General features: G+C 48.6%; 1 protein-coding gene across 2 annotated transcripts; it reads left to right on the forward strand.

The window, feature by feature from the left end:
- The first annotated feature begins 19,442 nt into the window (after positions 1-19,442).
- On the forward strand, positions 19,443-24,290 carry TMEM92 (transmembrane protein 92). Of its 2 annotated transcripts, none has more exons than XM_044939094.1 (5): positions 19,443-19,597; positions 22,236-22,258; positions 23,008-23,097; positions 23,340-23,445; positions 23,686-24,290. In XM_044939094.1, the coding sequence occupies exons 1-5, from the start codon at positions 19,538-19,540 to the stop codon at positions 23,797-23,799; spliced, it is 393 nt and encodes a 130-aa protein (XP_044795029.1). In that variant the 5' UTR covers positions 19,443-19,537; the 3' UTR covers positions 23,800-24,290. The 2 variants fall into 2 exon arrangements, with proteins under 2 accessions (XP_044795029.1, XP_006041215.2); XM_006041153.3 differs by having other exon boundaries at positions 19,448-19,597; positions 23,259-23,445.
- Positions 24,291-71,356: the final 47,066 nt, after the last annotated feature.

Raw genomic sequence — 71,356 nt, forward strand, 5'->3', positions numbered from 1 at the left:
TCCAGGCCCTCTCAGTGAATGAAGCTGGGAAATAACTATAGGTATATGTATATATGAAGATTCCCCTGGAGAAGGAAATGGCAACCTACTCCAGTATTATTGCCTCGGAAATTCCATGGACAGAGAAGCCTGGTGGGGCTATAGTCCATGGGGTTGCAAAGAGTCAGACGTGACTTAGCGAAAACAACAATGTGGAGAGAGTGAAGGACAGGGAAGCCTGATGTGCTGCAGTCCATGGGGTTGCAGAAACTGGACATGACTGAGTGGCTGAACAACAATCCATAAGTGTACGTGCATTGACACATATATGCACAATGTAGACATCTACATACACACACCGACAGTAACATTTATTTCTATGTCTATTTATTTTGAAAATCGTAAGTGCTCACTCATACCTCAAATTCCAATACAACACCATGGGGTTCATTCTATTTTTTTTCTCTTTCCATATTTATAACACTTTTTGCCAACAGTGAGAAACCTAGTTAATTCTCTCAACAAATCATTTATTGGGTCAGTCCTACTGTGGGTAACCAATATTCTGTTGCCACGGCTCTCCACCCCACCCAGATCCCTGCTCAGTCCTCCTGGGCTCTGAGCCCCTGCCTCGGGTCACCCACAGCCCCCTTCCTCCCACATGGATGTGCTCTTCACCCCAACAGGCTCTGACACCCTCCCAAGGTCCCTAGTGAATGCCCTGCCCCACCCCTCCAGGGATGCCCTTCTCAGTACCGTGACTCCACTTGCCAGTGCCTGGCCCCTGCCCTGGTCAGATACATTATTCACCCCTTCGGAGTCCAGTCTGCCTTACTGAGCTCCACCCTACAAGGACATACTGCTTATCTTGACCAGGCTGCCATCCGGCTTAGACACTCTCGTTTCTCTGTTGGAGCTCTGACACTGGGGCTGCCTATCTGCCTGCATGACTGAGCCTTGACTGATTCTCTCTCTCTCTCTGCTCTGACTGTTCCCCATTGGAGACACTCTCCTTACTTCACTGAGATCCCAAACCCTGTGCTGGGCCACCGCCTCCTTCTCTACTCCCGGCCCTAGGGATGCCTACCTTGCTTGGCCCATCTAAAGGCTTCTGAACTGAACTGTTCTTGAAATGTAGGGAACAGAAGGGAAGAAAAAGGAGAAAAAAGGAGAAGGGGGATGTGGGGGTGGAAGAAGAAGAGAAGGAGGAAGAGGAAGCAATATTTTACTGAAAGGTGGACCTTGAGTGTGATAGGTCCTGGTCTGGTTCTGGTGGATGTTATGTCTTCCACAGAGGATTTCACCTCCTTCTGGAGGCCAAAGTGCAGGTAAATCATCTCGATGCAGTGAGGCTGGTCTATTTTGCCCTTGTTTCTGTTTGTGGCCCTCTCCAGGGTCTCAGTTGGAAGCCAGTGTGAGCAGGCTGAGGGGTGAATGGGAGAAGCTATTATAAGAAGTGCAGCCGGAAGGAGGAGAGGGTCAAGGTGATTCAGGGGTTCAGGAGTGGAGGGAGGGAAGAGACACTAGGGTGCATTTGTGGGCAGCTGGAAAAGAGGCTGCCAAGCGGGAGGTGCGGGCAGTACGGGGAGGACAAGGGGTGGCGGGCAGGGGAAGGAGGGGGAGCCTTTAGCCAGGGGAGGGTGGGCTTTGGACTGGAGGTGACACCACCAGGTGTAGGCAAGGGCAGGTGGGACACCGCCTGCGTCTCTGCGGGACTGCAGGTTCCTGGAGGTTTCCTGGAGTAACCGGAGATGAGGTCACTACAGAAGGGGCAGCCTGGCTGAAGAAGGAATGGGATGTGGTGCGGGGATTGCAACCCAGTGAGAGGAGGGAGTTTAGTGGCAGGAGGCTCGGTGAAGGGGGGAGCTTGCTGGGCAGAAGGAGCTCAATGAGAGGGAAGGGGCTGGGTAGGGAAGGGGATTATTGAGCAGGAGGGGCCTAGCGGTCTCCTCTCTTGGTCTAGAAGGGGAGCAGTTAAGAGCAGGGATTCTGTCCCTTCCCCTCTGACATTCCACTCCCCGCCTCCCCCACCCCATGCTCAGCGTGGGGAAATCAGTAGATCAGAGCCTCTCTGCTCTTTCTTTTCCAGGACAGGGGGTGGGGAGCCACAGACTCTCTGGCTCATGGTGGGTGTGGGGAAGTGAGGGGCTTCTCCTCCCCTTCCCAGCTAAATCCTTTGCCCCTGGGGTCCTAGAGCAGGCTGGTGTCCTGGGTGGAGGGTGGCAGTGGGCATAGGGAAGGGACTGGGGCCTCGCTCTCCCCCATCCCCCATGCACCATGGGGGCAGGCAGGGGGACTTCAGCCCCAGGCTGGCTTTCTTTCTCATTTCGCTGCTCTTGGCTCTTATGGTGGAAAAATCGAAGCACTCCCCTTGGTACAGCTGAGGCGGAGAGGGTGAGCCTGGCTGAGAGGCTGTCCTGGCAGGGGAGGCAAGGAGCAGGCGGGGCCTGGCTGGGGACGAACTGCCCCCCTTCTCACCCCCTCTGCGTCAACGTGGCTCTCCAGGCCCAGGGCTACGTCCTGAGTCTGAGGCAGAGGGGGCTGGGGCCTGGGAAGAGGCAAGCACTGGGCTCAGGCCCAGCCTCAGGCCCATAGCACCCTCTCTCCCAGGGCTGTTCACAGAACCGTCTCCAAGGGGTAATTTCAAGCCCTCTTGGAGTCCTGAGGGAACCACTTAGATGCTGCGGCAGGAGGGGTTTGAGGACAGGCTTTCTCCCCGCGCAGGGCTTTATCCTAAGGAAGCTCTTTGCTCAGCATATTTCCTGAACACCTGAAGATGTGGGCGGCCTTTCTGTACATTATCCATATCATCTTCACAACCACCCCAAGGCCAGCATTAGCCATCCCCATGGTATAGGTGAGGAACCTGAGGCTCCAAGAAGTCTAGTCACAGAGCCTTGAAGTGGCCAAGGCAGGATGGAACCCAGGTGTCTGGCTCATTGAATGATGCTCTTTCCTCAACACCGGGAAAGCTGATGAGCCTCCCTCTCCAGGGTTCGGAGCCCCCAAGCAGCTCCCTGGTGGGCTGCCCAGTCAGGGGAAGGGCTTTGCTGGCATGACCGACGCGCTCTGTGCCATGCCCCCATCTCAGCACAGCCCATGGTCTCTCCTACCGTCCCCAGCCCCTTGTTCAGCTGTAAGATGCCTGGGGGGATCTCCCCATATCCACCTTCTCATAGAGCTAGCATTGCTCCCCCTCCATTTTTCCAGCCGCCCCAGTCCCTGGCCCTGGCCCCCTGTCTCCAGCTCGATGGAAAGAGGAGTCCAGAGAGGAGCCCAACCACTTTCCCTGTGGAATCTGCTGCCTCGGCTCTTGGATGGAGAAACCATCTGGAGTGCATTATGGGCGGTGGAGAAAGCTGAGAGCAGGAAAATGTGAGTTGGCCCCAGCGGCGGCTCCTGTCTGCAGGAAGAGGGGGCTCAGGGCTCTTTAGGGGACGGGCCAGCAGCTGCCCCCAGTTCCCGCATCCCCAGAAGGGCAGATAAGAGATGTGCAGGAGAGGGTGGCCTGGCAAGGCAGGGCCCAGCCCTTTAGACACCTCTTTAGAACCCAGTTTTAAACCACTGATCTTATTTACCTCCCATTTCACAGATGAGACCAAGGTCCAGAGAGGGACAGTGACTTCCCCAAGGTCACACAGCAAGTCATGAGGGAAAAGATTGGAACTGGATCCCTTCCAGGTATATGTACACACCAGCGGACATCAGAGGTCCCCAGAGTCAAGGTGGAGGACTAAAGCAAGAGGGCAGCCTAGAGGCTGGATGATCTTTCTCTTCCTCAGCTTCAAATGAGTGAAGTGAAGGAGCAAAGGCCAATGAGAACAGGAAGGAATGTCCTTCATCCTTTGGGGGTCTTCATCCCTGCCTCTCCTCCCACTCCTGCCCCACACGCCACCCTTTCCTTGTGCCTGGTGTTTGAGGCTGGCCTGGTCCTGGGCTCTGGGCTTCCAGGCTCTTCCTCTGGGTCCCCGGAGCCCCCTCCCCCCAAGCGGGGCCCCAGCTCCAGACGTGGCAGGGTGAGCAGGAGTGAGGTTTCTCCACTCCCTCCCAAGTGCTGTGCTGGCGGCTCCCGAAATAAAAATCAAATGTGGGCTTGGCAGAGACAGCGGGGTGGGAGAAGCAGCAGCCGACGGCGCTGGGCCTTCATTCTTTCCATTGTAACTTCACATCCTAACCTCTGGCATTTTAATTATTCTCCTGCCCGCTTGCTCTCCCTGGGCCAGAGGGTGAGCTCACCCTGTCCTCTAGCCTGGGAGGGGGCGGCCACTGCCTGGACCCCCAACCCCCAGGCTGCTCCCAGGAAGCTGGGTGGGGCCAGGCTTGCGGCTCCCTCCTGCTTCTACAGTCCCCGAGGAGGCGGCCACCCTGGCATCCACGGTTCCATGTGTGACTCATTAAGTCTTCACACCCGCTGCTCCATTTAATGGTGGCCACTGTCTTAAGCTGAAGCACTGCTGATTCACCACACGTGTATAGAGCAGGACTAAGACCCAGGCTGGTGGCTGCCAGCCCTGCACTCTTTCTAAGCCTAGGAAGAGGGCAAGAAGAGCTCAGGCTGAATGTCCAATTTTTCCCCAATGGTAAGTGATTTAAAGCATTATTTTGATACTAAAACAAACAAGGACATAGTATGGGGTAAGAAGTCAAATGTCTGAATTTTCAAGGTAGAAACAGGTTCTCGAAGATCTCCACTTGAAGCAGCATCTTCCCCCAGGTCTGGCCATGAACTGGGTGAGATACTGGTCATATCTATTAGCGGCCAGTTTGTTTGGACCTCAGGCTGCCAAGGAAAATGCTGGTGGGTGCCAGCAGGGAGCCTTGGCCCACCCTGCAGGGCAGATCCTTCTCCCACCCCCAGAATCTCTGCTGATTCTGTGTGTCTCCCGGGAGGCCAACTTTCACAAGGCAATCAGCACAGGTGAGGGGCAGCCTCAACTCTGACCCCAGAGCCAGCATCCCAGCAACCTTAACCAAGGCCTCCTGCTCCATCCCCATGTCCCAGAACCTCTCCCCCGCTCATGGCTTCAGAGGCCAGCCCAGTATCGGGTGCGGGGCGAGGGGGGATGGGCACCCTGTGTTTCCTTCCTTCTTGCCCTGTAAGTCTCCCCTGAATGAATGTTCCACCTATGGAACTATGTAGGCACAAGGTGTTGTGGGCAGTTATGGTCTCCACTCTAGTGGAGCTTTAGAGGTAAAGTGAAGTGTGATTCAATGTGATGAGTTCTGCAGTGGGGGAAATAAGGCTCTGGAAGCCCCTGGAAGGAGATTTCTGACCCAAGACCAGTGAGAAGAATATCAGGGAAGACTTCCCAGAGTCAGTGATAACCAGGAGGGAAGGGAAGTTGCAACCAGGAGTTGCAAGCAGAGGGAACAGCTCCTGCAAAGCGACTGGTAAGTACTAGGAACAAGCCAAGTGCAGAAGCCACAGGGCTGTAGGCACTGTGAGGGTGCAGGTCATGGACGGGGAGCTGCCAGAGTGCTAAGGGTGAAGGGCGTGTAGGACGACATGACCAAACTTTCTAGACAAGTATTGAGGATTGATTGGAGAGTGATCAGAGTGGAGGTGGGGTGGCCACTAAAAGGCTGCCACAGAGGTCCAGGTGGGAGGTGACGGTCCCCAGACCCCAGCTAATGGCAGTGGCATGGAAAGAGATGGCCAGGTTGACAGAGATGTAAGCTATTGGCAGAAGGATAAGAGCTGCTTCGTGCCGGTTGACTGTGAAATACCTGCAGGGAACCAAGGGGGATGGCGTCTAGGGAGCTAGATCTGTGGAGCGCCCCTGGAGAAAATGCGCGAGAAGAGGCCAGGCCCAAACCTGAGGGAGACACAGAAGGCAGAGCCTACAAAGGAGCTGGAGAAAGAGCAACCAGAGAGGCAGGAGGGAAACCAGGAGAATCAGGGGCTGCCCAAGCCCCCAGGGGCTTCCTAAAGGACACGTGGCTAAAGACGTCAGTGGTCACAGAGGTGAGGCTGGATGAAACCTGAGAAAGGATGTGCGGTTTAGGGACCAAGGGGCTTCTGCCTCTCTGACCACCAGCGTCCCCCAGCCGCAGTGCCCCCCAACCCTTCCCCATGTACCTTCTTCATCTCACTCTTTCTCTCTGACCAGAAGGCGGCTCAACATCCTTCTAAGGGAAACTTCACGACAGCCTCAGCCCACTCAGGTTTTGGTTGCCCTTCCTGGCTCCTGAAATAATACCCTACCCCCAAGAACAACAACCATCGCATATACTTCTCACCAGAGAATTACCCAGAGCTCTTAGAAGCTGGGGCAGAGAGGAGCACACACCTCCCTCTGGCCCGGGGGCAGCTCACTGCCTTTTCCAGTTGAGCTCACATGGGGTGCCAGGCTCCAGGACGGCTCCAGACAAGCCTGGCCCTCTGGTCTAAAGCAGAGAGAAGCAATGACCCTGGCCAACGCATGCAGTGACAGGAGAGGTACAGACAACAACCTGTGTTAGATCCAGCAGAGATATCCAGGCAGGCTTCATGTAGGAGGTGACTCTGGCTAGGACCTTGGAAGACTAGCGGGATTTGGTCAAGTGATAGTGGGAGCCAGAGGGACTGCAGCAGGAAGGAATGTGGTGAGAAAGGGCATGAAGGTAGAAAGGGGGGCTCAACATCTGGGTGGCAGCCAATAGATCAGGTGGCTGGTGGCCCTAAACAGTGGGACAGAGGGGGCAGGAGGCTACAAGGTGAATGGCATGGAATACCAAGGGAGAAGACCTCAGACTTTGTCCACTGCTGCCTCTTGACCCAGGGCTTTCTATTCAGGCACTGTTTCCCTATTGTTTCACTCATTCATTTGAGAAATACTTACTGAGCTCTTACTCTGCTAGGCAAATGTTGAAGATACTTTGAGGAACTAGATAAAGTACCTGCCATCACAGAATTTAAGTTTCAAGAAGAAACACAAAATATAAACTTGTAAACAAATAAAGACTAAAAATTAAGATCATGATAGAGGTTGTGAAGAAAACAATGACTGGTCACTCTTGGAAAGGAGAGCCTGTGTCCTGCCTGCCCTGAGACCCAGGGCTCCTGAGGGCAGAGCCGCCTCTCCTCCATCAGGCTGGGAGCCCCGGGGAGGACAGAGAATGGGATGTTTGAGAGGAAGCGCTGATGTGGCTCAGACACCTCCTAGCAACGAACTGCTGCTCCTTCCCCAGCCCAAGGACCCTCCAGCAGTGGCCCTGCCCGCCAGCGTCACTTCCCTCAACCCTTAGCGGCTTCTAGTGCCCGGTGGTGGGAGGAGCGCTGGGACCCATGACCTGAAGCCCCAGGCCTTGGAGGAGACTGCAAACAACCGTCGGCTGCTGGACAAGGAGGGTACAGAAGTGACTTCGCGGGGCCTCTGTGGGACAGAGCGACCCAGGGACAGACGACAGTGGGCTTCTCAGAAAGGACCCTCTTCCCCACCAGGCCCAGAGGGAGGGCTTCCCTCTCTTCCTCCCCATCCAGCCCCAACTCCTTAAATTAACCTCAGCCCCACCCGGAGCTGGCGAGAATGCCCCAAAATAAATCCTAAATTACATGCTGCTTGGGGGCAACCACAGCTCTCCTTCTTCCCTCTCCAGCAGGCAGATCTGCCCTACCCAGTGCTGGGGGGCCTCCCCCCAAATGGGCTATTTATACAGCTCCTCGCTTTGCTCTCTGGCCTTCTTATCCTTGGGCAAGGCCCAAGCAGACTACACAGCTCTCCCAGGAGGTAGAAACAGGTGGAGAGGCTGTGGGGTTCTTCAGCCCTGATGGGGGCCATGAGAACCTAATTTGTAGTCCAAATCAGAGTGCTCTGGGGTGCTGCTAAGAATTCTACCCAAGCAATGGCATAGATCTGGACTGTCCTATACCCCAGGCTCCAGCCTCCCAGAGTGCTGCCTTCCTAGGGAGAGAGGGAGCGAGTGACTGAGAAAGAGAGAGAAACTGACGAGAGAGAGACAGACAGACAGACAGACAGACAGACACGGCCAACATTGCCCTCACTCCCTGACGGCCTGGGGAGCAGTCACATACACATCCCCTGACAGGCAAGAGTGGCTCAGTTCTGAGGACCCCAGACATAGAGAAGGGTCTCAGGGAGAGCCTGGGCCAAAAAACGAGGAGCTGGACATGGCTCTTGGGAGACCATGGGCTGAGGACAAGAACTTCCCTGAGCAAAGCCACTGTCCACTCTGGGAACCGGCTCCAGACACTGGGGCCGGCTCCCTTCAAGGAGTAGAGGGGGGAGGGGAGGAAAAAGGCAGGAGAGAAGAGAGAGAGGTGCGTGCAGGGCCAGGGAAAGGCACAGGAAGGGAGGAAGCCTCATGTCTACCCAGAGGGTGTCCAGGCACCCAGGGACCTGGACTCTTGCCCACCGCCCACTGCCCCCTGGCTCCTCAGCCCCTCTCCTCTGCTTCCAAGGAGGGGTGAAGGGCCTGCAGCCTGCCTCAGAAAGGGGACTTTCCTCCTGCTCCTCCATGCTGCCTCCATGTCCCCTGTCCTCTGCCCCCTGGAGCCTGCTCTCCTCCCGCAGAGACCCAGCCCCCTCAGGGGGCATCATGGGGCTGAGGCTCCTCCTCCCCCTCAGTTGCCAGGAGAGAGGGCAGAGAAGTAAGTGTTCCCTTCTCACTTGGACTGTGCCCAGAGGAGCTGGGAGACAGGAGCTGAGAAGAAGGGGGCTAGGGGAGGGGGAAGGAAGTGGAGATGCGGGGAAGTCAGGAAAGGAGCTGGCTTCAGCTGGGATCCCCAGAGGAGGGGGCATGACGACCCAGGGGTTGGGCGGAGTGGTTCTGCTGTCTGGAGGACCACGTACACATCCAAGTTCACATCCAAGTTCACATCTCACAAGGGCGATGTAGTGCAAAGGGCTCACCCTCTCTGGGCTTCACTCACGGATTGTAAAGAGGGAACAGGACAACATGAGATGAGCTGACTGAGTCCCAGTCACCTCTGAGGGGATATTTGCGTCCACAAGGGAAGTAGGTGCCAAGAACTGTGCTGAAGACCTGGTGGAGCAGCGGGCTGGGGCGTGTGTGTGTGTGTGTGTGTGTGTGTGTGAGTGTGTTGGGAAGTAACGCATAATTATGCCACTGCTGCTGAGAAGTGCAAGAGGTGTCCAGGCACACCCGGCCAGGGTTCTAACAGCCCTCCTAGAGGTGGCAACTTGTCCCCCTATTAAACTTGATTATCTGTCTGTGTACCAGGTCCCTCTGACCCCACCTGCCCAGAAAACACTGTTTATGAGGCCTGGAGCCTCAGACCTGTCATTTAGCTGGAGGAGGCAACCTAAGCCACAGTGAGGGAAGCAGTGCCCAGCCTGCGGCCGGCACCAGCCCAGACACTTAGTGCCCTGTTTACCCTGGCATGCGTGACTGGCACAGGTGGGGCTCTCCAGGGAGCACCCAGAGGCCTGGCCAGCAGACACTCCTGGAGGCCAACTAGGAGGCCAGGACAGCAGCTCAGCCGAGCCGGGGGGAGCGGTGCATGGAGCAGCCTCCAGCCTGAACCGCACACCTGGTTCTTGTGCTGCGGCCCACAGGGTGCTAGCCACCCACTCCCGTCACCAGTTCAGCGGCCTCTCAGCTACCCTGCAAGAGCAGATCATGCAGGCCGGGCTCAGCGGGAGAAACTGAGGCTCTGAGCCTTCTGAAAACTCCCCAAAAGGCCCCCACGAAGTGGGGAGGCTGGAGGAGGTGAAGGAAGCCCCAGAACTCTGGAGCCCTGGCCGGATGTGCCTGGACACCTGTTGACTCCCCAGGTCTGGGGGACCCACCCTCAGCACGTGGCTTCAGTTAAATGTGCGTCATCCTCCCTCCGCCCCACCAATCACTACACAGATGCTGTCTGCACATTCTTTCTCTATCACACAGACCACGGAGACCATATCCCCACAGTCCACCGTGCCCACCACACACATAACCTTCTACAACCCAGCTCATAACACAGCTTATAGGAGTCACACGCAAGACGTTCACCACAAGATACCAGTTCCCCACATGTCCCCCCGAATGAGGACACATACATACACGCCCGCGTGCGCGCGCAAACACACACACACACACACACAAATCCTCTGCACCCATACCCTCCTTCCAGCTCCACACCCCCACCAAGGGAACCTGAGAGAGCCTAACGCTTTAGTCCTGAGCTTCTCCGTGCCCGCATCTCCGTCCCCCTCCCCTCCCCTGCCTGCCCTCCTCCAGGCTCACTGCCCCCGCATTCAGCTTCTCTCCCTCCAGGCCACGGGTGACCCCCTAGCTGGGCCCCTTGTCTTGAGGCCTCGCCTCCCCTCTCCCCATCTGCACACAGTAGGAAAGGAGGGCCGCACACTTGGGCAGCTCCTGTGCTACCATTCCACTGGCCTTCAGGCTTCAGGGAGCTGGGGTTTCCAGAGGCAGGGGAGCAGCAGCTGGCAGTTGCTCAGGTTGGGGGGGCCTCACTTCCCTCTATGCGACACCCCCTCAATGGACCGCCCACCCCTTCCCATTCCAGGCTGAGTCATCCTTACATCTGGAGCCGCAGCACATCTGGAAAAGCTGCAGCCTGTGCAGACAGTGCCACGTGGACGCCCCTCCCCTGTACTGTAACTCACGCCCACCCCTCCTAGCAGCTGGGTTCCGGCCCCTCAACCCCACCTGCACCAGGCGCCTGGTCACCTAGCAGGCAGGCAGACACCCCAGGGCCAGCCTCTGAGACAGGGCATCCAATGACCTCAGGGCCTCTCCCCACTAGCAGTAACCACGGCAACTCGGTGCCCACCCCCAAGTGAGCAGGGCAGCACCGGGTTTGGGGTAGGCCAGGCCTGGGCTCGGGGAGGCAGGCACTGAGCTGGGCGCTGAGCAGGCAGTGGTTTGGCCCAGCAGGCAGAGGGAGTTTATCCTGGCACCCCGCCCTGAAGCCAAACATCCTTCACTAACCTCGCAGACACATCAAAGCTGGCCAGGAAGGGGCCCTTCAGTAGAGGAAACCTGCAGTCCTGGCAGGTTGACAGCCTGGCTCCAGGCACAGGACCACCCTGTCCCACTCGGCAGCCCAGGCTGAGGCTGGGCACAGCCATCCTGGAGGAGCGGGCAGAAGACACTTCTACCCCATCCCTCTCCCCTACCAACTCTCTCCCTGTCCCACAGCTGCAAAGAGGGTGGTTGTGTGTCCAGGTGAGGGTGGCACAGCTGGCACCAGGACCCAGCTTTGGCACCTAAAACAGGTTCCCTCCCAGACTTGCCACCTCCTATCCTCTAGGCAGGAGAGGCTGATTGAGGCGCTTGCTTTGTGCCTCAGCCTGGAAGAGGACTGTGTGCTAGATTGTAGGGGCACCAACTTCACCCCTCACCCCAGGCTGGCTTATTCAGGAAAGGACCTTTCCACGTAGATGAAGGAGGATGAAGAGGGCAGGGATTCCAGGGCTAGAAAGCAGAACAAAGCTTCAGAAAATAGCAGCTGAAGCAGAGTCGGAAGAGGAGAACTGGGCTGCAAGCCACCGGCCTCTCTCTGGGGACAGCAAGGGCTGAGGAGGAAGAGGGGCTGTGAGGCGCTAACAAGGGAGGGAGGAGGTGCTAACAGGGCCACTGGGGTGAGGGGATCCTGGAGGCAGCCCCCTAAAGGCTGGCCTGGTGATAAGGAAGCCGGGGGTGCTGAGAGGGGGCTGCTGCATCCATACGAGAGGCTGGGCGGTGTGCACTCACGTATGAACACACATGCAGACACACACTGCATGCGCCCACCCACGCGTGTGTGCACACAACTCCAGCCAAGTCTGTGCTCAGCCAGGGGCCAGATGATGTGGCTGCTTAAAGGAGCTATGGCTTGCGGAAGAATGTGATCTCTGCCCACCTCGCTTCCCCGCCCCTCTGCTCACGCTCATTCTTCGCCTAACTCCCAGGTCCCTAACTGGTGATCAGTTTCAGGGATGTCCCAAACTGTGTCCTCTCTGCATTTTAGTCTCAGTTCCCAGACCCTTTAGAAGCCGTCTCCTCAAAACGCCCAACTCACAGAGGGGCTACCCTTTCTAATGGCCACCTGGAACCCCCCACTTGTTTGGGATTGGGAAGTTCTTCTGAAGTCTAACCACAATCCCTTGTAACATTTGGATGTGAGCAGAGGTGGCAACAAACAGGGTGCAAAAGAACCCTCTCTCAAGGGGCCAAGCGCAGAGCTACAAAGTGGGGGCCCTAGGGGTTCCTCAACCCCTTTCTTCTCTCTGACTACAGGGTCTTATCTCTAAGAGACAGCATCAAGGGTGGGGATGGGAGAGGAGCTGTTGGGAGGAGGGGCAGGGTTGGGGAGAAAGAGCCCCAGAAGCAGGGAACCAGGGCTGGAGGGCTCTGAAGACCCTTAACCTGAGTTAAGTTCTTCCCATCTGAGTCTTAGTGGCCATGCTCCCTCTGCCACCCAAGACAGCCAAAGCTCAGTAGCTTAGCCTCCTTTCCTCTGAACTTCCCACCACCCACCTCTTGGAGGTGTTTCCCTTCCCACCGCTGGCTGTGCCCCAGAAACCTACACTTTGGAAGGATAAAGGCTGCCAAATGCAGTTTTTGTCTCTGCTAAGACTCTGGGAAGGTGAGCATTAGTTGAACTCCTCCAACCTGCTCATTAGGATAATAAGCTCCCTGCACCGATAATCGTCAGGTGGCACTCCCCTCTCCATCCTCCTGGCACGCGGGTTGGTGGCTCAGCCCAGGGTCAATTAAAGACATTATCTTCCCACAGCCAGACCAATCACCCTGAGAATGAGGGACGGGCCAGTGGGCTTTAGTTTTCAAAGAAATGCTGGGAAGGAGACTCAGACCCTGATCTCATTGCCAAGAATTCCTATTGGCAACCCAGCAAGCATCCTGCGTGTCCTGGAAGGTGGACAGGGAGCCAAGCATTCCTTGCAGCGGGCCCCAAAGGAATTGCTCAATCCCTGGGGAGCCATCTCACTTACACAAGGTGAAGGGGTATGTGTATACTTGGGGAGGGGGCAGAAAGCAGAAGAGGTGGATTCCCCAAACCACACAGTCTGTGGAGATGGGAAACCTGGTCAGTCTGGAATAACCTCGGCAACCAAGAGCCCCCCATTAAGGACTCCGGTAATTCATTCCCTATCCCCCTTGGAGAAATCTGGCCCCTGACCCTAGGAGGCCCCCAACCAGCTTCAACTCAGTGACAACAGAGCCAGTGTTTACTTGGAACAAAGCACCATGGGAAATGAAAGCTGAATCAGAACTGGGCTGGCCCCCGCAGCCTGGTGGGAACACTAGGACATGTACACACATCTTCAAGGGAGAATGGCCAAGTGCGTCAGAAAGGCCCAGAGAAAGGCTCAGGGAGGGGTAAGCAGGAAGGGGATCATTACTTCATTGCAGGAGGATTCAAGTCCAGGAAGGCTTTCTGGAGGAGGTGGTATTTGATCTGAGCCTTGAAGGATGGATGAGAATTTGTTAGGTTTCAGGGAGGCATGGGGCAGGTGTACTAGGTACAGAGGAAAGGAGAGGAGCAGAAAGGGCTGGGCATGTGGCTTGGAGGGCTTGTGGGCAGGACAGGGAGAGTGACACGCCAGGAGGACAGATGGGGCTAGTTATGAAGGACCCAAGGTCTCCTGGAGGTAGGATTTATTTAGGCAGAAGTGGGAGCCTCTAGAAGTTAAGGAATGAGAGAGTGACATACCCCACCAGGGGCAAGGAGGAGGTCAGGCTGGAGGCCTTGAGGACATCCCTGATGGCCTTGGGGAGCCACAGTGGACGGGGGCAGTCAGGGAAGAACACAGTCCCCATGAGGGTGAGGGGAGCCCAGGCAATGCTCAGTGGGAGCAGAAATGGGAAACAAACCAGGAAGAGAAGAAATTCTCAAATTCCTGGACCCAGCACCACGGCCACACCCCTATGGCCCTCCAGGAGCAGTCAACCCCAGGCCTCCCTCTGATGTTAGCCCTGGGGTGGGGCCCAAAGCGCTTACTGGACAGCAGAGGGGGCTAGTGAGCAGGGAACAGCGGGAAGTGGGGCTAGACTTCAGTGGCCGGTCTAGAAGGACTTAGAACAATTTTCAGAGGGAAACAATACCCTCGATCTCTTAGCACCTCATTCTGTCTCCGTATGAAACAGAGACAAAAAGCTCTGGGCCCCTTTACCAGGAAAGAAACATTTATTGCTTATTATTATTTTGTGTGTTTTTTAAATTAAAGTACTCGATGGGTGTGAGTCTGAGTGAACTCCGGGAGTTGGTGATGGACAAGGAGGCCTGGCGTGCTGCGACTCATAGGGTCGCAAGGAGTCCAACACGACTGAGCGACTGAACTGAACTGAACTGAAAGCTAATTTACAGGGCTTCCCTGGTGGCTCAGACAGCAAAGAATCTGCCTGCAATGCAGGAGACCCAGGTTAGATCCCTGCATCAGGAAGATCCCCTGCAGAAGTAATGGCTACCCACTCCAGTATTCTTGCCTGGAGAATTCCGTGGACGGAGAAGCCTGGCAGGCTACAGTCCATGGGGTCACAAAGAGTCTGACACGACTGAGCAACTAACATACTTACTGACTGATAGCTAATTTACAATGTTATGTTAGTTCCAAGTGTACAGCAAAGTGATTCATATATATTCTTTTTCAGATTCTTTTCCATCACAGGTTATTACAAGATACTGAGTATAGCTCCCTGTGCTATACAGTAGGTTCTTGTTTGCCTTGTTTATACATAGTAGCGTATATCCCAGACTCCTGTTTATCTCTCTCCCCTGCCCCCAACCTGTACTATCCCTTTGGTAACCATAAAGTTGTTTTCTGTCTGTGAGTCTATTTCTGTTTTGTAAATAAGTTCATTTGTATCATTTTTTAGAGTTCACATATAATTTATCCTTCTCTGTCTGACTTAGTATAATAATCTCTAGGTCCATCTATTATGCTGCAAATGGTATTATTTCATTCTTTTTTTTATAGCTGATAATACCACCTCTTCCTTATCCATTCATCTCTCGATAGACACTTAGATTACTTCCATGTCTTGGCTATTGTAGCATATTGTTATTAAGGAAATATTTTTTTTAATATTTATTTTTATTTATTTGGCTGCATAGGGTCTTAGTTGTGGCACGTGGGATCTAGTTCCCCAACCAGGGATCAAACCCAGGACCCCTGTATTGGGAGTGCAGACTCGTAGCCGCTGGACCACCAGGGAATTCCCTATCAAGGTAATATTTATTTACCATTACTGTATGCCAGACACTGAGTGGCTGATTTCATCTTCACAGTGACCCTGTGTGACAAAGGAGGTACTGTTATCTGCCCCCACACCCCCTTCACAGATAAGTGTAGAAAGGCACAGAGGTTTGGTTTCTTGACTAAAGTCACACAGCACACGCTAACAAGTGGCACACTTATTAACACAACATAATACTGTCCCTACAGGCAGAGCTGGGTTCAGTTCTGTTCAGTTCAGTCACTCAGTTGTGTCCGACTCTTTGTGACCCCATGGACTGCAGCACACCAGGCCTCCCTGTCCATCACCAACTCCCGGAGCTTACTCAAACTCATGTCCATTGAGTCAGTGATGCCATCCCACCATCTCATCCTCTGTTGTCCCCTTCTCATCCCGCCTTCAATCTTTCCCAGCATCAGGGTCTTTTCCAACAAGTCAGTTCTTCGCATCAGGTGGCCAAAGTATTGGAGTTTCAGCTTTAGCATCAGTCCTTCCAATGAATATTCAGGACTGATTTCCTTTAGGATGGACTGGTTGGATCTCCTTGCAGTCCAAGGGACTCTCAAGAGTCTTCTCCAACACCACAGTTCAAAAGCATCAATTCTTTGGCGCTCGGCTTTCTTCATAGTCCAATTCTCACATCCATACATGACTACTGGAAAAACCATAGCTTTGACTAGATGGACCTTTGTTGGCAAAGTCCCTGCTTTTTAATATGCTGTCTAGGTTGGTCATAACTTTTCTTCTAAGAGCTGGGTTAGGGCAGAACATTCTGGGTATTTCTGAAAGAAAGATCCCTGCCCAAGGCCATGTCATTTATGGGGATCAGTGTCCACCACAGCATGGTGGGGAGGGAGGTGAGAGGAACAGAACTCAGTCTGGCTCTTGCCTCTTACCTAGGGCCTGCCTGGGGCCTGGCTGAGCCAGGCTGCACGAGGCCTCCCACTGCAGCTCCCAGTGAGTTCCTCCAGCCTTAGCAGAGGCTCCCCAGGCCTGACATGTGTGCCACCCTGGAGGCGCCACTGGGTGTGGGGTCTTAGGACCTGCGTAGTTGGGTCCTGACTCAGCCCCAGTGTCCCCTGTGACTTGGCCTTTGGTCTTCAGCTGCCTTCTCTGAGAAGAGGGCGGGTGGCCCAGCTGACCTCCGAGGCCCTTCAAGCTGGGCCCTTGTTGGGCGCACAATCAGCTCCTTCTTTAGCAAATGGGCCAGGGAGGCTCGAGCCAGTAGTAAGACACTGCAACTGTGCTGCTCTTGGGAAACCCCAGATGGAAACTGGCATGGACTCTAGAAGGACGCACTGTCTGCGTGAGGCTTCTGGGCCTCCCTGCCCTCATGTCCCTGTATATCTGAGCACACACGCACACACATACACGCACTGCCCACCCACTGCCAGAGTGTTGAACAGAAGGTGTTGTCATTGTCCACGACCCTCCTGCCCCTAGACAAGACCAGGCCCCTGTCTGCTCAGTCTGGGGCCCCACTGTGCTTCCACTCCCAACCGACCTCACCCACCAGGAATGCTGGGGCCCTTGGAGCCAAGATGCATGCTGACAACAGGGCCTGGTGTTCTTGGCCTGAGCTGGGACCGCCCACCTCCAGGCTGCTCAGCCCATCCCCATCTACCGGAAGGAGCATAGAAAGGAAGTCTGATGTCATGAAAAAACACTGGGGATCCAGAAGCAGATTCCAGAGGCCCTCTAGACTCTGCCCAGGAGCCTCACTTTCCCACTGGGGAGACGCGGGGCAGGGAGTAGAGTAGATATTCTCCTACAACATATCAGGGATGTGGGTAAGGTTGCTGGATTTAAGAAATAAAAATACAGGACATTCAGTTAAATTAGAATTTCAGATAACAAATAAATTTTAGTTTCAGTATGTCCCAAATATTGCATGGGACATATTTATTTATACTAAAATGTTATTCACCGTTTATCTGGAATTCAAATTTAACTGGCATCCTGTATTTTGTCTGGCAATCCTACATCTGTGTCAGTGGACGCCAGAGGGAAGCAATGCCATCATCCTGCCCTCCTCCTGCTTCTCCTCGGGGTGCCGACCTGCCTGGTCCCTTCACCTTTTCAGCCTCGTATGTCTACCCCTGAAGCTCCTGCATGCCCTTCTTAGCATCCTCATTCCACTCCCTAGGATACCCTTCTCCCTAAGCTCACCCATCTTCTTCTACCTGAAAGGCTACACCTCTGTCAGGCTCCAGGCCTGGGCAGAGGGGCAGGAGGTTCTGGGCAGATACCTCAGGTCTTGGGTGTTGGAGCAACAGGGCCCTGGAAGCCCAAGTCAGCAACAACTCACTAAGGAAGCAGCAGCATGGGTGCTGGGGGGAGAAGGCTCCAGAACCCTCTGCACTAGGTCTCCTTTGGCAGAGGAGTGGGCTAGGTCCATAGCCAACTGCTGCGGAAGGAGGAAAGACATGCTGCTCCATGCCCCCACTCTCCATTCCCTTCTCCAAGATCAGTCAACAGGAACTGCAAATAGAGAAGGCATTCTCTGGGGCCAGACCCCAATTCCGCTTGGATCAGAGACTGGAAGATTCTGTCCTTAGGGGCCAACAGATAATGAGAAACAGAGACAGAGAAAGAAACCAAGGAGAGAGAGATACACCGAGAGAGATCAGTAGAGTCAGTGAGACACAGACACAGGAGCAAACCAGAGACAGGGGAAATGGAAACAGACAGAAAAACAGACTCCTCCACGAAGACAGACAGAGATTAACAAAGAGGAGAAACAGAGATGGGAAAACAGGGAACACGTAGAAATGGAGAGAAACTGCATGGAGACAGAGACAGGGAGAAACACGGCAAAGCAAGGAGGGGTTAAACAGAAGACAGATGACCGGACTGGGAGGGATGAGAAACAGAGGTAAGGAGAAAGCATGCAGAGAAGAAAGAAAAAGCCAAAGGAGGATGGCTGTCCTTTCCTACTAGGTTGGGGCTAGTTTTCAGGGGCGAAGTCAGACTTGAGACACAGCAGGAACTTCTAAGCACCTAAGAACTGATCCTCTCCAGGATCCCTCCCCGTTTCCCCAGGTCTAGGAACAGCACCCCAATGACCATCTCCATTTCGCCCCTACCCCAAGTGTCCAGGCTCCATCTCTCCAACTCCCGCAAGGTTTCCTTACGTCTCATCTGTGTTTGGGCGTCTGGCTCTCCCCTCTGCTGATCGCCCACCGAGACGGTCTCCCACCCCACACTCCAGCCTGGTACCCCGGGGAGAGAGTTCGGGGAGACCCAACCCAGGTCCCCGCCCTGCTCCGCCTGGCTCCGGGGGAAATCCCGCGTTGAGCGATGCTGCCACCTGCCGGCCGGATCCGGAAAGCACAACGCGCCTCAGGGCTGGGCGCGCCGGCGGGTCGGAATCCAGCCCCTGCAGGCCGGGAGCGCAGCCTCTGGGGGGGTCTTTCTAGGAATGTGGGTGGGCCTGCTCGCCCGCGCCCCGGCTCGCCTGGCTCTGCGGACTCAGCTCTGCGGACTCAGGAACTAGTCTCAGAATCCTGGGGCCTCAATTTCCCCTGTAGTCAAATGGAGGAAATGTACCAACGCCTCCTCCCTGGATTTCCAGGAGGGTGGGGGCGGGGCAAGACTGTACCAGTGCTCTACTCTTGGTTCTCCTTCCCCAGAAATCAAGCAGGCCGCCCCTCCCTCTCTTCTCGGCAAAACAAAACAAAACAAAAAGTGACATCTCCCTCCGTTACAATCCCCTCAATCCACTCCAAGGCCTTCGCTTCCGCTCTCCCTCTGCCCCCCAGAAGTCCATGTGGGAAGGGACTTCCAGTGGTCCAGCTCGCTCGGCCTGCAGCCCCTCTCCATCTCAAGCTTGGGACCACTTAGAGGGTGGAGCAGTTAGGGGTTGGGAAAGGGTAGCTCAGCAGTCTTGAACTGACACCACTATATATATATATATATATATATATATATATATATATATATATATATATATATATATATATATATAAAGGGCTTCCCTGGTGGCTCAGACGGTAACGCGTCTGCCCGCAATGCGGGAGACGCGAGTTCGATTCCTGGGTTGGGAAGATCCCCTGGAGAAGGAAATGGTAATCCACTCCAGCACTCTTGCCTGGAAAATCCCATGGACGTAAGAGCCTGTTAGGCCACAATCCATGGGGTCGCAGAGTCGGACACGACTGAGTTATTTAAATATTTTAAATATATATATATATTTAAAATCAGATAATCTTTTCTAACTCCCATTTCCCAATCCAGACTTCTTCCTCCTCCCCCTCCCCCTCCTTTTCCCAGGCTGGGCTCTTCCCGGGTGCGTCAGCTCCGCCCCCATCCCGAGGTGGGGCCCTATAGGTGGAGAGTCGTGGGAGAAGTCGCGGCCCCGCCTCTCTCCTCCTTCCCCTACTCTCGGAAGCTCAGTGGCCCCCAGGCAAGAATGTCTGACACCTGGGTCGCCAGCCTCTTGCTGTTTGGCCTGCTGGCCGGCCTCCAACAGGTGAGCGCTCGGGAGGTAAAACTGTGGAACTTTCAGGCCCCTGTTTTTGTGGGTCAGGGACTTGCTTCTGACTTCCAATCACCACCTTCCATTGTCAGGATCTCCTCGTGACCACAGGCAGTTAGCAACCCCTTTCTCTTTTTCGCCGGGGAGGTAATAGGTAGAGGACGCGGAGGGAGGTCCTGAGAAGGTCTGGGTTCCTTCACCTAGTGGGGTACTGGGTCGTAGGACCTATTCCCGCATGCCGCTGTCTGACATCTAGCGCCTCGCGGAGACTGGGGTTTTTGACCCCCAATTAGCCTTGACTCGCCCTTCTCGCTCCTTCCCTCAGCGTCAGAAAGCCGGGACCTGAGGTCTGAACTGAGATCTGGACGTCTCGCCAGCTTGTCTCCCCAGCTCCGTTCTTGCCAGTGCTGGGTGACCTTGGGGGAAGTCCTTGCGTTCTCTGGGACTGTGTATCTGGGCTTGTGCCCTGGAGAAAAGGAGGCTCCCTCTTCTCTTTTTGAAGTGGGGGTAGGATTCTAGCGGGTGATAGGATTTGATCTGGCTGCCTGACCCAAGGCTGGGATGATCTCGAAATCTGTGATTTCCAAGGGTAAGGCAGGGTGTCAACACCCCCACATTCCTCTCTCCCCCCAGCCTGGGGGAAGGGCAGTCTATCTGGTTCTGGGATGGGAGATTATCCTGGAAACTGACATGGCTCTAGACTATGGATTTTTAACCTCTATGAGAGTCTGAGGGAAGGGCCAGGCCAGCTCCCCACAACATTCGCTAACTGTGCTGAGCGGCTTCACCCCAAAAGCCCTGCTACTCCTCCTCCATCACCTGCAGTGGGTTTGTGCCAGCACTGGGCTGTGCATCCTTTTGTTGATTTCTCCCAACAAACTCCATGGGGCAGGCTGTTAATACCCTCGGTCCACATGTAAGTTAAGTTGAAGTTGCCCAGAATCGCCCCAATGTTGATACCACCTCAGTCAAGATCACCCCCTGTTTAAGAAGTGGGTGAAGGGGAGATAATCTGGGAGAGGATCCCCTGCTCGTCCAAACAGGAGCTCAAGATTAATTCGTTAAATCTGCTGTCTTTTTCTCAGTTGGGGGCCAGGAGAGAGGGAGGCACAGGAGCTGGGATGAGGGGATGTGGGTATGCTGAGTGCCTGGACCCCTTGGGCTGTCCCCAACTCTGCAGTCACCTCACCCTCTCTGGGCCAACCTGCAGGGGTTCATTCCTGCTCCTGACCCTACTGGCCAAGGCTTGAGAGAAGGAGGTGTGTACAGGGGACCGAGCACAGAAAAGGGGGGTCAGCCCAACCGTTATCGGCTGTCATTGGTATTATAAGCTTTATTGTTGTCATTAGCAAGTGAACTGTTATTTCAAGATATAAAGATATCACGGTCTTGGGACTTCCCTGGCGGTCCAGTGGTTAAGACTTCCCACTTCCACTGCAGGGGGCACAGGTTCAATCCCCGGTCAGGGAACTAAGATCCCTATATGCTGTGTGACCCTCCCCCGACCCCCAAAGAAAGAGATATGGTGGTCTCATAAAAAAACGTTGGCTTCTTATTCTTGAGCTGTGGTTTTTTATCCCCCTGGAGGCTGGAGTGGGGTGACAGATGACCCCCCCCACCCCCCTCCTTTAGCTGTGTTCCTCTGCCTGCTTCCCTTCCTCCCATCACTGCCTGAGAGCAACCAGGATGAAATGAAACCAGGTTGTCAGTGAATGTTCTTGCATTCATTCTACCAAAATCCTGAGTATTGGTTTTCAGCAGACAAAAATCCCTTCCCTGGTGGAGTTTTCTACTGAGGAGACAAACAACTAGCAAGATAAAGTGAAATACGTAGTGTGTCAGATGTTGACAGGAGCTATGCAGAGAAAGTAAGCACAGTCAGGGGAAAAGAAATGCTTTGTGAGAGTAGATGTAATTTTAAGTAAGATGGTCAGAGAAGGTGCTGGAGCCAGCCTCTCAGATTCCTGGGGAGAGAGCACTCCAAGCAGGGCTTATACACATATTTTTATGTTAATCAGGTGAAATTCTATAATGATAGCCTCCACGTGGCACAGAACTAGCGCGGAAGAGGGAGGGAGGGGGGAGCTGTTTCTGGAGAGGAGGGTCCAGCACTTCTCAGAGCCAGGAAAGCCCAGTCTGGGTCTGAAGGATGACTGGGAGTTCAGTGGGCCCTGAAGGCTCAGGAACAAGGGCCTGCCCCTGTAGCCGGGGGGCTCCCAGGGGGTGGAGGGTTGGTCATGGTGTCTGGGACCCAGGGAGCCACTGAGGGGAGCTTCCTGCAAGGTTTCTGGTGATCGGATTTGTGGGATAGGAACTTGCCAAGGTGTCGGGAGTGACCTCGGTGGGGGGCTGTGATGGCTGTGGGTTGGAAGGGTGGGTTAGTGGTGTGAGCTTACAGACCTAGGGGTGAGCAAATGTGGTAGGAGGTGTGACAAGAAGACGAGGGAGAGCTGGGGCCACCAGGCAGCAGCTAGGGCTGCAACCGTTGACCCAGGAGACATGTGGAGTGAGGTGGAAAGCAGGCTTGAGGGAAAATGCTGATCCTCGGGGCTGTGAGGTGCCTGGGTGGCATCTGGGTGGGAACCCTGGCCCCTAGTTTATGACCCAAACCTTTGCCTCTTCTCTTCCACAGGCTGCAGCCACATGTGGTCTCTTGTAAGTCTGGGGTTTGGGCTGTAACTTCCATTGTTGGGAGAAGACACCCCAAATCCTGCCCTGCCTGCCTTCATCATCCTCACCCACACCCCTTCTAGCCAGAAACCATCCCTCCCCCACCCAGAGAGGGGGAGTCCACTCTTCTACCCCCTCACTCCTTCCACCAACCAACCCATGGGCAGTTTCACACTTGGGGGTCACTCCCCATAATGAGGAGGGGCTGAGGGGGGGTGCTCTCTGGGCAGCAAAGTGTTTCTACCGAGTCAGCCCTGGATGTTTCAGGAACACTGAGTCCCTCTTGCCTCCTGTTCTGTGGGGTCCATCATCCCGCCATTCACTTTTAGAGTTTGCTCCTGGACCCTCCCCACTGTCCCTCTCCCCCTGCACCTCTTTAGAGTGATGCTCTAACCACTGCAACTCTCAATCCCACGCCTGTCCAGTAAGTCAGTCCAGTAATGTCAACAGGACATTCATTACACCCATTTTATAGATGAGGAAAGTGAGGCCCAGTAAGGAATGTACCTTGGCAGGAGTGCACAAGGCCAGTAGTGAGCTGAACCTGAAACCCAGGTACCGATCCCAGCCCCAAGTTCCTCCCACTAAGCCCAGAGGGCCCTGTAACCCTGCTCTGCCAAAGGTGTGGCTTGTGCCCTGAGCACATGGTGGGTTTTAGGGAAGCTAGGATCCTTCTGCCCTCCTCCCCCACCCCCACCTTGATACCAAGAGCCTCTATCCCACCCCACTCCCAGCACCTGCCCTAAGGGATTCAAATGCTGTGGGAGCGGCTGTTGCCAAGAGTACCAGCTGGAGCAGTATGACTTCTTCTCCCGCCCCTTAAGGTGAGCCCTGAGCCAGTTGCTCTGGGCACAGTCCTCCGATGGGTCTGGCCCACACAGGACTAGACTGGACTTCCTGCTGTGAAGGGTGGGGCTAGGTCAAGGGAGGGAGGGCGGTGTGGTGACTGGAGACTTGGCCTGATGTTGGTGGTTCATTACCCCAGGACTTTTGTCATCATCCTCCTGATCATCATACTCCTCCTGTGCATCTACGGCGTGACTAAGCACTTGTATCTCAACTGCAGAAAGTCAGAGCAGGAGGCCCCAACAGCCCTCCCGGAACAGCCCCCCATTGCTCCTGTAGAGAGGGTCACAGCACCCATTTCTGAGCCCCCACCCCCCTACAGTGAGGTGGGTATCCATCCCAACCCCTGCTCTGTCCCTCAGCTGTCTGTACCTCCCTTTTCTGATTTTTAGAGTGACTGGGGCAGTGAAGAGTGTCCTTACGCCATGTTTCTGGGCCCTGGGGTGGGCTCTGCCACCATTGTGGGGTCACTCCTCTCCCTGATAAACATGCCTCCGCCAGCACATGGGTGGCGAGGACCAGTGGCCTGCCCTAAGAAGTCACTGTGTCCCCTCCTTTCCCTGCAGATTATTCTGAAGCCTGTCCTGTGTCTGCCTCCCTTGGAGCCGCCCCCTCCCTACAGCTTCAGGCCTGAAGAATATGCTGGGGTTCGCAGAGGCATCGACAACTCCACCTTCTGATCCACCTCCAGCCTGGAACCCTGTCATCAGCCACCTCCCCAATGCTTCCTGGGTCAAACCAGAGACTCTCAGGAGCCCCGGAGCACCCTTGCCCATCCTGCCACACCTCTGGCAGTTCTTGGCTTTAATTTATTGCTTTTCTACCCTTGTTCCATGCCAGGTGCTTCTCTTGTCTCAAGGGCTGGTCTGGAGTGACATGTCTACCCCTCACCTCGCATTGTAAGTTAGAGGCTGCCAGGAGGAAAATGTGAACAGTTGGAGGTGCCCAGCAGTGGAATGGGCTACTCTGAGCAGTGGAGGAGGCTTGCACCCTGAGGTGCCAGTGTGGCCTGGACGTCCAGCTCTGAGAAGTTTGGGAGGGCACCAATGCACCCTGTGAGATGGGGCTGCTTCACCTCTCTCGCATTCTACCTGAATAGAGAAGACCCCATTGTCCTCCCCGTACCCCCAACACATGTTCTTACTAAATTTCAGTTGATTGTTGCTGAGAATCTGCCTCTGACTGTGGGGAGGTGAGCTCAGGCACTGCTGGGGTACATGGGTGTGTGTGTGTGTGTGTGTGTGTGTGTGTAGGGGGTGGGGTGCAGTTGGAGGTCACTGTGCCTGAAAAATCCCACCATTGATGAGCCTGGAAGAATAGCACATCAGTAGGTCACCCACCAGGAGAGGATCTCGGCAGATGCTTTGACCTCTGGTTCCTTGAGGTCTTTGGGTGCCAAAGAGTCCGGACGGGGACTAGAGATGGGGAGGGACCACCGTGTGCTTCCTCATCCCGTCCTCCTGCTTTCCTTTGGGAAACTTAGAACTCAGTTCTGACTCTGTCGTTATGGGGGTGGGGACGGGGCACCGCAGAGGTGAGTAAGGGAGGCTGGCCATCTGTGGAGCAGGGTCTTGGAGACCTTGATCTGCTCTACCCTGGAATCTTGGGAGGGAGGAGAGGAGAGAGATCTGCCCTTCTCCTCCAGTCCCATGGGGTTCTGGGCACCGCCACCTCAGCTTCATCTGCAGGCTTAACCCCTCAGAGGAGAGGCGGTCACCACTGCAGCCTGGGAGACAGTCTTCACAGGGGCGTCATTATCCCTGTGGGGGCTGGCATGGGACATGCAGTGTGAGAGACACCCCTGTGCCAGCATCTTGGGGGCTCGGGCAGGCCTGAGCTCCTCCACCAGGACCCTGCCTTGGCACTGCTCCCTGGCAGAGGGCACAGAAGCAGTGCTGGCCAGTGTTCCAGAGGGGGTTGGAGGTAGAAGTGGCCCTGGTGTGCTGGTAGGGATTCCTTCTGCAGGCCTCTCCCAATTATAGCCTTTCTTGGGGCCCCAGGTCCTAGTCAGGTGACAGAGCCAGGGGCAGGGAGATGGCACAACCAGCCTCAAAGATGTAGGGATGGGCTGTTCCTGCTGGAGCAGGGCCCAGAGGAAGAAGAGCAGTCAGAGACAGCATAGCTCTGGAGCCGGTGCTCGAGTGAGCCCAGTCACAGGAAGTCTCCTTTCTGTTTCAGGGGTGGATCGGGGGAGCAGAAGGAAGATATGGAGGTGCTTTGTGTAAACACGGAAAGCACCTGTTAGAGAAGTCCCACATGGTTGCCCTCCCTGTGGTAAACACCCGCCCCAGTGGGAGGATGTTAAGCCATGGGCTCTGCAGACCTGGAAGAGGAGGTCATCCCCTATCAGGATGCCTGCCATTCATTGAAGGTGATGTAGGGGCTTTAAATCCTTCCCAGCAGCAGCAGAGTGGCCTAGAGGAAAGTGGTTATCCTGAAGCCCAGCCTGGCTGGGCTTGAGTAGCAGAAATTGTCAGTACTGTGCCTGTCTGCTGTTGGTGGGAGTGGAAATTGTGTGTTCTTCCTGGAGGGCAATCCAGCAGTAGCCATTCACTACACAGATACTTACAAAGACCCTACTGTGTGTCTGGCACTATGCCTGGTAACCATTAAAATGTAAAATGCCCTTGACCCAGCAATTCCACTTCCAGGAATGATCCTTCAGAAATGCTCATATAAAAGTTCAGAGACATGTCCATCAGCATTGTAGCTGGGGATAATTGAAAACACCTTTAATGTCGGCTGATAGGAGCCTGTTCAATATACCAGGTCCCTCCATACTGTGAATGCTCTGCAGCCTTTAAAAAGAAGGAAGTGGATCTGAAGAACCGACCTGGCAGGATGTCTTTCATTTACTGTTACAGAGAAAAGGCAACTTGCAGAACAATAGTCTATGACCTCAACTTGTAAACATATACTACACCATATAATTAATATATATATTTCCCCCTTTGCAAATGTATAGAACAGATACTGAAGGATAAAAATTAAACCACTCTGGCCACACTTTTGACAGTGGTCTGCACTGTGGGATAGAGGAATGGAAGTAGTCGATTTTAAGGGAGTTTTTTTTATTTTGTACGCTTTGTCGTTGTTTACATTTTCCACAAGGAGCAAGCATGACTTTCACAAATTTTAAAAAGATCTCTTTAATGCAATATATAGGCAACCTTAAAAGTTAATAAGGACATATCATGTGAACTTTGATAGATGGCAATTCATGTATTATTGACCCTGCTATGAGGAAGAGGCTCAAAGGATTCTGACACAGCACACACATGTATGGGACCCAGGGAATAGGTGAGTGATGGACATGGGACTTGTCAGACATGAGGACATAAGATACCTGTTTGTCACGCCTATGCAGGACTGTGATGGGCACTCAGTACATGCTGGACGTCTGGCTGGTGGGCTGAGCAGTTTCACAGTGATTGCGTATTATTTATCCCTTGTGCTGGTTTAGCAGCTCAAACCTAATGAAAAATAACCAAAAGGTGGAGCCACTTAGTGTGTGAATGAATGATTACCTAAGTGAACGAGCGAGTGAGCAAACAAACATGAAATTCTGCCACAAACATTTTTCAGTGATGGGTGCAGTGTTAGCTCTGAGAAGGCACTACTTGTGGCTGTGGACGTGCCCTTCTGTCAGCAGAGATTCCCCAGAGGACTGCGGAATGTAGGAAAGGCTGTGAGGCAGGGAGCAGGTGGGAGCTGGGGAATGTAGGAAAGGCTGTGAGGCAGGGAGCAGGTGGGAGCTGGGGAATGTAGGAAAGGCTGTGAGGCAGGGAGCAGGTGGGAGCTGGGAGGGGGAGCCAGGGGCTCGGCTGCTGCGGAAGCTAAGAGGAGGGGTGACACCAAGAATGCTCCCTCAGCCTAGCACTCAGAGTCAGAACTCTGGCTTCTGACATTTTAGCTTCAGCATCCAGCATCTTCAAGTCTCAGCCTCTGTTTGCACAATAGAGAGATGTATCCCTTCCCGTCCTGCTAGGAGGTTGCTCTCTGACTCCCAGGTTGGGAGGGGCTGAGAAGCTAAGAGATTTCAGAATGTGAAAGTTGCTCAGTCGTGTCTGACTCTGCGATCCCATGGACTGTATAGTCCATGGAATTCTCCAGGCCAGAATAGTGGAATGGGTAGCCTTTCCCTTCTCCAAGGGGTCTTCCCAACCCAGGGATCAAACCCAGGTCTCCTGCATTGCAGGTGGATTCTTTACCAGCTGAGCCACAAGGGAAGCCAAGAGTTTTCAGAGGCTCTCCTTGATTCCAACCACACCTTTCCTCCCAACCACACCTCGGCCACAGCTTCAAATAGGCACACCTGATCTTGTCATCCCTGGTAATTCAACCCTCCCACCTCCTGATCCTCCTATCCCTCCAGCTCAGGTACTGAATTACCCCACACCAGCGAATCTCTGAGACCCCTGAGCCATCAGCCTTAGCCCCTTGCAGCACCACCAGCTACATCCTCACTGCCCTTCCCCAGCTTGGAGTCCTGGATCCCTCCTTTGTCCTTTTCTGTATCCATTGTACTCACCTGGAAAAATCCCAAATCCTGACTGGATCCAACGTGTGCTTAAGAACCAGTATACCTGTGTGATTGGACTCACTTCAAAATCAAAACTACAAACCTCAACACCATAGAAGCTTTACTTCCTCTTGAGATGACTAATTCTACTCTAATCTCCCACCCTTGCAACCTCCATTTCAGGTGGTGATGGCACCACACACTTCAGAGGGAAATAATGGATGCAGTCACACCAGAACCACCCAATTCTGTCCCTGCTCCCACCACCGCCTTTGATTACAGTGGAAACTGCATTCCACACCTCCAGCGGATTCTACCCTCCTCAGAGCGTCTCAGGACGCTGCTCCTGTAGTTACTCCTGTGTCAGCTGTTTCTCTCATTATTGGATCTTCATCATGATCACCTGTGCACCACTGTGTCCTATGACCCTTCTTAGAGAAACCCTCTCTTGATCCTCTCATCCCTCCTGTTCTCAATTTCTCTTGCTTCAACCAGCCTTTTGTCCCCATCATTACATGAAATGGTTCTTGTCCATATCACCTACCTCTTGCCAGAGTCAAAGGTCAATTCTTGAGCCTCAGTTACTCAGTCTCTGGGCGTTTGGCACATTTGGCCACCTCCTCGTTGAAGAAGCGTTTTCCCTGGATTTCTCTGATGCCATCTTCCTTGGTTTTCATCCAAGGAAATGATTCATGTATTATTAACCCTGCTATGAGGAAGAGGCTCAAAGGATTCTGACACAGCACACATGACATGTATGGGACCCAGGGAATAGGTGAGTGATGATTCACTTCTGCTCCTTTTCAGGTTCCTTCACTTTCCTTCTCCTCCACCAACTCTGAATGGCAGTTGGCTCAAGGTTCTGTCTTTGGGCCTCTTGTCTTCACCTTCACTCACTCTTGTTATGGGTCTCAGCCATTGCTGTGGCTTCATAATCTTCATCTGTTGCCTGATGAATTACAAATCTTTATCTCTGACTGAGATTTCTCCTCTGAGATCTAGATTTATATATTTAACTACCTAACATCTCCACTCTACTAGGAAAGTCTGAGCGCCGAAGAATTGATCTTTTGAACTGTGCTGCTGGAGAAGACTCTTGAAAGTGCCTTGGAGTGCAAGGAGATCAAACCAGTCAATCCTAAAGGAAATCAACTCTGAATATTCATTGGAAGGACTGAGTCTGAAGCTAAAGCTCCAATACTTTGGCCACCTGATGCAAAGAGCTGACTCATTAGAAAAGACCCTGATACTGGGAAAGATTAAAGGCAGGAGGGGAAAGGGATGACAGAGGATGAGATGGTTGGATGGCATCATTGACTCAATGGACATGAGTTTGGGCAAACTCCAGGAGATGGCGAAGGGCAGGGAAGCCTGGCGTGCTGCAGTCCATGGGGTCACAAAGAGTCAGACAACTGCGTGACTGAACAACAGCAGCATCTCCACTTGAATGCATTTCATAGTCCAACTAGGTCCTAACTCCCCTCCACCCCACCCCAAATCCAGTCCTTCCCAAGTTGTCCCATCATAAAAAGGTGGGGTGGTACTACCCACCAGCCTGCTGTTCAACCCAAGAACTGAATTATCCTTCTTCCTGTTCACTCAGTGGTGTCCGACTCTGCGACCCCATAGACTGCAGCACGCCAGGCTTCCCTGCCCTTTACCATCTCCTGAAACTTGTTCAAACTCATGTCCATTGAGTTGGTGATGCCATCCAACCATCTCGTCCTCTGTTGTCCCCTTCTCATCCTGCCTTCAATCTTTCCCAACATCGGGTGTTTGTCTTCTCCAACACCACAGTTCAAAAACATCAATTCTTCAGCGCTCAGCCTTCTTTATGGTCCAACTTTCACATCCATACATGATTGCTGGTAAAACCATAGCTTTAACTATATGGACTTTAGTCGGCAAAGTAATGTCTCTGCTTTTTAATGTGCTGTCTAGGTTGGTCATAACTTTTCTTTCAAGGAGCAAGCGTCTTTTAATTTCATGGCTGCAGTCACCATCTCCAGTGGTTTTGGAGCCCAAGAAAATAAAGTCTATCACTGTTTCCGTTTTCCCCCATCTATTTGCCATGAAGTGATGGGATCAGATGACATGATCTTAGTTTTTTGAATGTTGAGTTTTAAGCCAGCATTTCCACTCTCCTCTTTCACCTTCATCAAGAGGCTCTTTAGTGCCTCTTCACTTTCTGCCATAAGGGTAGTGTCATCTGCATATCTGAGGTTATTGATATTTCCCCCAACAATCTTGATTCCAGCTTGTGCTTCATCCAGCCTGGCATTTTGCATGACTCTGCATATAAGCTAAATAAGCAGGGTGACAATACGAAGCCTTGACACACTCCTTTCCCACTTTGAACCAGTCTGTTGTTCCATGTCTGGTTCTAACTGTTGCTTCTTGACTTGCATACAGGTTTCTCAGGAGGCAGGTAAGGTGGTCTGGTATTCCCATCACTTGAAGAATTTTCCGCAGTTTGTTGGGATCCACACCGTCAAAAGTTGTGTCGTCAGTGAACCAAAGTAGATGTTTTTCTGGGATTATCTTGCTTTTTCTATGATCCAATGGATGTTGGCAATTTGGTTCTTCTCCCTTTTCTAAATCCAGTTTCAATATCTGGAAGTTCTTGCTTCACATACTGTAGAAGCCTAGCTTGGAGAATTTTGAGAATTACGTTGCTAGCATGTGAAATAAGTGCAATTGTGTGGTCATGGGAACATTCTTTGGCATTGCCTTTCTTTGGGATTGGAATGCAACTGACCTTTTCCAGTCCTGTGGCCACTGCTGAGTTTTCCAAATTTGCTGGCGTATTGAGTGCAACACTTACACAGCATCTTACACACAATCTTTTAGGATTTGAAATGGCTCAGCTGGAATTCCATCACCTCCACTAGCTTTGTTCATAGTGATGCTTCCTAAGGCCCACTTGACTTCACACTCTAGATGTCTGGCTCTATGTGAGTAATCACATCATTGTGGTTATTCAGTCATTAAGATCTTTTTTGTATAGTTCTTCTGTGTATTCTTGCCACCTCTCTTAATTTCTTCTGCTTCTGTTAGGTCCATATCATTTCTTTCCTTTATTGTGCCCATCTTTGCATGAAATATTCCCTTGGTATCTCTAATTTTCTTGAAGAGATTGCTAGTCTGTCCCATTCTATTGTTTTCCTCTATTTCTTTGCATTGATCACTGAGGAAGACTTTCTTATCTCTCGTTGCTATTCTTTGGAACTCTGCACCAGATGGGTTTATCTTTCCTCTTCTCCTTTGCCTTTAGCTTCTCTTCTTTTCTCAGCTATTTGTAAGGCCTTCTCAGACAGCCATTTCGCCTTTTTTCATTTCTTTTTCTTGGAGATGGTTTTGATCACTGCCTCCTGTACAATGTTACGAACCTCTGTCCATAGTTCTTCAGGCACTCTGTCAAATCTAATCCCTTGTGTCTATTTGTCACTTCCACTGTATAATTGTAAGGTATTTAATTTAGGTCATACCTCAATGGCCTAGTGGTTATCCCTACTTTCTTCAATTTAAGTCTGAATTTTGCAATAAGGAGTTAATGATTTGAGCCACAGTCATCTCTTGGTCTTGTTTTTGCTGACTGTATAGAGCTTCTCCATCTTTGGTTGCAAAGGATATAATCAATCTGACTTCAGTATTGGCTATCTAGTGATGTTCACGTGCAGAGTTGTCTCTTGTGTTGTTGTAAGAGCATGTTTGTTCTCTTGGCAAAACTCTGTTAGCCATTGTCCTGCTTCATTTTGTACTCCAAGGCCAAACCTGCCTGTTACTCCAGTTATCTCTTGACTTCCTACTTTTGCATTCCAATCCCCTATGATGAAAAGGATATCTTTTTTTTGTATTAGTTCTAGAAGGTCTTGTAGGTCTTCGTAGAACTGTTCAACTTCAGCTTCTTTGGCCTTAGTGGTTGGGGCATAGACTTGAATTACTGTCTACTTTGATATTGTATGGTTTGCCTTGGAAACAGAGATGATTCTGTCGTTTTTGAGACTGCAACCTAATACTGCATTTCAGACTGTTTTGTTGACTATCAGGGCTACTCCATTTCTTCTAAGTGATTCTTGCCCACGGTAGTAGATATAATGGTCATCTAAAATGTCAGTGTTCGTTCTTGCCATCTCCTGTTTGACCACTTCCAATTTACCTTGATTCAAGGACCTAACATTCCAGGTTCCTATGCAATATTATTCTTACAGCATCGGACTTTACTTTCACCACCAGACACATCTACAACTGGATGTTGTTTTCACTTTGGTACAGCCTCTTCATTCCTTCTGGAGCCATTTCTCTGCTCTTCTGCGGTAGCATATTCAGCGCCTACCAACCTGGGGGCTCATCTTTCAGTATCCTATCCTTTTGCCTTTTCATACTGTTCATGGGCTTCTCAAGGCAAGAATACTGAAGTGGTTTGCCATTCCCTTCTCCAGTGGACCACGTTTTGTCAGAACTCTCCACAATGACCCGTCTGTCTTGGGTGGCCCTACACAGCATGGCTCATAGTTTCATTGAGTTAGACAAAGCTGTAATCCAAGTGATCAGTTTGGATAGTTTTCTGTGATTGTGGTTTCATTCTGTCTGCCCTCTGATGGCTGAGAATAAGAGGCTTGTGGAAGCTTCCTGATGGGAGGGACTGGCTGTGGGGAAAAGTGGGTCTTGCTTTGGTGAGCAAGGCCATACTCAGTAAATCTTTAATCCAATATTCTGCTGATGGGTGGGGCTGTGTTCCCTCCCTGTAGTTTGGCCTAAGGCCAAACTGTGGTAGGGGTAATGGCAGTAATGGCCACCTCCTTCAAAAGGACTTATGCCAACATGCCACAACTCCCAGGACTGTTGTATTCAGTGCCTCTGACACCGTGGCAGGCCACTGTTGACCCACGCCTCTGTCAGCGACTCCTAGACCCTCACAGGCAGGTCTGGCTCAGTCTCTTGTGGGTCACTGCTCCTTTCTCTGGGTCCTGGTGTGCACAAGGTTTTGTTGTGCCCTCCAAGAGTCTTTTCCCCCAGTACTTTGGAAGTTTTGTAGTCAAATCCCACTGGCTTTCAAAATCAAATTCCCTGGGGGTTCTCAGTCCCTGTTCTGGATCCCCAGGTTGGGAAATCTGTTGTGGGCCCTAGAACTTTTGCAACAGTGCCAGAACTTCTTTGGTATAATTGTTCTTCAGTTTGTGGGTCGTCTGCTTGGCAGCTCTGTGGTGGGGCTATTGGCGACCTCCTCCCAGAGGACTTATGCCACACATGGTGCCTCCCAGGTCTGCAGCCAGAGCCCCTGTCCCTGTGGCAGGCCACTGCTGACCCGTGCCTCTGCAGGAGACACTCAAGCACTCACAGGCAGGTCTGGCTCAGTCTCTTGTGGGGTCACTGCTCCTTTCCCTGGGTCCTGGTATGCATAGGGTTTTGTTTGCACCCCCCAAGCGTCTCTGGTAGGTATGAGGTTTGATTCTAAATGCGATTTCACCCCTCTTGCCGTCTTTTTGGGGCTTCTCATTTGCCCTTTGATGTGGGGTATCTTCTTTTTTGGTGGGATCCAACCTTTTCCTGTTGATGGTTGTTCAGCAGCTAGTTGCGATTTTGGTGTTCTCACAGGAAGAGGTGAGTGCAGGTCCTTCTACTCTGCCATCTTAGAAGGTTGAATTATCCTAATTTCTCTCTTTCCTTTACCCCCTCATCCTGCCTGCAGAAGAGATCCATGCCCCTTCTCTCCCTTTCTCCACTGCAGGCCTAGAGAAGGTCACCACCAAGTCTAACCTAGACAGTCCTACTGACATCCTAACTGATCTCCATCTCACCCTCTGCAATTCATCCTGTTTACTGTAGCCAGATTTTTCTAAAGCATAAATAAGGATAAATAAGTTACTCCCCTGCCTAAAGGCCTCTGATGATTGCATGAATTGTCCACGGAATAGACTCCAGCCCCTGGCTGTGGACAGGATGTGGTCCTCTGGTCTCCTCCTTGCTCACATCATTCCAGCACTGGTGACCTTTTCTCTGAGCCTCAACTGCCCCAAATCCATCTGGCTCAGGGTCTGTGGTGGTTTCCTGCTGGGAACCCCTCCCTCTGTACTTCTCTCCAGAACATCACAAGGCCACCAACTTTCCTCATTCTAGTTCCAGTTCAACCGTTACTTCCTTAAAGATGCACCCCCGACCACCTGCAGATAGTTGCCCCCACCTCTCAGGGCCTCTCTTTTACACTGCTGCTGCTGCTGCTAAGTCGCTTCAGTTGTGTCCGACTCTGTGCGACCCCATAAACGTCAGCCCATGAGGCTCCCCCGTCCCTGGCATTCTCCAGGCAAGAACACTGGAGTGGGTTGCCATTTCCTTCTCCAATGCAGGAAAGTGAAAAGTGAGAGTGAAGTCGCTCAGTCGTGTCCGACTCTTAGTGACCCCATGGACTGCAGCCTACCAGGCTCCTTCGTCCATGGGATTTTCCAGGCAAGAGTACTGGAGTGGGTTGCCATTGCCTTCTAGTCAGCTTTCTTTTCTTCACGGTTTGGCCCTGTACTGGAAATTGCCTTATTTATGTGCTTCTGTGTTTACAGTCTGTTTCTCCTCTCTGGGCCGAAGCTCCTCAGGGCAGGTCCCATCCAGTTTAAAACAATGCCTGGGAAGGGGGCGGACTTACCTGCAACAGGCAAAAGCCTTGGAAGAAATGCCCAAAAGGTCCTGCAGGAGAAACATCTAGGAAGGAGCTGCCCCAGTCCTGCAAATGCCTCCCAGTGCCACCTGTGTGATCCCAGGGTCTCACTCCATGAGGAGTTGTGGTGTTCTTTCTCTCTGTCCCTTCTTCCCTTTCTTTCTTTTTTCAATAAATACACGGTGAGCACCGCTCATGTGTCAGGCATGGCCCCAGGGCCTGGGTAAAGGCCTACAAACAAGACACCATTTCTGCCCTCATGGAAAACAGATGCTAATCTAACAACCCGACAGGTGCTCCTGTGGTTACCCAGTGGGCTCAGTGCTGGGGAGAAAAAGTACATGCGCAGTGGTAGAGAAGAGTGGGTGGCAGCTGCTTTAGATGGGGAGGTCAGGCACGGCCCCTCTAAGGAGGCAGCACTGAGCTAGTGCCAGAAGAAAGACAGGTGACTGGCATGAGAGAGCGTGGAAGAGTGCCCATGGGAGAGGGGCCAGCATGTGGGAAGGCCCTGAGTAGGGAAGGAGCTTGGTGGCTCAAGACACTTAAAGGAGACCCCTCTTGGCTTCAATATTCCCAAGATTCTTTTTTAAAAATATGTATGATTTAATTTATTATTATTATTTTGGCTGTATACAGTCTTAGTTGCAGCACTTGAGCTCCTTTCTCGTTGTGGTGTGGAGGCTCCAAAGTACACGGGCTTAGTTGTCCTGAGGCAGGTGGGATCTCATTTCCCTGACTAGGGATCAAACCCAAGTTCCCTGCATTGAAAAGAGGATTGTCACTGGACCACAAGGGAGTTCTCAGTATCCCCAAAATTCTTAACAAAGTTTGTCTGCATTTCCTGGGGCTGTCAGAACAAATAACTACAACCTGGATAGCTTCAAACAATGAAAATTAATTCTCTTACAGTTCTGGAAGCCAAAAGTCTGAAATCAAGGTTTTAGCAGGGTTAGTTTCTTCTGGAGGCTCTGAGGAAGAATCCATGCCCCACTGTGGCTTCTGGGGGCTGCGGGCAATCCTTGCCAGTCCTTAGCTTACAGCTGACCTGCGATCTTTACCCTCGTCTTCACACGGCTTTTCCTTCTGTGTTGGTGTGTGTTCTTCCCTACTGGAATTTACAGTTCACCATGATCCAGCATGATCTCATCTCAAAATCCTCACCTGAATTACCTTTCAAAGACCTTTATTCTACATGAGGTCACATTCTGAGCTTCTCAGTGGAGATATCTTTGGCAGGGGGACAATTCAACCCCTGAAGGGAGTCCTGATGGCTCAGATGGTAAGGAATCTGCCTACAATGCAGAAGATTCCAGTTCAGTCTCTGGGTCAGGGAAGATCCCCTGGACGAAGGCATGGCTACCCATTCCAGTGTTCTTGGAGAATTCCAAGGACAGAGGAGCCTGATGAGTGACTTTCACTTTCTTCAACAACAAATTTATTAATTTTAACATTTTTTGGTGGAATTTTTGGCATTTTCTACATATAACATCAAATCAGCAAATTTGGAAAATTCAGCAATGGCCGCTGGAAAAGGTCAGATTTCATTCCAATCCCACAGAAAAAGAGTTGGACATGACTGAGCGACTAACACTTTGACAGAAGTCATAGCCCAGAGATTTTCACCTGGAAAGCACCTCAGAGACCCTCAGAAACAGCATATCTCAAAGTACAATCCCTAAAAAAATAAACTAGTTCTAGAAGGTATTTTTAAAAGAAGAGGGTGGCATTCTGTGTTGAAATAAATTTGGAAAATGCTGCATATACATCTCACTCTGTACGATTCATGATTCACCTTAGCATTTTAAGGGCTGAGAATTGACAGCAAAGAAGCCACCTTCCATTCAAGCCGACTGTCCCCCGTTTGTTTCACCATAAAACCTTGTTTTCATAAACACTGTGGAATTTTGAGAGAACTGCTGATTAATCTAACCTTGTCTTATGTGATGATCAAAGAAAAGTGACCTATCCAAGGTCACACAACTGGCAGGGTCAGAAGCTGAATTTAAAACTCAGTCTCTGCAAGAGATGAAGAACACATTATTGAGGACCAGGAATCAGGTGATGTGAGGGAGGGAGTGGGTATGATTACAAAGGAGTAGCAGGAGGGGCGGAGAAGGCAATGGCACCCCACTCCAGTACTCTTGCGTGGAGAATCCCATGGATGGAGGAGCCTGGTGGGCTGCAGTCCATGGGGTTGCAAAGAGTCGGACACGACTGAGCGACTTCACTTTCACTTTTCACTTTCATGCTTTGGAGAAGGAAATGGCAACCCACTCCAGTGTTCTTGCCTGGAGAATCCCAGGGACGGAGGAGCCTGGTGGGCTGCCGTCTATGGGGTCGCACAGAGTCAGACACGACTGATGCGACTTAGCAGCAGCAGCAGCAGGAGGGGACCTTTGTGGTGATAGAGAAGTTCTGTATCTCGACTGCAGTGGTGGTTGCACAAATCTACACAAGTGATGAAATGACATGGAATTATACACACACATTGTACCCATGTCAGTTTCCTGACTTTGATACTGTATGTAAGATAGTAAACACTGGGCATTACATAAAAAGCAATCATTGGAGGAAACTGGGCAAAAGGAACTTGGGACCTCCTTGTACAATCTTGGCAGTTTCCTATGAATATATGATTTCAAAACAAAAAGATTCTACAAAACAAGTTTCCTGCCTCCAGGTTCAAGAGTTTTTTACATTGTTAAAGTTTACCTGATCAAACTCAGCTTCAGTTTATGCATCCAGGGCCCAATACAAAGCACAGTTTATTGCTTTTTACAATTTGCAGTTTATTTAAACAGCAATAATTTGGGCGTTGTTCTTGTCGTCCAGTCTCTAAGTCATGTCTGACTCTTTGCGACCCCATGAACTATAGCACACCAGGCTTCTCTGTCCATAGCATTTCCCAGACAAGAATACTGGAGTGGGTTTTCATTTCCTCTTCCAGGGGATCTTCCAGACCAGGGGATGGAATCTATGTCTCCTGTGTCTTCTGCATTGACAGGCAGATTCTTTATCACTAGCACCACTGGGAAGCCCCAACTGGGGTGTAGAAGGGGGGGTAATTTGTAGATGCTCTATTGCAGTGATAAATGCAAATTTGGATAAATCGTGTCCCTCCTTCATACTGGACCATGACTTTAAGCCAAGTGTGTGGCTCTTGCTCACTTAGAGACACAGAGACTAAAGGAAGAAGACATTAGTTGGCTCAGACGGTAAAGCATCTGCCTGCAATGCGGGAGACCTGGGTTCGATTCCTGGGTCCAGAAGATCCCCTGGAGAAGGAAATGGCAACCCACTCCAGCACTCTTGCCTGGAAAATCCTATGGACAGAGGAGCCTGATAGGCTACAGTCTATGGGATCGCAAAGAGTCGGACACGACTGAGCAACTTCACTTCACTTACTCATCTAGATGTACCTCCTTTGGGCAGAAGTGTATTATAAACACACACACACACACACACACACACACACAGGCTTCCCAGGTGGCACTAGTGGTAAAGAGCTCGATTGCCAATGCAGGAGATATTAGAGATGTGGGTTTGATCCCTGGGTCAGGAAGATCCCCTGGAGGAGGGCATGGAAACCTACTCCAGTATTCTTGCCTGGAGAATCCCATGGACAGAGGATCCTGATGGGCTACAGGCCATGGGGTCACAAAGAGTCGGACATGACTGAAGCGACTTAGCACACACACACATATGTAATATACATGCTGACACAAACTTTCTTTATAAGACATAAACTTTATTTGGGCTTCCCTGATAGCTCAGTTGGTTAAGAATCCGCCTGCAATGCAGGAGACCCTGGTTCGATTCCTGAGTCAGGAAGATCCGCTGGAGAAGGGATAGGCTACCCACTCCAGTATTCTTGGTCTTCTCTTGTGACTCAGCTGGTAAAGAATCTGCCTGCAATCCAGGAGACCTGGTGGGTTTGATCCCTGAGTTGGGAAGATGCCTGGAGAAGGAAAAGGCTACCCACTCCAGTATCATGGCCTGGAGCATGACCTGTATAGTCCATGGGATCACAAAGAGTTGGACACAACTGAGCGACTTTCACTTTCAAAATTTATTTACAAAAACTCAACTGGCGGGATTTGGCTCATAAAGCTTAGTTTGCTGACTTCTGAATTAAAACATGGCCAGGACAGTGAAAGCATCAAGTCCTAGAGTCCTAACCACTGGACAACCAGGGAATTTTCTAAGTAAATCTTAATTTTCCACCTCTGATATTCTACCCAGCTTGCTTATGCACTTGGTTGTTTTTGTTGTTGTCTTGGTTTGTTTTTCCAACTTATTTTCAATTTTTTTGTTGTGGTAAAATAAAACACAACGTAAAATTTACCATCCTAGCCATTTTTAAGTGAACAGCTCAGTGGTATCAAATTCATTCATGATTTTGTGGAACCATCGTCACCACCCATCTCCAGAACTCCTTTCATCTTATAAAACTGTCATTAAATAATAACTCTCCATTCTCTCTCCATTTCCCCTAGCCCCTGGCAACCATTATTCCACTTTCTGTTGCTATGATTTTGACTCTTGTAAGTACCTTATAGAAGTGGAATCTATAATATTTGTCTTTTGGATCTGGCTTATATCACTTAACATAACATCCTCAAGTTTCGTCCATGTTGCAGCATATGTCAGATTTTCTTTCCTTTTTAAGGTGGGTAATATTCCATCATCTGTACATACCACATTTTGTTTATCCATTCATCTGTTATAGACACATGAATTGCTGCCACATTTTAGCTATCATGAATAACGCTGCTATGAGTACGGGTGTGCACACGGTCTCTTCAACACGTTACTTTCAGTTCTTTTGGGTGTATACCCACAAGTGGAATTGCTGAGTCGTATGGCAATGCTGTTTTTAGTTTTTTAAGGAACTGCTGTACTGTTTTCCACAGCAGCTGCACCACTGGACATTTCTACCAACAGTGTACTAGAGTTTCAGTGTCTCCATATCCTCAGCTGGAGAAGGAAATGACAAGCCACTCCAGTATTCGTGCCTGAAAATCCCATGGACAGAGAAGCCTGGAGGGCTACAGTCCAAAGAGTCGCAAAGAGTTGAACATGACTGAGTGACCAAGCATGTATATCCGCACCAACACTTACTTTCTGATTTTTTGATAGTAGTTGTTGTAATGGGAGTAAGCTAATACTTCTCTGGAGTTCTGATTTCCATTTTCTTAATGATGAGTGATGCTGAGCATCTTTTCACACTTTTACTGTTTATTTATACATCTTCTTTGGAGAAACATGTATTTAAGGCCTTTGCTCATTTAAAAGAAAGCTTTTTGCTTTTCTGTTGTTCACCTTTAGGAGTTTCATAATGTATATTCTGATTATTAATCCCTTATCAGATACATGATTTTAAAATATTTTCTCCCATTCAGTGGGTTGCCTTATTACTCTATTGCTGTTGTCTTTTGATGCATAAAATTTTTGTTTCATGAAGTCCAGTGTGCCTATTTTTTCTTTCGTTATCTGTATCTTTGGTGTTATATCCAAGAAATCATTACCATATTTAACATTGTAAAGGTTTTTTCCTATGGCTTTTAAAAAAATATTTTTAGGTCTTACATTTAGGTCTTTGATCCATTTTGAGTTTATTTTTGTACATGATGTTAGGTAAGGGTCAAACTTCACTCTTTGGTATGTAAATATCCAGTTTTCTCAGCACCATTTATTAAAAGATTGCCCTTTCCTCCATTGAAGGGCCTGAATTCCCTTGTCAAAAATCATTTGATCATATATGGGAGGGTATATTTCTGGACTCTCTATTCTATTCCATATATCTGTTTTTATGCCAGTGTCACGCTTCTTTGATCTCTGTAGCTTTGTAGTAAGTTTTGAAACCAGGAAGTGAGAGTCCTCCAGCTTTACTTTTGTTTTTCAAGATTGTTTGGTTATTTGGAGACTCTTGAGACTCCATGTAAATCTCTTAGGATGGGTTTTTCTTTTCTGAAAAAAAAAACTTTGGGATTTTGAAAGGGATTACATTGAATCTATAGCTTTCTCTGGGTAGAACTGACATCTTAATTTTATTAAATCTTCATGAGATGTGTTTCCATTTATTTTCTTTAATTTCTCTCAGCAATGTTTTGTAGTTTTCATTATACATCTCTTTCACCTCTTTGGTTAATTCCTAAGTATTTTAATATTTTTGATATTATTGTAAGTGGGATTATTTTTATGATTTCCTTTTCATTTTTTTCATTGTTGGTATGTAGAAATGCAGCTTATTTTCGTGTGCTGACTTTGTATCCTGCTACTTTGCTACTTTGAGTTTGAAACCGAGCAGGACCCTATGGTGCCCTCCCAGGTACAAAAGCCTTTCTGTCTGCTCCTGGAGACCCCAACACACACCATTTCTTATTTGGGGGAAGAAGAATTCAATCTTCTAGACCATCCCTGAGTTCCTTTGAAGTTCCAAATGGCATATCCAGTTACTAATTAGAGGAGTGAGGGAAAGCAGAGAGAATCAATAGTGCAGCAGTGTGGCAGGGCCCCAGCTTCCTGTCAAGAAATGTACATAACAATCTGATACATATCTCCGAGCTCTTCTATAGGACCTGAGGCCCCCACCCAGGTGGGGATGATAAGTTTAGAGTATAAGCACATGGACCCCAGACTGGCTGGAAACAGAAGGAAGATTTCTGGAACACCACTCTGTTACCTCACCACCAACCAATCAGAGGAAGGGCACACCCTGCAGACCTCTCCCTAAATTTTGCCTATAAAAACTTTCCCCCCAAAACCATCAGGGAATTTGGGTCTTTTGAGCATGAGCTGCCCCATTCTCCTTGCTTGGCTCTTGCAATATCTTTCTCTGCTCCAAACTCTGATGGGCCTTTCCCTGGTGGCTCAGACAGTAAGGAATTCACCTGCAGTGCAGGAGACCTGGGTTTGATCCCTAGGTCAAGAAGATCCCCTGGAGAAGGGAATGGTTACCCAGTCCAGTATGCGTGCCTGGAGAATTCCATAGACAGAGGAGCCTGGTGACTGAACGACTTTCACTGTTTTCAACAACAAATTCATTTATTAATTCTAACTGGTTTTTTTTTGATGGAATATTTGGGGTTCTCCACATATAAATCAAATCAGCAAATTTGGAAAACTCAGCAATTGCCACAAGACTGAAAAATGTCAGTTTTCATTCCAATCCCAAAGAAAGGCAATGCCAAAGAATGTTCCAATTGCTGTAGAGTTCCATTCATTAAACATGCTAGCAAGGTAATGCTCAAGATCCTTCAAGCTAGGCTTCAACAGTATGTGAACCAAGAACTTCCAGATGAACAAGCTAGATTTAGCAAAGGCAGAAGAACCAGAGATCAAATTGCCAACATCTTTTGGATCATAGAAAAAGCAAGGGATTTCCAGAAAAACATCTACTTCTGCTTCATTGACTACACTAAAGCCTTTGACTGTGTGGATCACAACAAACTGTGGAAAACTCTTAAAGAGATAGAAATACCAGACCACCTTACCTGCCTCCTGAGAAACCTGTATGCAGGTTAAGGAGCAGCAGTTAGAACCAGACATCAAAAAACGAACTGGTTCAAAATTGGGAAAGGAGTACATCAAGGCCATATATTGTCATTCTGCTTAGTTAATTTCTATGCAGAGTATGTCATGCAAAATGCTGGGGTGGATGAAGCTTAAGCTGGAATCGAGATTGTCGGGAAAAATATCAATAACCTCAGATATGCAGATGATACCACCCTAATGGCAGAAAGCAAACAGTAACTAAAGAGCCTCTTGATGAAGGTGAAAGAAGAGAGTGAAAAAAGCTGGCTTAAAACTGAACATTCAAAAAACTAAGATCATGGCATCCAGTCCCATCACTTCATGGCAAATAGATGGGGAAAAAGTGGAAACAGTAGCAGATTTTAATTTCTTGGGCTACAAAATCACTGCGAACAGTGACTACAGCCACAAAATTAAAAGATGCTTGCTCCTTGGAAGAAAAACTTTGACAAATCTAGACAGTATATTAAAAAGAAAGCAGAGACATCACCTTGCCAAATATGGTCCATATAGTCAAAGCTATGGTTTTTCCAGTAGTCATGTACGGATGTGAGAATTGGACCACACAGAAGTCTGAGAGCCAAAGATTTGGTGCTTTTGAACTGTGATGCTGGAGAAGACTCTTGAGAGTCCCTGGACAGCAAGGAGATCAAACCAGTTAATCCTAAAGGAAATCAACCCTGAATATTCATTGGAAGGACTAGTGGTGAAGCTGAAGCTCCAATACTTTGGCCACCAACTCATTAGAAATGACTCTGATGCTGGGAAAGATTGAAGGCAGGAGAAGAAGGGAGAGACAGAGGATGAGATGATTGGATGGCATCACCAACTCCATGGACATGAGTTTGAGAAAACTCTGGGAGATTGTGAAGGACAAGGAAGCCTGGTGTGCTGCATTCCATGGGGTTGCAAAGAGTTGGACATGATTTACAGACTTAACAAACAAGCAAAAATCATATAACATCATGTCATTTGTGAACAGAGATGATTTTAATTTTCCCCTTTCCAGTTCAGGTGATTTTTATTTCTTTTTCTTGCCTAATTGCTCTGGTTAGAACTTCCAATACCATGTTGAATAGAAGGGACAAAAGCAGGCATTCTTGCCTTGATCCTGATTTTAGAGGAGAAGCTTTTAGTCTTATGCCATTGAATATGATGTTCCCTGTGGGTTTTTAATATATAGCTTTTCATTATGTTGAGGTGGTTACCTTCTCTTGTTTGATGAGTGTTTTTATGGTGAAACGGTGTTGACTTTTGTCAAATTCTTTTTCTGTATCAATAAAGATGATTGTTTTTTCCTTTCATTCAACAAGTGTAGTGTATTACATTGATCACTTTGCATATGTGAAGTGTCCTTGCTTTCAGGAATAAGTCCCACTTGATCAAAATGTATAACTTATTTAATATACCACTCAGTTAGGTTTGCTAGTATTTTGTTGAGAATTTTTGCGTCAGTGTCCATAAAAGGATATTGGTCTATAGTTTTTTGTAGGCCTTTTGTTCTGGCTTTGGTATCAAGTAATTCTGGCTTCATAGAATAGTCATTTAAGCACAGAAAGTTTACCCTTTTCTTCAGTTTTTTGGAGAATTTTGAGAAGGATTGGTATCGGTTTTCTTAAAATATTTGGTAGAATTCACCAGTGAAGCCACAAGGACCGTGGCTTTCTTTGTTGGAAGATTTTTGATTATTGATTCAATCCCCTTACTAGTCATGGATCTATTCAGATGTTCTGTTTCTTCAAGATTTAGTTTTGATAGATTTTGGGCTACCAGGAGGGGAGGAAGGAGAGCAACAACAATAGCTGGCCTCATGATTATACCTCTAAGGTCAGAAGCAGAAATCAGCAGTTAAAGCGCAAATTCCTGGTTTTTGGTAGACAGGGTCCTTTAGGCCCACTCCGGTTCCTGCAAGCTATTTGCACACTGCTCCAGGAATGTGGACACAGCTGCCTGCCACCTGGCTGAGGATGAGGGATGGGCACCTGCTACTGTGCTAATAGGTGAAATTGACTGAAATTAACTGTAATTTACTGTCTGAGCCTTCCCTTGGAAGTAGCAAGCCATTAATAGATTCCAGAGCTCCAAAATAGTTATATCAGACAGATTCTGCCAGTGCAATTATTGTCTAAGTGAGGAGATACCTTCCTATTAATTCCTACTCCATCGTCTTCCTAGAATCCTATCAGCAGGATTATATTTTAATAATATCCAGTTGAGAATGTTCAATTGTGTTAGCTGAGATTTGACCAATAATTTATTCAAAACTTGCTTTAGTTTCCTGCCAACATTTTTTCAGAACAAAGGATGTTAAGAACTTTGATTAGAAGTTCAAGAAGATTATTTTGTATTTTGACAGGGCAATAGCAGAACTTCGATTAACAATTAAACTCCAAACTTGTTATACTACACATTTTCCCCATATACTTCGTCCCCTAGATTTTCTTGGAACTGTCTCTAAGGAAACTGCTCCTCCCGTAATGACTGTGAGACTGGGGAGCAGCCATATTTCACAGTGGTCTGCCTCTTTGGCCACAGTTGACTGGTTCAGGGGTGGGCACTGATCCAATTTAGGCCTATGAGAGCCCTTCCATGAGAATTTTGGATTTGGACTCAGGGAGTCTGTCTATAATCTCTAGATTGCTCAGTGAAGAAAGCTGTTAGATGGAGAAACTAGAGCTGCTGGGACCCATGTTAGTTACTATGTGAAGAAACTGTTGACCAAGTTCAAGCTCATACTAGTCATCACAGGACAGGTCAACAAATTGAGAGATGAGTTGTTGGGGCAAGGAATCCGGATTTTATTAGGACAGCCAGCAGACCAAGAAAGTGGTAGACTAGTATCCCAAAGAACTTTCTTACCCAAGTTAGAGTTCAGCCTTCTTTTATACTTAAAGGGAAGCCGGTTGCAAACTTCTACGTGCCTGAATCCTTTGTTCTTGCAGCTGTTTACATAGGTCTGATCACAATTGTTTCTATAAACCACCACCAGGACAATTGTTATTTCCTGTCTGCAATTTTTTAACCTCTATATGAATGGGAAAGTGTAATGCCTTTAAAGGTCAAAGCCTGGAGGATGGGCTCTCATGCGCATTTCAGGCTCTGGGCAGCATTCTTTTACAAAGGTGCACAGCCAGGATGAGTAAGCCCAGGCAACGGAGCACAAAGGTTAGGACCAAAGGAGTAGATCCAACATGGAATCAGGTTTATTCTTCACTGTTACAAAACCTGGTTGAGGGAAAAAGAGGTCAGCACTCAGAGGATAATGGCGATGAGAGACAGAGTACTGAGGGCCATCAGATGCCTGACTCCATTTGTTCCTGAGGTCCAGCTGCCTTCCCATTGCCTGTCTACTCTACCTTCTTTGGCAACCAATAGCTATACATCTCACATTTTGTTCAAGCTAGTATGAGCTGGTTTATTGTCATGTGCAACCCAGAGAACCCAGAGTAGCCTGCTAGACCAATTCCCTCACTTTACAGATGAAGAAACAAATTCTGGAAAAAAAAAAAAACAACTATGACTTCCCTAAGTCTAAGAGGTTCGTGCGTGGCTAGGCTGGAATTAAACTTCAGGTCTTCCAGTTGTAGCTCCCATGTGTGTCTACACAGCAGCTGCAATGGTTGTGCCGTGTGCATTTCCAACACCCAGGGGAGATTCCCAGTGGCCTCAGTTGGAGGGAAATATATCCAAACCTCTTCCTATCCACAGAACAGAGAGGAAAAGATAAAAATAGACCATGAAAACGTAACTGGAGACCTGGGACCTGGGGGTTGGCACAGGAAATTGAGAATGAGAAGAACAAAGTCAGACTTGTTACAGGTGAAAGCTAAAGGAACACTCTACACTATTCGTGCTGAACTCGCACACCGGGAGGACAGGGTAAAAGGGGGTCTTCACCTCTTTGCAGAATACTCATGCAGGATTCAGATTCAGCCTAGCTAATAGATCTCCTCCTAGCCAAGGCTAAAGGGAGATCAGATACCCACCCAAGTGTTGGCCACCCACGGGTTCGCCAAGCCTTCCAGCCTTTTGAAGTCACCCCTACCTTTAATATAAAATGGGATGGTTTGAAGGGAGAGGCCCAGATGCTCTTTCTGTTAAGTTGCACAACCCCTTGCCAGCTCCTTTAGGTCCTGAAGTTGACAATTTCTTCTTGTTCTCTCGCCCCACGCTAGTCACAGCCCTCATTCCTGCTTCCCACATCCCAAGCACCTCTGACAATGTTGTGTGTATGTGGATTTCCCTGGAGGTTTGGGATAACAGAGAAGGGTAGTGGGCTTTGGCAGGTCTGTGGGAGTTTGGGGTTCTCCTGGGCCATGTGATTCATGTGGGTAACAGAGTGGTCACTGCTAAACAGATGACTCAATAGCCTGGATGGAAATGGGTAGCAAGATGGTGTCTGTAGCCAAGCAAGAACTTGGCTCTTGACCACAGTATTAATTAGAACCCAGTGACCTGCTACACTGAAAGCAGGTTTTATAATCCATGAGTCAGTCATACAGGGAAAGAAGTAGCAATTATTCAGGAAGAAGTGGCTGCAGGGAACAAGCTGTTTGTTGAGAAACCCTTAGAGTTACTTCTTGTTGTTCAGTCATGTCTGACTCTTTGTGAGCCCATGGATTGCAGCATACCAGGCTTCACTGTCCTTCACCATCTCCTGGAATTTGCTCAAACTCATGTCCATTAAGTCGGTGATACTATCCAACCATCTCATCCTCTGATGTCCCCTTCTCCTCTTGCCTTCAATCTTTCCCAGCATCAGGGTCTTTTCTAATGAGCTGGCTCTTCACATTGTCCTCTGGTACCCTCTGAGTCTCCCAGAGTCAAATGGTACATCAGTGGCTTCCCAGGACAAAAGGCAATTTCTAGGCAGGCCCCAGCCCCACCCTCTGCAGAACCTGCCCAGGGGGTCACATCTCACTCTTGTACATGATGTGTGCTAATCATCCTGACCTCAATCGTGTAGCCCTCCCACCTCAGGAATACCGCACCTGTTATTTCCCTGGGCCCTGCCTGAGGCTGGGCTTCTTTTCCTCTCCTTGTGTTCCCAAACTCCAACCTGCAGCCCCTCTGAAAATCATTTTAACTCCATTTATCCAGGACATTCCATTCCTTGGAGGTCTCATCTTCCATGAACAAACATGTTCATCAAGGTGCTTTTCTAATTCAGAGTAAGGTCATTTCTATAAGTCAACTCTGCCCGATTCTGGACCACCAGATGCAGTTCAGAAACCCTGTACTTTTAGCAAAAGTTTCTAAATAGCAAAAAAATGTCCCCCGCCTCCAAAATGTCAACCTGCTCCCTGTGTATGGTCACTCTACTTCCCATACCCCAAACTGGGACATGTATTCTGATAATGGAACAGAATCTTTGAGATAAGAATTACCCTAGAAAATCCAGAGTGTACTATCATCAAATCTGTTTTCCGTGTATCTACCCCTCATATCTAAAATGGAAATGGATCCATTCATTAACTCTCCTTTGTCTGGGAAGCCTCAGGACTCTAGGGGTAGTCAGAGTCTCAGTCACAGAAGAACGCTCTGGGGAGCCTTTAGCATCCCAAGAATAAGCTGTGAGAATCTGATGGGTTGAATTTCAAGGGTTCTTAGCAGTCCTTCAGAACTCCTCAGTGGCAACAAGCTATCTGTTCCCACCAGGCTCCTCAGAGGCCCTGGATGCAGCCTGCATGCTGGCTACTGATTACATTCCTCATCAGGCCTTCTCCTCCTTTTCAGCTCTTATTTGGTGCCCGCTCCACCAGGATGCCTGGGGTAGACCCACAAGGCTCATGGAGTCACTCCAGCTCTGCCTCCTATTGGGAGCCCTTCCAATCCCGGCCATGAAGGGTAGGACACCCCACTTGGCTCTGGCCTCCTGCAGTAAGCAGTGTCCATACCCCGCTTGAGCAGGTGGCAAAACCCCCGGCTGGTGATGGAGATCTTCTCTTTCTCACTCCTTCCAGGTCAACCAAAATCAAGCCCTGATGCTCTGCTGTTCTTCTTCACTCAGTTTTTTTTTACATTTTACCTCCTTTATGGAAAAGAGTCTTAAAGCTGAATTCCTGTAGCCAGGATAGACTGTTCAGTTCTGTAGTGTGGCTGGAAGGCAGGTTTGAAACGTGAGGTCTGTGGACCCCTAGTAGTTTCCTGGACAGAATTCGGGAAGCCTGTGAACTGAAATGGGAAAAGGGTTACATCTTGATTTTCACAAACCTCTAACTGAAATCTGGCATTTCCTTTATTGTGAACGTCGGCAGCAAGCCATGGTAACCAGCAGTATAGAATCAGATATTGTATATCACCTTACAGTCATTGCAAGTATCTTGAAATATCATTTATACTCAGAAGACTTTAAGATTGGAATCATTATTAGACTATTATTATTTAGTATTTTTATTGAAAAGTACACATTTTATCACAGTTTTAGTTATTGCACTTTAATACAATTTGTGTCCTTCGTTCCAATGTCTTTTATGTCATACACTTAAGGCGCATTTGTGCATTATTCTGAGAAGGGGGGTTCATAGAATTCACCAGATTGCCAAAGGGGGTCAGGACGAAAAATCAAAAGGTATCTCTGAACTCTGGGGAGAGTCCAGGCACAAGGATATTTCTGGAAGGAATTCTGCTTTTTGTAGGGAAAGCAAAAGTTGTTTGCTTTCAAGGAGCACCTGTTTATGCAGAGACCTCTGCCTTGTAACGAAGAAGGCCTGAGAGTTCCAGGCAGTGGTATTTCTATGGGGTTGTGAAAAGCCTCCCCTTCATGTTCCTGTACCACCCGCTCGGTCACCTGCCCTTCAGTTTGCTCAGCCTGTGCCCTCACATTGCCATCACACATCTTTTACCTCTTGTCACTTGGCTGACATGTGTCTATTTGTTCATTACACGTTCCCTTCAAGGTTCTGTCACGTTTTGGTCTCGTGCCTGACATGGTGGGTCACACGCCTCTCATACGTCACGTGTATGTCCATGTATGAATTTCACATATTAGTTACCTGTCCATTGGGTAATAGTTCCCTCATAGATCAGCATGTGTTGGACATGTAGCTATCAGGGTAACTCATTCATCATTCAACTGAAAATTATTACTCAACATATAGGGCTTCCCTTGTGGCTCAGCTGGTAAAGAATCTGCCTGCAATGTGGGAGACCTGGATTCGATCCCTGGGTTGGAAAGATACCCTAGAGAAGGGAAATGCTACCCACTCCAGTATTCTGGCCTAGAGAATTCCACAGACATATAACAAAAATTAGCAGAGTAGTAGGCAAATAAATAAATAGCATAATGCATAACCAATTATATAGCGTGCTAGAGAGTGACGAGTGCTATGGAAAAAATAAGACAAGATGAGTGGGAAGGGTGTGGGGGGCAGAGTGGATACAGCTGTAACTCGGGAGGCCGGGATGGCTGCCTGAAGAGTTATTTGAGCAAAGACTTGGAGGCAATGAAGTAAGCTTTGTTGATATCAAGGAAATACCTAAGGAGAGGGAACAAGAGGTGCCAAAGCCCCGAGGTAGGAGCAGGTCTGGGTGTTGGAGGAACACTGACGAGGCCAGGGTGCCTGCGTGGAGGGAATCGTCAAAAAACAAAAGGACTCTGGAATTCCCGGGCAGTCCAGTGTTCGAACTCTGCACTCCCAATGCAAGAAGCACGAGTTTGATCCCTGGTTGGGGAGCTAAGATCTCGTGTGCTGCACAGTCCAGTTCAGTCGCTCAGTCGTGTCCGACTCTTCGCGACCCCATGAATCGCAGCACGCCAGGCCTCCCTGTCCACCACCAACTCCCGGAGTTCACCCAAACCCATGTCCATCAAGTCGGTGATGCCATCCAACCATCTCATCCTCTGTCATCCCCTTCTCCTCCTGCCCTCAATCTTTCCCAGCATCAGGGTCTTTTCAAATGAGTCAGCTCTTCACATCAGGTGGCCAAAGTATGCTGCACAGCAAGGCCGAAAAAAGAGAGAGAGAGAGAGAGAGAAGAAAGCAAGACTGAACTAGCTTCTCAGTCTCAGTGAATTCAAAGTTTTGCTACTACCTTCACCTTTGATGCGATTTAGCACACGCATCATCTGTGACATAGGGTCTGGGCCAGCTGTCCCAGGCAACATGGCCCATTGTCATCCCGGGTCACTTTACTACATTCTGATGGGTTTAACCTCAAGGAAACAAGCAAACCCTTCTATCTGTAAATGGGGGAAGAAAATGAAAAGGGGCCAGAAAATGAAAATTGTGTCACCCAAGAGACGCATGGGCTTCCCAGGTGGCACTAGTAGTAAAGAATCCCCCTGCCAGTGCGGGAGATGCAAGAGATGTGGGTTCGATCCTTGGATCGGGAAGATCCCCTGGAGCAGGGCATGGCAACCCACTCTAGTATTCTTGCCTGGAGAATCCCTTGGGCAGAGGAGGCTGGTGGACTATGGTCCGTGGGGTCGCAAAGAGTTGGACACAACTGAAGTGACTTAGCATGCACGCACAAGCGACACACAGGGTTGTATGAGAAGGGTCTCAGTTCTGCCACTTGATAAGCTGAGGGACAGTGGTCCCCACGCTGACTTCACTGAATCTGCTTCCACATATGTAAAATGGGGTGATAGCCCCCACAATTATGAGGCCAGAATGCAAAAAGAAACCCCCTGCCCCCAGCCCCAGCCTGGCATTCAGGCCAGCTCAGCACGTGTCCACACTCTCCTCTGCAGGTCCTCAATGACGTGCAGATCAGGTGCCAGGTAAGATCTCTGCAGGGCTTCTATTTTTAATCCTGAATTCTTCCACTTAGAATAATGCTTTATATCTTCCTGGAAAAAAAAAAAAAGCTGGAGCCTAACCCTAAACAAATAAAACACGTGAATTAGAACTGGCACAGTTCTCCTTGTAACCGAGAGGACGAGGGCAAATGCCCACTTGACTCCCTCGGTTGCCGGCCGCTGCCCTCTGGGACTCCTTGTCCTCTGCTGCCATCACCTGGAAGAAAGAGGGACTGTAGAGACACGAAGGGACAGAGGCTCGGAGAGGGCAACAGCAGGGACCCTCCCTGGTGGTACCCCAGACACCGGCAGTGCGTCTCACGTGAAGAGGGGTATGCTGTTGCTTGAAAAGCTAGTCTCAAGGCCAATTTCATTACCCAGAGAGAGCTCAGTGTGAAGGGAGGGAGTCCTAACAATGACAGATCTAGTCCACCTGCTTCCTCAAACGAGGACACAAAGACCAGGCCAGATGTGTGTTTTTCCCAAGGCTGAACTATAAATTGGGGCAGAGTCAGGATTTGAACCCTGAGCCCTGAACTCTACATCCAGGGTTACTTTAGCGTCTGGCTGCTCAGGGTATATAGTCCTTGGACCAGCTGCCTCTGTATCACCTGGAGCTTGTTAGGAAAATGTAGAATCTCAGGCACCAATAGAAACCTACTGAATCAAGCTCAGCGTTTTAACAGATCCTACAGCCAACTGGCGTGTATGTCAGAGCATGACTTTGAACACACCGCCTTACAACTCTCCTGAGAGGGTATATTAAGATGCTTTTATATGCCTAAATGGAAATCACATGGTTTTTCCCTACTTATAAAGGTTTTACATACTCCTGTAATGAAATTCAGATAATATAGGAAAATTTAAAATGGAAAGAAATAAACATTGTGGTGTATAAATATCCTTCTAAACATCTACTATTACACACATACACATTTTTACAAAAATCAGATTGTATTCTAAATACTATCTTTGCTTTTTGCTTCAGATTCTTCAGTATGATTTCTCTTTTGAAAGAGTGCCTGCTCAAGGAATATTTGCAGAATGAAAAAATGGAGTAAAACAATAGTCATAGGTGTATTAGTTATCCGTTGCTGCATTAAAAATTACCCCAAACTTAACAGCTGAAAACAACAAATATTGATTATGTCAGGGTGTCTCTGATGGCCAGGGTCTGGGAGTGGCTTGAGGGGTGATGCTGGCTCTTGGGCTTCCAGGGCATCGACGTCCAGCTGCAGTTAGACACAGTCACCTACTGACTGTATCCGCTCCCACTCTGAGCCCTCGCTGTCCCTCTCCTGACCACATATGATAGCCACGTGTCCTGTCAGTTCCCCCCACATCTGTCTTTAACCCCTTCTCAACCGTTCTTCCACCTACCAGCGGGAGTGAGCTTGGAAAGGCAAATCCAACCTTGCGGCCCCTACTTAAAATCCATCCATAGTTTCCTGTAGCTCTTAGAATAAAGTATAAAAAAATTAAACAAGGACAGGTCTACAAGGCCAGGTGGTCTGGCCCTACGGACATCCCCACCCTCGCCTCCCGACCTTGTCTCCTTGCTGTCTGTGGTCTAGCCACACCATCCCTCTCCCAGCTCCTCCTGTGTGCCAAGCTTTGTCCCACCTGGTATTCTCCCCAGATGTGGTTCCCTCTGACCCGCCTTCCATCCAGGCCCACTTACCACCACACTCGCAAGACTGCAGTGTACACATGCCACTGACCGGGCTGCCACTCCATTCCGCAGTGCCCAGAAAATGGTCAGCCCTCAATAAATATTGGCTGAACTTTTATATCTGTTATCTTTTATGCCTTATGCTAGTGACAGATATTTCTCCCAGGTTGTGATTGCCTTTAACTTTGCCTATTGTTTCTTTAACCTTCAGAAGTTTTACAGTTTAATGTGGTCAAATCAGTCAGTCTCTTTTCAGGGATTTTTCTGTCATTTAATGCACCAAACTTCCAGAATTTTGTAAGAACAGGTGCCTGAGCAAGGGCCCAAATCTGAGGAATTCAGACTAGGAGGAACAGGAGCTGACGACACTGATGGAAACTGGCTACGGAAGCTAAGCACGTGGGTGGGGTCAGGTATGTGGTGGCTGAGGGGGGCGTCAGGCATGTCCTGGGCCTGGCATTCATGCCCTACCATTTTCCTCACGATTCTCACCACTTCTCTAATGGGTCAAAGCAGTATTAACACCCAACCCACAACAAGGGAAAGCAGGTCAGATCTGCCATTAGCCAGATGCTATGTTAGGCCCTGGAGAAGTGACATTTTAAGTAAGAATTAAGGGAGGGAGTAGTAGTTGATTAGGTGCAGGCTCTGTGTGTGTGTGTGTGTATACATCTGGGTGCACAGTACATGTGAAAATGTGCCTGGAAGAGGGTTCAGATAGAGGGAACAGTATCTGTGAAGAGCCCAAGATGGGGTATGTTGAGGTGACATTCATTAAATCCTCTGCAATCACTGCTTCCTCATCCAAAATCCACTGATGTAGCAGGAAGAGGGCATTACTGACCCAGATGTATGGCCATGTTCTTGGGGGTCTCAGCTTCCATAGAGGACAAGGCCACGCAGCTCTGGTCCTGCTGTGCTTCTCTGCTTCTGCCACAAGAATGAAGGGCAAACCATGCACATGACACAGTAGCATCCGGTGAAGCCCTTGTCGAGTCCTTGGTTCCCCAGCTGGCTGACCTGTCCTTGGCTGTGAGAAGGGGCAGCCTTTAGAAAGATGCCTGTGAACTGGAGCAGTTCAGCGCCAGGTACAGCTTAGCCTTGCCCAGCCCTCAGCCCAGCAAGGTGACATTGGGAGGAAAGTCTCTCACTCTCTTCAGGGACAAGTCAGAATATAAAGACTATACTCTGACTCCCAGTTGTCGGCAGGAGCCAGGCCTTGTGATTGCATGTTCCTTACAATCTTAGATGGTAGGTGTGTTTCATCCTCACTTTAAGGATAAGAACTGGAGTCTCAGAGAGGTTCTGGAGTTTGTCCAAGGTTATTGAGCTCCACCTGGGGAGTCCCAGGATCAGGACCCAGATTGTCTGACTCTAGAGCCCATGAGGGGAGCCAGGATGCCTTGTAGTCTCCCAGACCACAATGGAGGAAAGGTGTCCATGGTCCAGGGGTGGGCACATGTGAGGCAGCACTGCGACCTCAATGCCTGGTACCTCGGGGAGGAGCCTGAGATCAAGGACTTTGATTCCAGAAAGGAAGAGCTTCGTAGGGATACAGGGAAGTAGCTGTGCAGATCTTTCTCATAAAAGTACATTCTCTGCCCCATTGCATTGCTGGAAGAGAGCTATTTTAGTAGCAGCAGAGCTGTGTGGGCCCAAATGGCTTGCAGGGAGGCTGGCAAGCCATGTATGGACAAGGCTGGGGAAACACTGAAATGGGGCTCTTAGAACAAAATGTTAGGTGTGAGGAAGGTTGATGTGGCTTGGGCTGGTGACAGCTGGCAGGAGACCATCCCCCAGAAGGACAAGGTGCCAATGCAGGCCGTGAGGGGCACAGGCGTGCTGACAAAGAAGGGAGCGAGGCTGCCCCCCTCTGTAGCGGGAGCCCTGCTGCCTGCCTGGTGGAAGGGGCCTTGGAATGTAGACTGAAGACAAATGGGGGTAAGAGTGAGGTGAAGCCACTCATCGAGATCTAGGAACTGTGACAAGCACCCTGGACTCATAAGCTGGTGCACTGAACGACTCCCGGAAGTCTTTGTGTATATTTACAAACGTCTCTCGCTTCCAAGTTGGAATCAAGACTTATTTGGCAAAGAATGTTGTCTTGGGGAAGGAGACTGCCCGGAGACAGGAACATGTAGGTAAATTCGTTTCTCAGAGCTCTCGAATGGCTTATTTGTCCGTGGCTCTGGTATTTTTCTAGGATAAGTAATTGAATTGTTGAAACTGTGAAAATGAGCACTTGTGTAAACTTTGAAAGACTCTTAGTGCATAAGTCCGGGGGTTTGTGTCAGTTAGAGCTTGTGTATATATAACTAATTTTAAATGTGATAAAATTGGAGTTTACATAATTTCTGTGTGTGTGCCAAAAGATTTTCTTTGCATAAATTCCAAATGTAGTCATGCAATATAATTTTTAATTGGAAGAGACTAGAAATATGACCTGTATTAATAGATTTGTTTTATTTTAATTAATTAATAAAGTATTTTTAGAGCAGTTTTAGATTTATAGTAACATTCAAAGGAAAGTACAGGAAGTCCTCACATGCCCTGCTCACTCCCCACGCCTGCAGTTTCCCTGTCGTTAGTATCTCGCATTATCAGGTGTATTTGTCACAAGTGATCCAAAAATGGATGCATCATTATTCACTGAAGGGTTCACATTATTTACATTAGGGTTCACTCTTTGTCATACATTCTATGGGTTTTGATGAATGTATAAAGATATGGATCCAACATTATGTTCCATACAGAATAATTTCACTGCCCTAAAAATCTGTGCTCCACCTATTGTACATAGATTTTTAAATGGAAGATTTTAGATTTAAGATATTTTCTCCTCCACTTTCTCCTAGAAAGTAGAAATTACATTGTGTCCCCTACCACGCCATGTCTACCCTCTCCCCATTCTATTAATAGGAAGCAGGATAAATTGATTCCTCACCTCAGAAGAGGTGGCCAGGATATACTCACCCCCTCAATTCCATATGGCCACTTGGTGGACCCTGAGCATGAATACCGTCGGATATTGTAACGGAAGACAGTCACCCACAGTTTCAGCTCAGGGGCTCCTGGACGGATTCCACTCGGTTCATCCACATGCTGGTGTCGCTTTCGGTTGAAAGCCACAGAAATCCAACCCAAACTACCTTTAGCAGAGAAGAAAGTTAAGTACCACACTGCAGCCTGGATTTAGAGCTGTCCTCTACCAGGTAAGTTCTCTGTGGCGTCTGGCACTTAGGGACTCCACCCCCGGCAGCACCTTGATCTTGCTGAGGTGATAATGCCTTTCCCCTTTCATGAGCTGAGTGGTTTGACTTAATCTGGGAGAGCTGCATGCTCTCCAGCTGGGTTTGCCTCCAGGTAGCAAAGTCAGGTTCTCACATCCCTCCTTCCTTCTGTACATTTTCTAGCTGAAAGTGCAGTTCCCTCGCCTAATCTCTGTTAAATGGCAGTTGGGTTGTCTTGCAGGGAGGGGCTGGCTCAGTGCACTATCTCCAAGAGCTTTGGTGGATTTTGACCTAACAGCCTCATACTTGCCACAAAGAAACATTTAACTGTCCCTGTTAAGCTGAAAAAGCAGAGCTCCTAATGAACAGTCATTCTAAAGCAGCTTAACTGTGGTTTCCTTTGAATCCTCCCACACTAACTCTTCCCACCTTGGCTGAAAACCGACCCTGACAACTCTGGTCATCCTTTCTCCAGTCCCTTCAAGTCACAAAAATGGCCACTTTAGTTATTAAAAGGTCAAATTCCATAAAATAGTGGAAACACCAATCTTTCTTTTAAGGAGACATCTGTGCATGAGTGAAATCTGTGTCTGGAGAGAGGCAGGGCCACTGGCTTCTGCTGCTTTAAGAAAAGACTTGTTGCCCCACCTGCTGGGCACCCCATCATCTCCTCAGGGTTTGTCTCGATGCCCACTGCAGCCTCACCAGGAGCAGGCCCCACAGCAGATGTCTATTGATGTGGGGGTTGAAGGACTGGCCGTGGGCACGCCAAGAGGTACCGCCCCTACCTGACCCCTCTGCCCACCCCTGCTCCCTCCCCTGCCCTTATTCGTGTGTAGGCCAAAGTCCACTGCAGCCTCTGCTTCCACCCTGAGAAGCCTTTTCCCTTTCCCTCTTTGCTAACTGAGAGTTCCTTTCCAACCCCTCCAAGGGGTGGAGCTCAAGGTGACCCCCAAACCTGGGTTGTACCTCAAGATGACCTCCTTAACCTTCTCACTGGGACTTACAAGGGTTTTTTTGTGGTTGGGGCTCAACACCCTTCCCATCTAGGGGACTCTCCCACCTTAGTGGAGGGTCTGGCTCCCCAGCCTCATCCACACAACTTACTGATAAGACAAAGCTGAACTTACTGCTTCACCATGACCTGGTCAGTCACCACCTCGCACAAAATTATTGGAACCAATAAATTTAGCAAGGTAGCAGGATATAAGATTAATATACAGATATCTGTTGCACTTATTTATACTAACAGTGAGATATTAGAAAGAGAAAGTTAAAAAAAAAATCCCATTTAAAATCCCATCAAAAAACAAAGACTTCTCTGGTGGTCGAGAAGCTTGCCAAAAGTATCATGCATCTTTGGCTTCAGAGGCTCTGATCAAGAAGATCCCATGAATCCTGGGTCCAGACCTGAATAAGGCTGGCAAGTTCCTCCCTTGCTGACCCACAATGAGAATATGGTGGCCAAAGTTGATGATGTCCTCAGTCAAGTCCCAGATGAAGAGAGTGCTGTGTCTAGCAGTGGTTATTGGCCATGTGAAGATGACAGATGATGAGCTTGTGTACAACATCCACTTCGCTGCCAACTCACTGGTGTCATTGCTCAAGAGAAATTGGCAGAACCTGCAGGCTTTATACATTAAGAGCACCATGGAACTTTCCTGGTGGTCCACTGGTTAAAAATCTGCCTGCCAAGGCAGGGGGCATGGGTTCAATCCCTGGTCCGGGAAGATTCCACATGCCACAGGGCAACTAAGCCTGTGCACACAGCTACTGAGCCCACACTCTAGAGACTGCATATTGCAACAAGAAAAGCCACTTCAATGAGAAGCCTGAGCACTGCAACTAAAGAGTAGCACCCACTCACTGCAACTAGAGAAAGTCTGTATGCAGCAGTGAAGACCCGGCACAGCCAAAAATAGATAAATACATTGATTAATCAATTAAAAAAAGAAGACCACAAGAAAGCCCCAGCACCTGTACTAAGGCACAGCTCAATAAACCATACTCCCTCCATTACCCCCCCCCAAAAAAAACCCTATAGAATGAAAGAAAATATTTGCAAATAATGCAACTGACAAGGGATTAATTTCTAAAATATATAAACAGCTCATACAGCTCAATATCAAAAAAACAAACAACCCAATCAAAATTTGGTCAGAAGACGTAAATAGACACTTCTCCAAAGAATACACCTAGTCAACAGGCATATGAAAAGATGCTCAACTTTATTAATGATTAGGAAATTAAAACCACAATGAGGTATCACCTCACACCATTCTGACCATTATCAACGTCTACAAGTAATAAATGCTGGAGAGGGTGTGGAGAAAAGGGAACCCTCCTACACTATTGGTGGGAATGTAAATTGGCATAGCCACTGTGGAGAACAGTATGGAGGTTCCTTAAAAAACTAAAATTAGAGTTACCATATGATCCAGCAATCCCACTCCTAGGTCTATACCTGGAGAATACAAAAACTCTAATTCAAAAATACATACACCCTAGTGTTCATAGTGGCACTATTTACAACAGCCAAGACATGGAAACAGCCCACGTGCCCATCAACAGTTGATTTGTTTAAGAAGATGTGGTATACACATATTAATAGATATATGATGGAATATTACTCAGCTATAGAAAAGAATGAAATGTAACCATTTGCAGCAACATAGATGGACCCTAGAGAATATCACACTAAGTGATGACAGAGAAAGACAAATATAATATAATATCATTTATATATGGAATTTAATACAAATTAATCGGTATACAAAATATAAACAGACTCACAGACATAAAACAAACTTATGTTTACCAAAGGGGAAGGGAGGGGGGAGGGATAAATTAGGAGTATGAGATAAACAGAAACAAATTACTACACATAAAATAGATAAGCAACAAGGATTTACTGTATAGCTCAAAGAACTGTGCTTTCAAACTGTGGTGCTGGCGAAGACTCTTGAGAATCCTTTGGACAGTAAGGAGATAAAACCAGTCAATCCTAAAGGAAATCAACCCTGAATACTCACTCATTGGAAGGACTGAGGCTAAAACTGAAACGCCAATATTTTGGCCACTTGATGTAACAGCCAACTCATTGGAAAAGCCCCTGATGCTGGGAAAGATTGAAGGCAGAAGGAGAAGAGGGCAACAGAAGACAAGATGGTTGGATGGCATCACCGATTCAATAGACATGAACTTGGACAGACTCCGGGAGATGGTGCGGGACAGGGAGGCATGGCGTGCTGCAGTCCGTGGAGTTGTAAAGAGTTGGACATGACTTGGGACTGAAGAACAACAACAGAGAACTATATTCAATATCTTATAGTAACCAAATGTGTATACACATATACACATACATTTGAATCATTTTGCTGTACACTTGAAATTAGCACAATAGTGTAAATCAACTATACTTCAAAAAAATTCACTTGCAAGACTATTTGCTATGGCAGAAATGGGGGTGGGGCAGGGCAGGCAGTGGTAAATTACAAAGGGAAAAGTAGATAAAAGAGAATAAACAGATGATTAAAAACAGAAAAGGGGGGCTGGCATGGAATAATGATCATAGAGTGCCATGAACAGCAGTATATGATTAACTCAAATTTCTGCACCTAAAGCTTAAAAATGGGGGGAAATAAAAGCAAAAGGAGGGAGGAAGGAGACATGGAAGGAAGAAAGCTGGTGTAGGAAAGGAAATGTATGAATAGGGGCTGCCCAAGGGTGCCCAGCCTCTAGTCCAGACAGACCAAGCCTGTATGGGGAAGTCATTGTCTCAAGGAGTTTCTCAGAACCTTCTTCACATTTTTATGAAAATGAGAGACATGTCAAGAGATTGTACAAGGTCCTCATTTCCCAAAAGGATTCCAGAATTTTAAGGCCACTAAACTTGACACCTTTGATTTTGGGATGAATTCAAGTCCAAAGACCCAAATGGAGCCCTGACTTTGCATTCAGCCAGGCGTGAATCATCCAACAGATGGTGGGTGCACATTTAGAAATGAGCCCAGTGCACCCTTGGAGCTACCGAGGCTCCTAAGATGAGCCCTGCCAAGCTAAGCTGCCATCTTCGGGGAGTGGCTGGGGGACCAGGCAATGATTGAGTTCAAGTTTTCTGGCTTCAGGAAGATGTGATTCTGCAAATTCAAGTAATATTGGAGGAAGGGGCATTATGTGGCTACTGCCAGGAAATGAAAGCAGATACTGGGATCTAGCTCAGCTTCTCTTCCCCTTGCTGGGTCCCTCAAAGTCTTCCCAAGCACCTTCTTGTTGTCTCTCTGCTTCTCACCTTTGACCTTTTCAAAGACAGAGGCTTTCATTGGATTGTTCAGTTACCATCCACAACATGGTGACTTCTGACTGAATTAGCTTTTGGCTCAGTCACTGTTGGCTCATCCAGGCAAACAGTCCTGCTGAAGCACAAGGCTATTTTCTTTTTTTAATATTATTGATTATTTCTGGCTGCACTGGGTCTTTGTTTCTACGAGAGGGCGTTCTTTAGTTGCGGAGAGTGGGGCTACTCCCTAGTGGCAATGCACGGGCTTCTCACTGCGGTGGTGTCTTTCGTTGCAGAGCACAGGCTCTAGGGTGAGCAGTCTCCATAGGTGTGACACATGGGCTTAGTTGGTCCAGGCATGTGGAATCTTCCCAGACCAGGGATCAAACTTGTGTCCCCTGCATTGCAAGGTGGATTCTTAACCACTGGACCACCAGGCCTTGTGGTGGTCATTTTCTTATGCATGGATGCCTGGAACTGGGGCTTTGTGGTCTGCCTAGGAGATATATGATGGAAATAGTGGTTCTTCATTTAGAAGTATATCTCTATATTGGTCCTGTGCCGGATGCTTGGACACAGCATAACTGGTTGCCCAGGCCACACACCCCTGGAGCTCCAGTTAGTACGAGATGAATGCAAACCCTTGCCCCATGGCTCTGCCCCAAGTCACCCATGTGTCATCACTTCCTGCCCCAAGGCCAAGTCTCAGAGGGGAAGGTTCACAAGCACATATACTCCTGGTCCCCACTTGGGGACAGACCTTCAGTGGGTCAGGCCCTTCCACTTTAAAACCCTCTGGGGACTTCCCTGGTGGTGCAGTGGATAAGAATCTGCCTGCCAGTGCAGGGAACACAGATTCGATCCCTGGTTTGGAAAGATTCCATAAGCTGTGGAGCAACTCAGCCCGGGAGCCACAACAATTGCGCTTGTGTGCCACGACTACTGAAGCCCAAGTGCTTCAACTACTGCAGCCCACACACCTAGGGCCTGTGCTCCACAAAAGGGAAACCACTGTGGTGAGACGTCCACGCACTCTATGAAGAGTAGGCCCTGCTCACCACAGCTAGAGAAAACCTGCAAGCAGCAACGAAGACCTAGGACGGCTGATAAATAAATAAGAGTAAATTAACCTCCCCCCGGACTGAACTAGACTGTTCCATCTAACGTCTCATATTAGTAAATGTTTGGGCTTCATTGACTTCAGATTCTCTCCTCTGAGCCCTTGAGAAAAGTAGAATAAGACACAGATGATGGAATCAGTGCTGGTGATAATTTTGCCCAACAAAGTCCAGAATAACTTGGCACAAAGTGAGCTTCTGACTGGTCTCCTTGGTGGGTACAAGCATGGGGGGAAAGGCAGACCCTCCTCAGAGGGGCATGGGGCTTGATGAGGCTCTGTAAGCCTGCCTACTGTGTCACCCTCCTAAGAACAGAGGACAGGGCTTCCAGGACTATGTTAAATCACAACAGTGAAATGTCCCCTTTGAACAGGGTGTTCAAAGGGATGAGATTTAATTTAAGATTTTAAGGGGAGTGGATTTCTGTTTTTATTTGCCAGTGTTAGAGGTTACTGCATCCACGTCATCTGTCCTATGCAATCCCTGTTGCTGCCCCATACCAATCTTGCATTTTCTTGAATTAGTGGGCAGTGTGGAGGTTTTTACATCACTTGCTCCACAAGAAACTCTTCAGATTCTTCCTCTGCCATGTCTTCTTCCCAGGATCTTGGCAGGATTCCCTTTTGGGCCTTCTGAGGCAGCCTGCCGCAGTGCTCAGCCCCCTACCCTTTGGCCTTGGTTCTGACTCTCGCTGCATCTCCCCTGATTGATCCTCTTCCTTCTGTGAGATGGTTTGGCTTCTCTCTGGGCTTCTGACCACAGTCCTCTGCTTTCCATAGCAATGTTCAGGAAACCCCACCTACCAAGACTTATCCACCTCTTGGAACAATCACTGGGTCCAGGAGGATATACTGCTAGGTCGGGTCTAGAGTCACATGGCCACCCCACTGTAGCATCGGATGGGCACTGTGACCCACAGCATTCTCACCAGGACTACAGGGAATTGGGCACATTTGCTCCAAAAGAAAGGGGTACTGCTGGGCACACAAAATCAGTAGCTACCCCAGCCCTCGAGGGTCCCCTTGGAAGTGGGAATAGGATACAGGGAAGGGGGGAAAGAATTCCCTTTCTTATTTTGTACAAAAACAAACATTTTTGGTTATTTTAATCCTGCATTGCCCTCTATGCTGGATTTCTATCCCATGCCATCAAAAGAATCTCAACTGTTACAGAAGCATTGCAGAAAAAAGCATTTTTACATTTATTTTTAATAAAGAAGAGCAATGCCAAAGAATGTTCAAACTACTGCACAACTGCGCTCATTTCACATGTTAGCAAAGTAATGCTCAAAATCCTTCAAGATAGGCTTCAACAGTATATGATCCAAGAACTTCCAGATGTACAAGCTGGATTTAAAAAAGGCAGGGGAACCAGAGATCAAACTGCTAACATCCCCTGAATCATAGAAAATCAAGGGTATTCTAGAAAAACATCTACTTCTGCTTCATTGACTATGCTAAAGCCTTTGACTGTGTGGATCACAAGAAACTGTGGAAAATTCTTAAAGAGATGGGAATACCAGACCACCTTACCTGCCTCCTGAGAAACCTGTGTACAACTCAGGAAGCAACAGTTAGAACCAGACATGGAACAACGAACTAGTTCAAAATTGAGTACGTCAAGGCTGTATATTGTCACCTTGCTTATTTAACTTCTATGCAAAGTACATCATGTGAAATGCTAGGCTGGATGAAGCTCAATGTGGAATCAAGACTGCTAAGAGAAATATCAACAACCTCAGATATGCAGATGACATCACTCTAAAGGCAGAAAGTGAAGAAGAACAAAAGAGACTCTTGATGAAGGTGAAAGAGGAGAGTGAAAAAGCTGGCTTAAAACTCAACATTCAGAAAACTAAGATCATGGCATCCAGTCCCATCACTTCATGGCAAATAGATGGGGAAAATTTGGAAACAGTGATAGACTTTATTTTCTTGGGCTACAAAATCACTGTGGACAGCTACTGCAGCCACAAAATTAAAAAACGCTTGCTCTTTGGAAGAAAAGTTATGACAAACCTAGTCAGAGTATTAAAAAAGCCGAGTCATCATTTTGGGGACAAAGGTCTGTCTAGTCAAAGCTATGGTTTTTCCAGCAGTCATGTACAGACGTGAGAGCTGGACAATAAAGAAGGCTGAGCACTGAAGAATTGATGCTTTTATACTACGGTGCTGGAGAAGACTCTTGAGAGTCCCTTGGACTGCAAGGAGATCAAATCAGCCAATCCTAAAGAAAATCAACACTGAATATTCATTGGAAGAACTGATGCTGAAGCTGAAGCTCCAATACTTTGGCCACCTGATATGAAGAGCCGACTCATTGGAAAAAAACCCGATGCTGGGAAAGATTGAGGGCAGGAGGAGAAGCGGGCAATAGAGGATGAGATGGTTGAATGGTATCGCTAACTCAATGGGGTGAGTGTGAGCAAACTCTGGGAGATAGTGAAGGACAGAAAAGCCTGGTGTGCTGTGGTCCATGGGGTTGCAAAGAGTTGGAAACAATTGAGCAACTGTACCACAACAACAATTGTGCTTTGCTGAAACTCTTTTTAAGTTTTAAACTATTTTAAGGCTGTTCAAGTTGAGCCTTAAACAACACAGGTTTGAACTGCATGGATCCACTTATGCACAGATTTGTTTTCCAATAAATATGTCCACAGTACCACATGATGTGGAACCACGGTGACAGGGCCCACTACGGGACATGAGCATCCCTGGATTCTGGTATTGGGGGCAGGTCCGGGAACCAACCCCTCAACAGTTACTGAGGGACACTGGCATTTATTTTGAAAATTTTCAGGTTAACTCTCAATTTGATGTGCATTTAAAGAGATGTTTTCAGTGGTTTATATTTTATCTCTTCCACATAAAACTTTTGAATTGCTTATGGTAAATGTGACTTGTTTAATGAGCTAGGTTAGTGGTTTTTCAGGATGTAGATGGAGCATGACAACAGACAGCCAGAGAATTTAGGTCCTTGTCACTCTGACGAACATGTCCTGGCTTGGTTTCCCACAAGGAAACTTCTTGCTTCATCTGATAACCTTGCTTCTATAGTTTGTTTTTAGCTTCAAGTACTTGTCTGAGCATGCCTGTTTTTCCATAGGTGACTGAAAATACTTTTTGAAGAGGTATCCTTCACAAAAGTTAATAACAGAAAGCATTGTGTCAAAATTCAAGACATGAATATAATTAAAATCACATTGTATTTCCTGTTGGTCTCTGAAGCAGACATTTAGCAAATCTTATCTTCAACAGGACATTGAATACCTGTCATAGAAAATTATCTTTAAATGATTGTTCAGAAAGGAAATACAAAAAGCTCTCGTGTCATTTATTATTAATGTGATTTATGTTAAGCTTCTCAGTAGAATGCTGAAAACATGCCAATAAATTAGTTCAAGAAATGATGCAAAATTAAATATTAATGAAGTACTCAAACAAGCACCAATTACACTGCAGTATAAGCTTGTAAATATTTCCATAAGTAATTCTCACTCCATATTCAGGTAGCACTGCAGTCCAAAAAAGAAGAATCATCATTCATTTATACAGAAACCTTTTTTATTAATAAATTTTCCAATTCACCAATTTAATCCTAGCTTCAGGTTTTTTAAAAGGCAATAAGCCTTTACTATTTGTGCTTAGATTCATAGATCATGGATAGATTCTTCATCTCCTCTCTGCTTTCTGCTGGGTCAACCTCTCCCTCGGGGTGATGGACACTGGAGGCACGACCTCTCTCTCGCCCCATCAGGACTAGAGCACTTCATACCCCCAGCTGCCGGAAAGACTGAGTGAAGGCTTGCAGCTGAATTCTTCAGGCATCGTCTCATTTTAGTAAATGCTCAGCCCTATTTATTCCCCTCCAAATACTAGCCTCTGTCTCTCTCAAGGTTACATGGCCTCCCAATGATTGGTTAGTACAGGGGTGCAAAGGCCAAGTCCTCTTCCCTAAATCTAAGATGACTCTGCAGGGCCGCCTCAGCCCCAGAGCTTCTGTGGGACTGGCTGCAGCCTCTGGGACTACTGCATTGCAGGTAACCGCCTCCTGCTCAGCCCTGCTTCATTTACCCTCTTAACATTATCTTCCCAAAACCACACCCTGATAAATTTCTGGCATGAAAATCTCTACCACAGAATCTATTTCTAGGGACCCAGACCTATGACGATTGGGACTAGCAGTAATTTTAGGGAGCAAACTCTAAATACAGGAGTTTGAAGCTAGAAGTGAAGTGGTGCAATTGGTCAGACTTCACTGGGGATGTACTGGGATGGGAGACTGGTGGAAGAGAAGGCATTGGTGGAGGCAAATTCCCAGCATTTGAGGGGTTCAAGAGAAGTCGTAACATAAAGACTGTGGAATCACATGGCTGAGGTTATCAATGCTTGAAGAAAGACAATGAAAGCTTGAGGATGCTTAATCCAATTTAAGACAAAGCATGCAAGTCTCCTTGGCAGCATACACAGAGACTCTCATCTTCTGCAGCTGGAGGGTCGGGTCCGGAACATAACTCTAAGCGGAATGGAGCTCAGGAGAGTGTCGTCTCAGTGAAGACAAGTCTGCTCTGCCAAGGTCATGCCCTGATAGAGAAGCAGCAGGACTCAGAGACTTGGAATGGGAACATCTGGGTCAACGCACTTGAAAACCTTAAATCTCCAGATTCCACTGAACCCTCTAGACTGCAGAAATGCCCTTTCCTCCCTGCTGAGGGCTAAACCACCATCTTGCTTGAAAGTGACGTGGGAGCCTCTGCTTTGTAAGACAGGAGACATCCCCTTCCAGGCCACCAGACAAAGAACTAGAGTCAAGTCACAATAACATCCAATGAAGGAAGAGTTGTAAGAACTTGCCAATATGCATTGATAGGAGTCAGAGAGTAAATATGGAGATGGATCTTGAGGATAAAGACCAAGGAGGCAGAAAACAAAGTTTGATTAGAGAGAATTTATTAACATGGAGCACTGTCCTATGATACAGGACTTCACTCCCTGGCAAGAACCCCAGGAGAAGTGCTAGGCTAGCTCTTTGAAGCCTGCAAATAACAATGGCCCATGAAGTTAAAAAGCCCAATCCGCCACAGTGGTGGTAGAAGAAGGGATCAAATGGCTCAAACAGGAGGGCCTGCTAGACGGGGTTATCCTATGGAGGGCTTGCAGACTCCCCAGCTGACCGTGTTCTCTGGGAGAGCACACCAGATACTCTTAGCCAACCTGGTAGAATGAACACCAGCATCACTGAGAAGTTCACTCCAGTTGTATTCTCCATAGGCCAAGGCTGGGGGTTGGGAGATGCTCTTATAGATCAGTGCTCCTTGATAATAACGGGGATAAGAGGAATCTAGAAGAATAGAGGCCAGGGGGTAGCACTTACCTGTCGGAAGTGGCTATGATTCTCATAAAGAGCAGTAAGATCAGAAAATCAGTAGGAGAGCCATGGAAACAGTTAATAGGACATGGTGTTCCTAGAGGCAACATATACAGCCAGAAATAGTGCTGCTTCAGTTCAGTTCAGTTCAGTTGCTCAGTCGTGTCCGATTCTTTGCGACCCCATGAATCGAAGCACGCCAGGCCTCCCTGTCCATCACCAACTCCCGGAGTTCAATGAGACTCACGTCCATCGAGTCAGTGATGCCATCCAGCCATCTCATCCTCTGGCATCCCCTTCTCCTCCTGCCCCCAATCCCTCCCAGCATCAAAGTCTTTTCCAATGAGTCAACTCTTTGCATGTGGTGGCCAAAGAATTAGAGTTTCAGCTTCAGCATCAGTCCTTCCAATGAACACAGGACTGATCTTCTTTAGGATGGACTGGTTGGATCTCCTTGCAGTCCAAGGGACTCTCAAGAGTCTTCTCCAACACCACAGTTCAAAAGCATCAATTCTTCAGCGCTCAGCTTTCTTCACAGTCTAACTCTCACATCCATACATGACCACAGGAAAAACCATAGCCTTGACTAGACAGACCTTTGTTGGCAAAGTAATGTCTCTGTTTTTCAATATGCTATCTAGATTGGTCATAACTTTCCTTCCAAGGAGTAAACGTCTTTTAATTTCATAACTGCAATCACCATCTACAGTGATTTTGGAGCCCCCCAAAATAAAGTCTGACACTGTTTTCACTGTTTCCCCATCTATTTCACATGAAGTGATGGGACCAGATGCCATGATCTTAGTTTTCTGAATGTTGAGCTTCAAGCCAACTTTTTCACTCTCCTCTTTCACGTTCATCAAGAGGCTTTTTAGTTCCTCTTCACTTTTTGCCATAAGGGTGGTGTCATCTGCATATCTGAGGTTATTGATATTTCTCCTGTCAATCTTGATTACAGCTTGTGCTTCCTCCAGGGCAGCGTTTCTCATGATGTACTCTGCATATAAGTTAAATAAGCAGGGTGACAATATACAGCCTTGACGTACTCCTTATTTAAAAAAAAATCAGCCACCCCAATAAAAAGCCATAATCCCTTGTCTAGCTCCCAACTTAAGGTAATACCTGGAACCTGCTGAACAAAGAAGGACCTTTATCTGCTGGCAGATGTTCAGGGTAAGGTTCCCCCAGGTCCTCCCCAGGAAGATCTTGGGTGATTACTTGAGTGATCACGTACTAGGGAAAGAGAATAACCCAGACCTCTTTCGAGAACTGTTGGGCACAAAGTCCAAGTTGACATTGATACCCAGAGGTCTGAAGAATCACCATGGCCCTTGTTAGAGTGGGGACATACAGGGTCAGGTAATGAGTGTAGTCTAGCCCATGGCCAGCTTTACAGTGGGTCCTCTATGTCCATAGACCACCTATAGTTATTTTCTTGGCCTCTTAATCTATAACTGGAACAGACACAGCTGAGGGTTGGCAGAATCCTTGCACTAGTTCCTTGGCGCATAGGGTAAGGGCCATGATAATGAGGCAAAGGAAAGGCAAACATCTGACACTGCCTCCCACCCAGTCAACTAAAAACTATATCTTAACCTGGAAGGAATGGCAGAGATCAGTGCCACCAGGGAAGACCTAAAGGGCAGTCTTCATCCTTTCTCCCATTTAGTGCCCCAATCTGACCCCTCTTTCATCAGCCGCTGCTGAGTTGTGCCTCCTTAGATCACATCTATAGATGCCACCTTCCCTGGAGAGGGCATGGCAATCCACTCCAGTATTTTTGCCTGGAGAATCCCACGGACAGAGGAGCCTGGCAGGCTACCGTCCACAGGGTCATAAAGAGTCGGACATGTCCAAAGTGACTTAGCACGTAGATGCCACCTTGGGATAGAGGCTTGGGGGCTTAAAACCAGCTGATGGAGGAAGAAAAAAACCAAGTTTGGTTCATGGGTGAGTTGACTTGTTATGTGGGTGAATGGACTACTGCTGCCCTATAACTGCACACAGGGATGGTCTTGGAAGAGCAGGGAGGAGAACTCTCAGCTTCAGGGGTAAATCTGTAGTCAGTCCACTTTGTGTACAAAGAGAAAGACCTGAAGTAAGAGTGTACATGGATTCAAGGGTAGTGGCAAGTGGTCAGGGACCTCGAAGGAGAAACATTGGAAGATCAGGAAAAAGGAAGTCTGGGGAAAAGGCATGTGGATGGATGCACGGGAGGGGCACAAAGTGTGAAAATTTTGTATGGTGTTAATGTGATCAGTGAGAACTCGCCTTCCTCCCACCCTCCACCACTAGGGGCTGGGATGCAGCCAATCCTTCCCCAAGCCAGAGGGAGCTCGACGGCAGAAATAGCAGATGTCCACTAAAGTGACAAAGTTATTTTTGGAAATAAATAGCCCAGAAAAATTTCCCTAGGTTTATACTTCTAAGACAGATTTGAGGGGTTGTTTTGTCCAGGTTCTCACCAAGAGGTAATTAACCGGTCTCCACTGAACACTTTCAAACAGGCTGCTCATTACCTTTCCAGGTGACCTGCCTCCCTTTAGGACAGTGCAGGCACTCAGCAGTTTCTCCTCCTGTATCAGGTTGGGATTTTCTCCTCCTACCCTCTAAGGAAGGGTACTGCCCCTTCCCATCTTTAGGCTCCAAGCTAAGCTAGGATCTAAAAGAAAGTATTTTGGTAGCAGAAGTGACAGATGCATTGTTAGCAGAATAACCAGTGAGGTTATGCTTGGAGAAATGATCCATTTTAATAAGAGAAAGAACTGTTTGACTGGTCAATATTTCCCTTGGTGGGAACTAAAATCCTTTCCCTTATACACAAAACACCTCCACTACCATTGAGAGAAAAATTCAGAAGCAGATAGATAAAATGACCCTGAGACTGGTTGGGGACAGAGGGTGGAGAGAGGAGAAGAAAACAAGGAAAAACCAGAGAGAGTGAGCTTTCGGATGCTTATAGGGTAGTGCTGAATGGAAAAGGGAGTAAATTTTTCTGAAGTTTCCAGTAAATTTTCTGGACAATCTGTAGGGTAGATTGTCTAATGATACAGTTTTACTTTCCCAGACTTTCAAATTTGAAGGGTTATACTTACCTTTAGCTGAAACCAGCACTAATTATTTTTGAGTGCAACCCGAACATCTTTTGGTGGAGCCAAACTGAGAGGGAGGCCAGCATGGCAGTTCCCTGGGGGTAAACTATTGGCATTAATCAGAAAGGTGGTGCCGGTTACCCGTTTTCTCCAAGTGCCTTCTCACGTAAGAGGCAAGGTATAAATAATCCCCTCTCTGGGAAATGCCCTTGGATATCAAATTTTAAAATACTGTTCATCAGGCCCAGTTTCTAGTGAGTATTTCTACAGACATTACAAGGTGCAGCCACAGGCATGGCACCAACTCCAAACCAGCTGGCAACTCTGACGCGCCTCCCTGAAGCTGGCTGCTGCAGTCAGCTGAAATTGTGAAACCAAATCACATCAGAGGAAGACTGCTTACCCAGGAGAGATTTATTTTATTGTTTAATATTTAAACACTTTAACATGCCTCCCAATAAATTGTCCGAATGGTTCAGAAAAGAGCGTGTAAAAAATAACATGCAATAAATCCCTCCTTTTTAACATAAATATATGCACAGATTTTATTAGCACAGCATCTGTTTCTCTCTGTCTACAATTAGCAAGTGTTTAGAGAATCCTGGTTTGAAGGGGCATCCACATCTCTCAGTCCCCTGGCCCCTGGCCTCAAAAGCCTATGGGTACAAATGAGGCCGCACCATCACTAACGCCCAAACCACAGAAGTCCTTTGCTCTGGCCGGCAGCACCTCAGAGGCTTGGCCACCCTTCCCTAGAGTTTCTGAATGAGGGGGCTCAGCCTCTCTGCGCCCAAGGACAACCCTTTCTCTGAGGCCTTCTCTGCAGGGTGCCCAGAACAGCACTGCTTCTGGAGCTCTGTGGTGACTGAGGCCTCTCATGATGCCCTCAGTCAGCTAGTCTTTGCTGGGGGACCCAGAGCCCTCAGGCCATGAAAGCTGAGACCAGGGGATGCAGGAGCAGCGGGACAATGACATCCATAGCTCCACACCACGTCCTATCACCTGGACTTCAGAGAGGCAGACAGGTGTCCAGGAGTCTCCTCACATTCTTGAGCTATGGTCCTGCATCTGTCTCCACCAAGGTCCCAGACCAATTCCTTCACTTGGCCAAGACATGCAGCCACTCCATTCCCTCCTCTCTCCTTCCCCCTCACTTTCTCCCTCTTTTTGATTTTCCTGTGTGTGTGTGTGTGTGTGTTCCATAAGGGCAGAGATTTTTTTTTGGCCTGTTTCATTCACCATTGTATCTTTATTGCTCAGAAGAATATTCAGCAAATAATAGATGCTCAAGAAACTCTGTAGCTTGAATGGGGGGAAAAAGTGAATCCAGGAAACCCTCCTGCATTCTCCTTCAGCACAAAAGCCCATACCCCCGTGTGTATCCTTCCAGACAGAGCCCACAGAGTTCCCAAGCCATCAATTTTACAGCTCAGCCAGGACCCAGCTGCATGATGATGCTGTGGTCAAAACCATGTTGTCAGCATGCACTGGCCTCAACAGCCTGGGTCCACAAATGGGCACAAGTCTCAGGGACTCCAGTTCCCATCCCACTCAACTACAGAAGGTCTAGCCTCCGCAGATATCCATGGGGATCCCCAAGGATCCTTATGCCATCCTGTGCTCTTTGCTGCCTCACCTGGCCTTCTGCCCCTACTGCTGCTCTGCTCTCTACCCACCCACTGCCTGTTTTGCCACAGCCTCTTCCCAGCCTCTCCTCATGCCTGGCACTGGCAGGGCAGCTGCCCTCAGGTGCACAGCTTGGCCTTGGCCACCACTCCAACTCATTCCTCTCCTTGCTCATCAACCTGCAGCCCCTTGAGCCTTCATTCTGTTCTAAGAATGTAGCTGGCTCACTTCTGCTGCAGGACTTTTGCTCATCCTGGGACACTTAGCTTCAGGATCTTTGTTGGCTGGCTGGTGTCTTCTAATCTAGTGATCCTAGCGTTGCTCCAGGAGGTCTTCTCTGAATGTGCCATCTACTAGAGGCCCCAGCCCGTCTACTAGGGGCCCCAGTCCCCACAAAACCTCA

This window comes from Bubalus bubalis, chromosome 3 (assembly GCF_019923935.1).
Source record: "Bubalus bubalis isolate 160015118507 breed Murrah chromosome 3, NDDB_SH_1, whole genome shotgun sequence".
NCBI lineage: Eukaryota > Metazoa > Chordata > Mammalia > Artiodactyla > Bovidae > Bubalus > Bubalus bubalis.

Coding starts and splice junctions, on each gene's coding strand:
- TMEM92 (XM_006041153.3), top strand. CDS start 19,538: ATGTCTGACACCTGGGTCGCCAGCCTCTTGCTGTTTGGCCTGCTGGCC. Junction 19,598..22,235: donor TGCTGGCCGGCCTCCAACAG/GTGAGCGCTCGG, acceptor TCTCTTCCACAG/GCTGCAGCCACATGTGGTCT. Junction 23,098..23,258: donor TTCTTCTCCCGCCCCTTAAG/GTGAGCCCTGAG, acceptor TCATTACCCCAG/GACTTTTGTCATCATCCTCC.